This window comes from Pinus tabuliformis, chromosome 9 (assembly GCF_031772625.1).
Source record: "Pinus tabuliformis cultivar Carrire ecotype Pingquan chromosome 9, CPIR1, whole genome shotgun sequence".
NCBI classification, from domain to species: Eukaryota; Viridiplantae; Streptophyta; class Pinopsida; order Pinales; family Pinaceae; genus Pinus; species Pinus tabuliformis.
The window spans coordinates 655,186,936-655,259,024 of record NC_142307.1 but is presented as its reverse complement, the minus strand read 5'-3'; positions in this window follow the sequence as shown (position 1 = coordinate 655,259,024).

Genomic DNA, 72,089 nt, shown 5'->3' with positions numbered 1-72,089 from the left:
CTTGCTCAATATTCCCACTGCATGTGCAATCTAGTCTAGTACAGACCATCGCATACATTAGGCTACCGACTGCACTTGCATATGGAACATGGGACATATCCTCTTCCTCTTGTTGTGTCTTGGGACATTGTTCAACTAATAACTTTACACCTACAGGAATAGGATTCTTCACCGGTTTACTATCTTGCATATTAAACCTCTGCAATATTGTCTCGACATACTTCCTCTAGTTTTTAGCCATAGTTTTCTCTTTGTTCGATCTCTTTTAATTTCCATTCCCAAAATATAGTTTGCAGCACCAAGATCTTTCATGTCGAATTTGGAGGAAAATTGGGTCTTCAAATCTGGATAATTTCTTTATCATTTCCAACCAGCGACATATCATCCACATACAAGACCAGATAAATAACATGGTCACCAATTAATTTAAAATACACACAGTGATCTGCTTTACTTCTAGTGAAGCCAAGTCCCCGTATAAATGTATCAAATTTATGTTACCACATCTTTGGTGATTTTTTTAACCCATACATAGACTTCTTTAACTTGCATACCAGTTATTTCTTACCCTTCACCATAAAGCCTTCAAGTTGTTTCATGTAGATCTCCTCTTCTAGATCCCCGTAAAGAAATGTTGCCTCCACATCCATCTGTTCTACCTCAAAATCAAAAGAAGCAACAACAAATAAAAGTAATCTAATAGAAGTTACCTTGGAAACAGGAGAAAAAATATCACCAAAAATCAATTCCCAGCACCTGGGAATAACCTTTTGCTACCAACCGAGCTATGTATTTCTCCACCTTTCCTTCTGCATTTGTCTTCTTCTTGAACGCCCATTTGCTGCTAATGGGTTTCCTTCTAGCCGGCAACTCCACTAGATCCCAAGCCTCATTTTTGTGCAAATATGTCATTTCATCAACCATGGCCTCTTTCCAGAGTTTTCCATCCTCTGAATCTACTGCTTCCTTCACAGTTCTGGGATCATCATCAGTAATAGAGAAAGAAAAATTTGAACAGAAAGCAGATGAACTATACTTTTTGGTTGCCTTCTTTCTCTAATTGATCTTCTCACACCCAAAGTTTGTGTCTCTTCATCATTTGATTCCTCCTCTGCTGTAGAGTCTGATTCTCCCCCCTTTAGCTCAAACTCTATTCTCTCAGGTTCCTTTGGTTGGACTTCATGTTTAATAACATCTTTCACCTCTCTGAACACCACATCTCAGATTTACACAACCTTCCTTGTTACTAGGTTCCAAAGCTTATAACCCTTTAAACCATCCTTATACCCAATAAAGATGCACTTTTCAGATTTACTGTCCAACTTGGTTCATTTCTCCTTTGGAACATGTACATATGCATCACATCCAAATACCCTCAGATGTGAAAGAGAGGGTTTCTTACCACTCCATACCTATTGTGGATTTTTATCCTCCAATGCTAATGAAGGTAATTTGTTGACTAGGTAACATGCTATCTCCACCGACTCTACCTAGAATTACTGTCCTAACCCGACACCACTGAGCATGCTTCTTGCCCTTTCCATCAACGTCTTGTTCATTATTTCTGTAACTCCATTTTGCTGAGGTGTATATGGAGTAGTCTTCTATCGTGCTATACCAACGTCTTACAGAATTCTTCAAATTCCTTACTGCAAAATTCTCCACAGTTATCTGTCCTCACCACCTTTATCTTCTTCTTTGTCTGGTTTTCAACCAAAGCCTTGAATTCTTTAAACCTGTCAAAGACTTCAGATTTATTCTTAAGGAAATATATCCATGTATTCCTTGAGAAGTCATATATAAATGATACATAGTACACAGACTTACCTAGTGATGGAGCCTTCACTGGTCCAAACACATCACTGTGCACAAGATCTAATATCCGTTTTGCCCTCTTACCACCAAAGCGGAAGCAGAATTGCGTGAGTTTCCCCTAAAATCTCTAATATCTGTTTCGCCCTCTTACCACCAAAGTGGAGAGATTTTCTGCTCCACTTTCAAGAACCACAGAACTGTTGCACCCATCAACAACTGTGCTACCTTGCAGCTTGTATAGAGTTCCAATCTGAACTCCCTGCATCAATACCAGTGCTCCCTGAACCATCTTGTAGGTATCCTTCTCGAACACTGTTTTTACACCTGCATCATCCAACTTGCTTACAGAAATCAGATTTCTAGCCAATGCAAGAATATGCAGAACACCCAGAAGTGTTTTAACCCTTCCACCTTGCAACTTCAAATTTACTTTTCCGCAACCAATGATTCTAGCCTTCCTATCATCCCCTAAGAAGACATCACCACCATTATATTTCTCATACTCATAGAACCACTCTCTATGGGGAGTGAAGTGAAAGGATGCACCTGAGTCAATCAACCATGCCTCATGATCTACATTTGTACTTGAAGAAGCCAAGTACACATCCCCATCTTCATCTGAGGTGGTTTTCGCCTCTACAGAAGGAGCATCATTAGATCCCTTTCCTTTATCAGGAGCTTTAGATTTACAGTCCCTTTGTAGTGCTCTTCCTTTCTGCATCTCCAGCACACCACCTTTACATGTTTTCTTGGAGATTTAGATCTCCCTCTAGATTTAGATCTCCCACTCGATGAATTATTTTTGTTTCTGTTCTGGGACCATCCTCGTACAGACAAGGCGTCACCATTTTGGCTCTCTATATTTTTCCGTCTCATCTCCTCCATTAGCAACGATGATACTATTTCATCAAACTGCAAGGCAGTTGCATTGCTACCTATTGCAATAACCAGACTATCCCACGAATCTGGTAGAGAACACAACAAACTGATGCAATTATCTTCATCTGAAATTTTAATATCAACAGATAATAATTGACTTACCACTGTATTAAATGTGTTTAGATGCACTGTCACCAAGTCTCCATCTTTCATCCTCAGGTTATACAACTTTTTCCATAGGAACAGTTTATTCACCAGAGACTTATATTTGTACAAAATCCCTAACTTGTCCCACAAAGCCTTTGTCGTAGCTTCCCCTGATACATTCAGCAATACTGAATCTAAGACACACAATCATATTGTGCTCTTAGCCTTCCGATCCAACTTCTTCCATTCTTCATCGGACACTCCTGTTGGTTTAGTACCTGGATTTACCGTGATCCACTGATCTTTATCCACCAACAAATCCTCCATCTTAAGTTTCCACAACTCAAAACTCTGACCATTAAATTTCTCGATCTCTACCTTTCCACTGCTCGCCATATTCTTTCACCAATAGAATCAATCTCGCAGATCTCCCATTGACCAGGGTCTACCACAGGCTCGAGCGAAACCCCTCAGCAACAAAGGTGTCCCCTTGAAGCCAAAACAACTTTGATACCAAATGTAAGTTTTAACCCCGTACAGAAATTACCTGCATACGAATTCTAAAACACATAAAATAAATAATGCGAGAGCATAATACATAAAACACATATACACAGAGATTTCCCCTGGACCCCAAAACCAGGACTACCAGCTTGATTTTTCATTATGTTCATTTCAATGTTACAATACATATTTATACATGATGAAGCTTCCAATACCATGGACTGAAAACCATTGCGTCCAAAACCATGGACCGAAAACCATCGTGCCCAAAACCATGTGCAAAAATCATGCACAAAAACATAGGTGGGTCCGCCCAACCTAACATAGGGTCCAAAACCAAAATTTTCCAGGGCGCTGCCCCGAACCCCATAGAGTGGGGTTACTTGCACCCCTTAAACCCCCTGTGACCCCCCTGCTATGCAATCGACGCAACGAAGGGGGGGCTCTGGTCCCCTTCTAACCTCCTGGTTAACTACATGGGCTAGTCATGGATAGAATATAACACAACCCAACATAAAGCACTTCAAGAGCATGGCCATTATGGTAAAGCACTTAAGGATCAAGGCCTTTGTGGGACACTGGTACCCAATAGTGTCCATTGATTTCCATGATCATTCTATGATTAGTATTATGGTTTTGAGGCAGTGATATGCCTTGATTTTTGGACCTTTGAATGCAAGGAAACCTTACCAAGGGAGGGGTTGCTTGAGGGACTGTATAGTTGATAAAGGAATGCCCACAGAACTTGGAAGGTGTGTGAATGCATGGAAGGGGTGAAAGGTTTGCTCGAGGGACTGTTTAGTAGAGAAGACAAGGCTGGGGAATACATTCATTTTGGTCATTAGCATTTCTAAATGGAATCATAAGAAAATTGGGAGTGTGCCCTGGAACAATGAGTTGGTGACTATGCACTAAGAAGAAAAGTGGCACAGGATTGTAGCGCTAGACATTAGATGTAGGTTTGAATTTAGTAGTGGATTCTAGACTTCCTGGGAAGGAGGTGAATCCTGATGCAACTTTTGAGGGTGGAGGTGTGAGCCTCTAGATTCCCTTGTTGTGGATGTAGGAATTATATCCTTTTATTTGCTTATTAGAGAAAATTTGCATATGTGTATGTATATATTATTGTAACTATTGTATCGAGTTGTGGTTATAAATCTCCATATATAGTATGGTTATTTGTTGGTTGAAGAAAATGTGCATGAGTATATACATGGTTGTTATTGTAAATACCTTAATGAGTTGTGTTATAAAGATCCAGTATGCAGTGCGTTGTCATGTTTTTAGCAGTGGTCATTGTAAATAATACAACGAACTGGGTTATAAAGATCCATAGGTAGTATGTTTTATTTTCAATGGTTTACTAGTCATAGGTGTCATAGAACACCGAGGATGGTGTTCCCCCAAGGGGGAGGGTTCTATAACAACCCCTGCTTGAATTTACATGTAAAAAAATATAAGACCAAGGTCATGGTACACATATTTCAAGTTGAATGGTGGGGAAACATCCTATTTCGTGTTCTTTTTTATTAATTAACTGCTATGGAAATTGGAAAAGGAAAAGAGGCATTAATTAGCATTTATTTATGAAAATAAAGGAAAATAGGAGAACATAAGATGAAATGTCACAAATTTGCATGAGGAGGAAATTGAAGGAAAAATAGAGAAAAATGAAGAAAATAGAGGCCTCAATGATAAAAAGGTTTTGAGTATCTGTTCATGGGATTTTGATAATGTTAGCTTTTGAATAGTTCATTTTTGAAGCTCTCACTATTATCTCTGTCTCATATTCTTGCACACTTAGAGTTTCTTGGAGCATTGTGGCATACTTTGGATTTGGAGAATGAAGGAAAAGGAAAGAAGAAAATCACAAGGGAAGAAAGGGATAAACAACTTCAATAGGATGGCTTTGTAGGTATCAAGTTGCATGTATGATTTCCTTGCTAGTTTTGTTTTAGGTCCCTATAATACTAGTGATTACCCCATTACTATTGTAGTTGTATCCCTTATTAATATTGTTGTGCCCCTATTGTCCCCATATTGTTATTACTGTGCCCCTTAGAATCCCTCAATTGTTATTTTTTTGCCTTTATATTATTATTGTTAGGTCGGCTGGGTTATATTGTGACTCCTTGGACTCCTATATATAGAAAGGAGGTTTTTTCATTTGAATTATAAAAGAATCATTCATTTATGTAATGTAAAGGAGGTTGCCCCTCAAAGAGGCTGAATTCTAAGGAATTGATCTATCTTTTCTATATTATTGTGAGCTAGTTTCATAACATTTGGTATCAGAGCTAAATGTATAAGATGTACTAGAATCTTGTTGTAAATTTCGAATAAGTGCCCACACTTCTTCATCATTCTTCCATTCCTCCCTTGCTTCGCTTATCCAATCCCGTTGGATAATAGAAATGGCACACAACAATGCTTCCACATCCTCATCCTTTCTTGAGAGTGCATTTGCCACCACATTTTGCTTCCCTTTTTTGTAGATGATTTCAAAGTCATAACCCAACATCTTTGTGAACCACTTTTGTTGCTCTTCAGAGGATAATCTTTGTTCTAAAAAGTATTTAAGGCTATCATGATCCGTTTTTACCTTGAATATGGCACAGGGGTGATTAGATGAAAGAGAGATTTGGTTCAACCCAATCTATGGTTGGGTGGTACATGGAAGTCCCTACCTTGGTTGGTAATTTCATATGATAATAAGAGCTATTTGTCTATTGTGATTCATGTATATATGTTGGAAATATGTTGGTGGTATTATGGTTGAGTTTCCATGTTTTACATGTTGGTTAATTTTTGATTATATATTGTTCATATGATGTGTATCTTCTATGGATCTTTTCATGAGTTGTTTATCTATTGATTGATGAATGAATGTATGAGTACTCAAATGTTATTGAAACTATTATGAAAGGGTATTATACCTTGTTGGAGAATCTCATATAAGTTTCAGACTCTTATGTTCAGATATGCATTCATGACCTATAGATTACATGTTTTCCATATGTTTGATGAAATGTTTGTCATGGTTAGGCTTGGCTAGGTCAAGTCCTTGATCAAATTTTTTGTTATAACCTTTGTCTTTGTGTCATTTATTATTTTGGAAAGTCTCATTAAGTTTTGGGCAATGATATGGAAACTAGCCTTGAAAAGGTTGCACAAATCTCGCAGTTGCAGGCTCCGAACTGGGAAATTGGGACTACAGTCGCTACCTTACAAGATTATGCATGTGACTGGAGGCCTATAGTTGAATGTATGCAGGCTTGTGCATGCGCCTGGTATTCCAGGTTAGTAAAAATAGTCTAGCTCGGGGATTGGACACCTGGAGTGGTTGTTTAGCTCTTGGGGGTCTTGTAGCTCTTAAGGAAGGTCAATAAGTTTCTAGCTGTTGGCCCCACTTTCTTAATTATATCTAGGAGGTCTAGTCATATGATAGTAACTATTCATCACATGTTTTCCTTGGTAGTCTGGTGAACTTGGGTAAACGTGGGAGGAGGGTGTTACATACATGATAATGCTATGGTAGAAGGTATGCCTAATTTCTCTCTATATTTTTATTTATGTGAACATTGTGTATATGGGAAGCATTAGCAAGTGAATTTTCCCTTGGGTGCTAAGGGAACAAAAGGAATATTAGATCTTGTGCATAGTGATGTGTTTGGGCATGTTTGGACCAATAATCTGGTATAAAAAATTTGATACATATATATAGGATCTTGGCTTCATAAGGAGAAAAGCACATCACTATGTGTATCATAAGTTACTTTGTGATCATGTTATTTATTTGGTATTGTATTATGTGGATGAAATGCTTCTAGTCAAGAATAATAGAGAAATTATCTAGGATGTGAAAACCCAATTATCCTATAAATTTGACATGAAGGATCTTAGTGTTGCAAACTTTATTTTGGGTATGGAAATTAAATGAGATAAGACAAAGAGGAAGCTCTGATTAAACTAGAGGAAGTATGTCAAGACAATATTGCAAAGGTTTGAAATGCATGATAGTGAACTAGGAAAGGTTCCTATTCCTTTAGGTGTAAAGTTATCTGCATAATAGTGTTCCAAGACATAGGAAGTGGAAGAGGAAATGTCTCATGTTCCATATATGAGTGTAGTTGGTAGTTTGATGCATTAGGCAATGCTTTGTACCAGACTAGACATTGCACATGCAATGGAAGTATTGAGTAAGTATATGTCAAAAAAGGGGAAGGAGCATTGGACAATAATAAAATGGGCTTTTAGGTATCTGCATGACACTATTGATTATGGCTCGTGCTACCAAAAAAGACTAGGATTCGATAAAGTGCTGGACATACATGGATTTTTTTTATGCATACTAGGTTGTAGTTCTGGATTAGAGAATATCTACAAGTGGTTATGTATTTAACCTATTTGGAGGAGCACTCAATTGAATGAGAAAGAGAGAGTGTGTAGTGGAACTTTCAACAACAGAGGTTGAATACATGGTAGCCACTCATGCAAGCAAGGAAGAAAAATGTTTGCAGAGATTGTGTTCAAGTATAGAGTTGGTATAATGAGTTGTAAAGATAGATTGTGATAGCCAAAGTGAAATTTTCTTGGCAAAGAATCCTGATTATTATTTGAAGAAAAAGAATATTGATGTTCAGTATCACTTTGTGAGGGATATGGTTGAATACAAAAGGGTGTCGTTGGTAAAGGGGGACACTTTGAAGAATGTTGTAGATGAATTGAAAAATTCTATGAGCACTAAGAATTTTTCTTGATGTGGATAAATAATGGCCATTGTGGCTGTAGACTGATGACTATGTACTCTTGCGTCCCCCTATCTAAAAAGAAAATAATAAGTGGGAGAATGTTGGATATGCATAATATTCTTTGCATGAATAGTTGCAGGTGTTGTGATATTTTGACTAGCATAATAGGGGGTTGCAGGGGGTGGTATCCCCCTTGCATGGGATTCAGGGAAGTGCCCCAAATTTTTCAAATTTTTATGCAGAACCAATGATGGTTGCGTGGACCCAAGGATGGGCGGTGGACCCAAGGATGGTGGGAATATTCACCCATGGTTTTGCACATGGTTTTGGGTAGGCTAGTTTTCTCCGTGGTATTTTGCAGATTCAGTCAAGGGAACTATGATTATGTTCTAATCCAAGGTTAATGGATTGAGGGTTTATGAATGTTTTTCCATGTATATAATTTATCGTAACATTGAAAGGAATATAATGAAAAATCAATTTTGTTCTCCTAGTCTTGGGTTCTAGAAGAAAAATCTTTGTGTATATTTTCTATTTTTATAAGAATTCATTTGCAGGTAATTTTTGTATAGGGTTAAAAACTTCACTTCCCCTATGTGTAACCTAATTAGACAATGGGGATGGGATCGAGGATATAGTTAAGTGTCACAACCCAACCCCATAATCCTTCATTAGGGTTGTGGGGAATCATATTTTTCTTAAACATGGTCCCTTATAGCTTGATTAAAGATATGGGGTATCAATTTTTTCGTGTTTCTTTTTTTATTTGCTAACACAACAATTTGTTTTGATTTCAAGGGCATTTAGGAGACCCAACTTCCTTAAGGAATATATCTAAAATTATAGTGAAACAAGATATGAAACTTTTACCACATGAACCTTGATATATCTTCTCTGTCTCCTTAAAGTTTCAAGGTTTGAAACCTCAAAGAAATAAAGTTGTAGTGAAAATACCATGCTAACCTATTTAAACCCTGGTTTAAGGAGAATTTAGGATATATATATTCATCAGAGTATATCTCCAAAATTATAGTGAACCATGATCATAAAATTGAACCAGATGTTCAATGATATTTCCCCTCATTGTGGTCCAAGTTTCAACCTATTAAACCTTTTAGAAGAAAAGTTATATTAAAAATTCCAAGATGATCTCTTTGAAGAAGCATTAAGGAAGCCCAAATTTCTCAGATAATATATCTAAGAACATAGTGAGGCAAGATCTAAAAATTGGACTAGATGTTTAGAGATATTTCCCCTCACTATGGTCCAATTTTTCAACCTCTGAAACCTCTCAGAAGAAAATTTATAGTGAAAATTCCTACATGACTTTTTACCCCATAAATCACATTTTAGCTTCCACATATAAATTGTAGGAATGACCCCAAAAATATTCCTCGTCATCTCTTTTACACCCCAGATATCTTTAGGTAAGAGGAAAAATTTGGGACTTGTAGCCTATATAGAAAATTAAATAAAAAGGACTATCAAATTAATAGGGAAGGCATGCATGCACACAACCTGCCCATGAATTTGAAAATTTATTAATATGCTATCTACCATGAAGAAAGTATTGCCCAAATCAATTCAATTTCTTTAATAAGAGGTTAATAAAACCATTAACAAGTTTACTAGAAACAAAATTCATATCCTACATATTCTTATTTTTCATAAACAAATCTCATTAAAAAAAAAACTAGCTGAGAATAAACGATTTCAACTATTAAAATTTCATACATAAATCATTGTAATAATAAATTTCATTTATACAGCATAGAAGTAATTATCAGATTTAGAAAAATTGAATCTAGAGATAAATAAGGGCGAGACACTAACCACCCAAACATAGGCCATACTACAATGTATTCATTCTCGCAGCCAGCTACACCCAAGCCAGATTCTCAATGCCTTGAGAAAAAACTAAACTGAGGGATGTATCACAGTTATTAGACCATATTTAACATAAAGGTGAAGGCCACTCTCCTTCACACATAGGAGAAAAATAGTGTCCAACTTTTCCATATTTGAACAGGCTCATAAACATTCACAAAAATACCTTGTAGGTCTACACAACACAAGGTGGTATTTCTTTGATCTCTACAGTCCTTTAACCTTCCTCTCTTCATTTCTCTATGTGCCACACAAAAACAATAAAATTCCCAATCCATAGAGCCATCTAGTCCAAAGAAAAAGTGATGCAACACATTCACTTATTGTCACTCACAACTCTTGACCCCTCACAAGGTATGAACCTCTCTGGTTTCTACCACTAACTCTCTTTCCAATTCAAATTTTTGAGTGAGAGGGAAAATAATGTTTGAGATAGAAAATGGAATAGGCTAAAAATCTAAAAGAAGAATAAACCCTTGATTGATCCTCCATCTTGATTTTATAATCACACCTTTACCCTTCATCTTCCCAACCTCTTGCTAGAAGCTTCTTGGGAAAATTAACCATCTCATAAAAAGGGAGCATTTTCCTCTCAAGGCATCATAATCTGTTTGATATCACCCTTCCTTCATCTCTAGAATTTATTTATAAAAATAGACACTCCATCGCATTATAGAGTTTTAACTCATAATGTTATCAATGTTGGTACCCCAACATTATAAATTCTTAATTACATCACAAAATTGGGAAAAGAAAAGGGGTGTCACAATCCCCTCCTCCTTTCCCATGGGGGAAAGTGAATTTGTGATCACCTTGTTATGAAGTACTATGTAAACCATGAGATTAAAAGTTCAAATCCCTTGTGGGTCAAGACAACCAAAAAAAAAACACATTCCCCTCCTCCTTTAAGGAACATCATCCCCATTTTTATATTATTATACAAAAAGAGGAAGGATATGCCACTCTCATGGAATCCTCCAAATCCCAAGTGGATTCTCCTATTCCGTAGTGATTCCAATATACTTTAACCTAGACAATGGTTTGATTTTGAAGTAGTCTCCCTTTCTTGCATAATATACATTTTGGTTTTGGTTTGAACTCTCCTTCGGATTCCACCTAGATAACAACCCAATAAATGGAATGATTAGAATCATAAAAATAATTTTTAAGCAAATATACATGAAATACATCATGATATTTAATGTTGGGAGGTAAGGCAAGCTTGTAAGCCACTAGCCAAATCTTTCCAAAATCTCAAATGGTCCACAATAGCAAGGTGCTAATTTGACACAAGTTTCCATTCTCATGAAACTTCTCTTTGGTTTAATCCAAAGATACACATGATCTACAAATTTTAACTCTTTGTGAACTATGTCCTTGTATGCATAGCTCTTATGGCGATCTTGGCTTGCATTCAACTTATGTTTTATCAATACAACTTCTTGCTCCATCTATTCTAACATATTAGGTCCATGAATAACTATATCCACTCGATGATACCAACTAATGAATGTATGACATTTTTGGCCATGAATTTCTTCAAAGGGATCCATATTTAATGATTCATGATAGCTATTATTATAAGTAAACTCTACTAATGAAAAATAGTACTCCCATTTACTTAGTTTTCTCATTACATACATAAATAGCATGTATTCTAAAATCTGATTTACCCTTTATCTTTTTCCATCTATCTGAGGATGATAAGCTATAATGAATGCTAGATTTGTCCCAGTTCCTTCAAACAAAGCTTTCCAAAATCTTGAATTAAATATAACATCTCTAGTAGAAACAATTACTTTTGGCATGCTATGCAACCTGAAGATTTATTTCATAAATATCTCATTAATATCAACTACTTTGTGAGTTGACTTCGATGGAATAAAATAAGCTACTTTTTAAAACTTGTCCAGCACAACCACGATAGAAACATGTTGTTAACTTTTCTTGGGAAGTTCGGTGATAAAATCCATGGTTATAGTCTCCCATTTCCACTCCGTAATTGGAAGAGGTTGCAACAAACCTGTTAGATGCTTATGTTCAAACTTTACTTGTTGAAATTCCAAACATATAGCAATGCACTCAGAGACATATCTCTTCATTTTGGGCCAATAAAGATGGTTCTTTACTAGTGTTATCATTTTCTGATACACTGGGTGTATAAAATTTGTTTCTTTATGCAATTCATCGATGATAAACTTATTTAATTCCTTGGAATTTGGAACATACAGTATTTTGTTATATAACAACAATCCATCCTCTATTAGTTGATATCCCACACAACTTGAGCCTTCTTTTCATTGCTATAGACATTCCTTACTTTGATGAGAGCATTCATCATGTGGAAAGAAATATGTTATCATAGATTTCAGGCTAGTTTCAGTGGCACTAATCGCTACATTTCGATTCTCTTACAAACTTCAACTTAGAACATCTACCATATGATTTTCCTTGCATTTGATGTGCCTAATTTCAAAGTCAAATTCACTGATCAACACTAGCTACCTAGCTTTCCTAACTTTGAAGTGAGGTTGGCCAAATAAATACTTCAGTACACTATGACCTAACATCAAAATAAATATACTCACAAGTAGATAATGTCACCACATTTTGAGTGCATCAACAATGGATTCCAACTGTAAACTGTGATTCACATAATTCCACTACACATAACATGTCACATACCCATCTTGCATGAGAACTACACTAAGTCCTTCCTGTTTCTGGGAAAACTAGTGTCTTTTCGATCTTCTAGTCCCACTAAGACGGGTAGCTATCTTAGAAACAAACAATCAAAGCAATTTACGATTTCCTTTATGCATGATAGATAAATGAGAAGCAAAGGGGACCAACCTGGATCTTCCGCTTAACTCCTTGCTTTATTTCTCTCTCCCTTGATAGAGTTTGCAACTCCTCTCCTACTTGTCTCACTTTAGAGAATACCTGTAGAGTCAAAGTAACAAAACACCATCAAAGCATCTCGATCTATAATATCATAAACAATGCAGAATCAGAAATACATTGACCATACAATTTCATTCACAAATAACAAGATTCACAAATACACGATTATATGGATGAAAACTCAAAAAACTTTATTAATAGTAGAAGGGAGGATTACAGCCCAGCTGTCTGATCCAGCATCATCCTCCCAGCATCAAATCCCTCTTCACCTTATGAAAAGCGAGATCACCCAACAATAGAATGTCTCTTCTCAAAGATAAACCAACAGCACTTCCTTACAAATTACAAACTTCTAGCCTTTGAGGTTAATGCCGTGTCATCTGACAAGGGCAATGAACCAAAGAAACTAGGGGGCAAGAAGAAAGGGAAAAACAAAAAGAAGAAACAGGAGAATTCAACTTCTAAAAAATCTTTTGGAAACCTTGCCGGGCAAAAGAAACCTCCTCCTCATTTTCCATGTTTGATATGTAACGAGGAGCATTACACGAGAGATTGTCCACACCAATTTGAGATTGCAAAGTTCTTAAAGACTTCAAGTACCTCAATGGTGTTGGCTAATACGTTTTCAAACTCAGGAACTAATCTGGTTGCTATTGATCATGCTTCCCCATCCCACGTGCTTATGTTATCCATCTTGAAACAACAAAATGATGCTTTGATATTGACAAGGAATAAAGATTATGGGAATCCATAGATGTCGAACAACAAGGCTATAGATCAACCCAATAGTTCGACAACAACTTCGTTAGAAGTTGTCCCGCCCATCATTCCTGAATTAACTATAAAGCCACCAAAGGGAGTAGTACATAAATTTACGTTTAATCTTCGTGCCCAAGCAGCACAGAATTATAATATAGTGGAGGATCTGGCTCAATCGCCATCTACTATGTCGACACTTGAAGTATTGCAGGATTTCCCCTCGCAAAAGCAGGCTTTGTTATCAACAATAGGTGGGATTGACCCAGCGGATTCTAATCTTGTGGCCTTTAACCATAAAGGATATGAACCTTAGTTACTGGCCCAACTTTCTTTCCTAATACAGGTAAAAACCCTCAATAAAACTGTTCATCGAACAATCATTGATCAGGGGGCATCTACCTGCATCATGTCAATGAGTTGCTAGAAAACTTTAGGCTCACCACCCTTGTCACGATCATCAATGACATTAAAAGTGTTCGATGGAATAACATACACGTCATATGAGATATTAAGTAACTTACAAGTTGAACTGGGGAGCATGACAATAGAAATTGAAGTTGAGGTCATTGATGGAAACCTTGACTACAATATTTTACTAGGCAGGCCCTGGATTTATGCTATGGCTGCTGTTGTGTCAACATATTTTAGAAAGATTACATTTCCCTTCCAAGGTGGAATTACAATAGTTTACCAACTAACCTTTTTCCCCAACAGTTCAGAAGCTATTGGAAGCATTCCAATGATCCATGGAAACTCTCAATCACTTCAAAATATCGGAGTAGGTCTCCTAAAAGACCCTTCCTTAATGGGGACTTTTGCCCTCCGGCCACCAAGTAATTTGACAGAAGTGGCCACAATGGAAACTTGTCATATGATATCTTCTACATCATCAAAGATATTTTGATAGTGTGGATCATCGCGAGGTGTTGCTCCCAAGCCCCATAGAATTTTTGTAGGAATCAATTTTCTGGGCCTGGGTAGTGAACCCAAATCAACACTCAACAAGTTTTTGAATAGATAGGTCTCTAGAGTATGGTACCTCTTTCGATCCTTGGCCTTGTATACATTCTACAGACGAAGGAATCATTTAGTCAACGATAATAGGGGAGATGTCATGGGAATATTACCACCATCGCTCACACCTTCAAGATAACAATGAAGATTATTCAAGCGACCTTAATCATCCTTCATTTTTTGATTTTCTATCAAATACTGTAAATATAGTGGATTCCAGGCATATGTTCCCCCAGAGTTCCAAGGTGAGTCTCTGATTAGATCTTGTAAAATCCCAGTTTCCGGGAAAACTAGTGTCTTTTCGATTTGCTAGTCCCACTAAGATGGGTAGCTATCTTAGAAACAAACAACCAAAGCAATTTGTGATTTCCTTTATGTATGATAGATAAGAGAGAAGCAAAGGGGCCCAACCTGGATCTTCCGCTTGGCTCCTTGCTTGATTTCTCTCTCCCTTGATATAGTTTGCAACTCCTCTCCTACTTGTCTCGCTTTAGAGAATATCTGTAGAGTCAAAGTAACAAAACACCATCAAAGCATCTCGATCTATAATATCATAAACAATACAGAATCAGAAATACATTGACCATACAATTGCATTCACAAATAACAAGATTCACAAATACATGATTATATGGAGGAAAACTCAAAAAAATTTATTAATAGTAGAAGAGAGGATTACAACCCAGCTGTTTGATCCAGCATCAAAGCCCTCTTCATCTCATGAAAATCAAGATCACCCAACAAAACAATGTCTCTTCTCAAAGATAAACCAACAGCACTTCCTTACAGATTACAAACTTCCAGCCTCTAGATCTCTCAAACGAGGGATCCATTTATAGATGTCTTGCAAGGGTGTGAGTCAGCTTTGGGTTTTTTATTAGTGTCATTCCACTGATAGTTCTTGGTTCCACTTGGAGATTTCACTGATCTCTTACTCATCCCTGGGCGAATTCAGAGAGGCAAGTGTCATGGGAGAAGTTTCTAGAAGATTCCATGAGTTTCCACTTAGAAAACTGTCTCTGCCATTTGTCCATTCTCGTTCATTGCACCCTACAGAAGGCCACTTTAGTATGCATCACACCTGGCTAGTAGCAGCCAGTATGCATCACACCTTGACCATGGAGTAGTCAGTATAGTCCAATTTTGGCCAGTTCCGAGTGGTTTTTCAAGTGGAACTTTTGTGGAATGATGTAATCAGCTGACCATGATCTTTTAGGGTATGAAACAAAACTTTTAGGGGTTAAAAATCCATTGGTTTATTTTACATATAAGATTGGGGTTGCAGTGCCAAAATATGTCTATAACAGTTGCCCCCTAAAGCATGAAGTCGTAAATCTTTTGATGTTGGGTGAAATGCTTTATCATGAAGATCCGAGGTATTTGAGTTGGAAGGTGACCTGTATAAGATACAATACAATACATCATCGTCATATTACTTTCATGATCTAGCTGAGGCGGGCATTCCCTGCTCAGCTTTATAAATTCATTTTCATGTACATAGGACAGACAATCGTCTATTGTTGCAGACTGGTGATTCTCCATATGAAGAGTCATCTTCCCTAGCTTAGATGACTATCTGTGCAGCTTTTGTGTACATTTGATGTCTTTATGTTCCTGAATATATTGCAGCCCGGATGGATGAAACTAGATCCAAGGTCTTCAAAACTCATTCAATCTTCGCCTGATGTACAAGTCGATCCATGTGAAAAGATGTTCTAAAGTCAAACATGGAAAGACATCGCCTGATTACCAGCCAATAATGTAATTTGTTAACAGGCACGAGAGGAATCACCAATAATGATAATGACCCTCAAGGTACTACAATACAATTCATGTGGTGTGAATATATGATCCGATTTCGCACATGAGTTAAATTGAACTGGAAAATGCGCGCTGATTAGTAGCGCGCCTCCAACGCATAGTGTGCCTCCTCTGATGCGTAGCGCGCTGCTGCAACTACTCAATTCGCCCAATGAACTTTGAAACCGTCTTGACAAGTATTCTCTTGGAGTGTTGAGAGGCAAATGAATTACCAATGAGGGATGGCATGCTTTTATAGGCTTCCTTTTAATTTTTTACTTGCCCAAAACCCACTTTGTAATGTTTGAATGTTGACACTTTTTGCTTTAATTAGCTCTGACCTTTAATTTCATTTCTTTGAAAAATTGGTTGAAATGATGATTTCTTCTGAAAATTTTTGCAGGGATAGCTTCTGGGATGCTTTGGCAAAGGAGACCAAGGCTGCACTTTGACATTTGAAGAATTTGAAATTTTGATAATTTTTACAAAAATGAGATAATGACCTTGTTTTCAAAAACAGATTTTTTGAGAACAAGGTAAAAATTTAGTTGTACAATGATGAGAAATGTTTAATGAAGGACATCCCTCTGGCCTGCTGGTCCTTGATGACCTCTCAAGACAAAATTAGACTCAACCCTAGACCTAAAACCTAAAAACTTAAAGCAAAATGAATGACCCTTTGAGGACTTTATTTATTTGAACTAACCTGAACCAGCAGTGCCAAACAAGAGGGGAATAACGACATAAACTCCTTCCACCGAGATTATGGCATGCCTAACGGAATGCAACATGATCACACTGATGAGACACCTAACTATGAAATGCAAAGAGCTTTTGATCTCTGGTGGAGGGCTACTAGACCGACTCTAACATTGTCTCCAATGGGGATGGTAGCTCCTTGGAGGTGCCAAGAACCGCAGACCTCTGGGAGAGCAGACCAGTGCTTTCAACCATTGGGCGATGGAGTCATTATTTACATATTTGACCTAAACTTGGACAGCTTTATTGACTAGACATCTGACTACAAATTGGACACAACTTTGACCCAAACTAACTCAACTTTAGACATAAAATGGACTGATAAAAACACATGACAAACCTCACACCAACTAATCTTCATCTTCAGAATTATAGCCTTCACCACGGGCCCCAGACTGAGGATGTAAGATCAGCACACACATGTGATAAAACAGAAGTAAAATGGTATATACAATGATGGTGAGAAAAACAAAAATGCTCAGACATGGTACCTCTTCAGCAGTCGACCATTGATCGACCCTCCGGGATAATCATCTCCATTCATTTCCTTGAGAAGAAAAGCATTTTGGCCACGATATGCTGCGATCTTATAAGGACCCTTCCATAAATTATCAAATTTTCCGTGCTTTCCTTTGTCTTCATTGCGAGCATCCCACTTCAAAACCACATCATCTATTTGAAAGTCATTTGATTTTGCTTTCCTGTCATAAATCTTTTTTATGCGCTCTTGCAATTTGAGAGTATTGTGAAGAACCTCCTCCCATGTCTGCTGTAAATGAATCATTTGATTAATCCGCCTCTGCATGGGATCTTCCTCACTATCAATTTCTTGAAGCAATTTGACCATCGGAATAGCAAGCGAAGTAGGAAACACTGCATCTACCCCGTAGACCAGCTCAAAAGGAGACATGCCAATTGAATTTTTATGACTTACCCTATCAGCCCACAGTGCATTCACTAACTTTTTATGCCAGCTCTTCTTATTGATTTCCAACAACTTTTTAATGATATTTACCAAGGAATTATTTGAAGATTCTGCCAGCCCATTTCCTTGCGGATGGTAGGCAGTAGAATGCCCCAAGCTGATATTATACTTGTAGCAAAAATCAACTATTCTCTTTGATTCAAATGCTGCTGCATTATCTGTAATTAACTTACTTGGACAGCCAAAACGTGACAGTATATTATTTTCAAGGAAAGAAATAATTACCGCATCTGTGGCCTGCCGGGTGGGAATGGCTTCAATCCATTTTGTGAAGTAATCTGTGGCTGTCAATATCCATCTATGCTGTCCTGACGATGCCGGATGAATCTCACCAATAAAATCCAAGCCCCACTGCTGAAATGGTGCACTGAATTCAATTGTTTTGAGAGGCAATGGCTGCAATTTCTGTTTTCCTTGAAAAATTTGGCACTCATGACAACTCTTAACAGCTTTATATACATCTGAAAACAATGAAGGCCAATAAAAACCTACTCTTAGGATCTTATTTGCTGTAGTCTTCCAAAACAAATGACCCCCATAGTCACCTTTATGAAAATCTTCCACCACTGTTTTGGCTTCCTCCTCAACCAAACAATTCAGCAATATTCCATCGGGGTCTTTCCAATATAGTGCAGATTTAAGGATGCAAAACTTGGCTGCTTTCAACTTCAATGTCCTACTTTTATTTCGAGGCATCCCAGGAGGTGAAGACAAATTTTGAAGTACATATACAATATCAGCATACCAAGGAGAAGAAATAAAGATGTCAGATACCCGTTGTGCTGAATTCTCCTCATCTTCATCGAACATGGCAGCGATCAAATTGATGTCTAGGACATGTAGATTTGTTTCAGCCATCAACTTGGCAAGACCTTGCCCTTTGATCAACTTAGTGGGTTTAATCTCCACATCATACTCTAATAATGCAACAATCCACTTTCCCCGCCTTCCTTCCGGTTCTGTCTGTACCAACACATCCTTTACTGCCGCGTTAGGAACATAAGCTATAATGTGGGAATACAATACATATACACGGAAATCCTTCAGGGCCTTCACAAGTGCAAGTGCTTGTTTTTCAATGATGTTATACTTTAATGCTCCATCTCTAATAATATGGCTGAAAAAAGCAATAGGCTTCTCAACTCCATCTCTCTTTTACATTAGTACAGTTGCCAATGTGTGCTCAGAAGAAAATGAAAACAAAATAAAATCTTGTGTGTAATCTGGACTGATTAGAGTTGGGGCTGAAGATAAAACCAACTTTACCAAATTGAAAGATTTTACCGCCTCTTCAGTCCACTTTAGCTGGCTGTCCTTTTTCAGCATGTTTGTGATTTCTCTAAGATGCTCAGCAAGATTCGGAATGAAGCGACGCAGAAAATTCAGCTTACCATTAAAGGACTGTATTTCTTTTTTGTTCCGGGGCTGCTCAAGTTGCTGAATAGTTTCAACATGTGCAGGATCTATACGGATTCCATCTTTGGAAATGATGTGACCCAAGAGCTTTCCTTCACTCATGGCGAAAAGACTTTTCTTTGGATTCAGCGAAATACCATATTTTATGCACTTTTGAAAAACAATTTGCAAGTGATATAAATGTTCTTCATCGAATTTTGAAAATACCGTCAAATCATCAAGGTAAACAACTAAAAAGACATCTTTCTCATTGGCAAAGGCCATGTCCATCACACGCTGAAAAGTGGCACCTGCGTTTTTCAAACCAAATGGCATTTTTGCATAATTAAATGTACCCCATGGAGTAGTGAATGCGGTTTTATCACGATCATCTTCATGCACCAAAATCTGATTGTACTCGGAATAGCCATCAAGTAGCGACATCCTTGATGCTCCAACTACTCGCTGCAATATGTGATCCATTTTGGGCAGCGGATAATTGTCCTTTAAAGATACCTTATTCAAATTTCTGAAGTCAATGCATAAACGGATCTCACCGGTCTTCTTTCTTACGGGCACCAAATTTGATATCCAATCAGAAAATATGATAGGTACTATGATTCCAGACTTGTACAACCTATTCACTTCTTTTTCTATCAATGGCAGCAATTTAGGATTGATTCTTCTCAACTTTTGGCGGAAAGGCTTTTGATTTGGCTTTATAGGAATAGTATGCTGAATGATATTAGTATCATACGTTTTTAGATCTGAATAATCCCATGCAAAGACATTAGAAAACGAAGACAACAATATGACATACTGCTTCTTTACCTTTGGTGACAATGACTTAGATAATTTTACCATCTTAGGATTCTCAGCTGCTCCAATATTTACCTCCTCAACACCTTCCTCGGTTGGTCTCAATGTCGGCTTGCGGGCCACATCATCTTGATCAAACAGCTCTTCCAAAGGAATCAATCCTTTAGGAATAAAATTATCCTTAAGTTGCAGCACATCCATTTGATTCACTTCATCAGGTTCTGTATCTATGGAGATGTCTTTAAACTCACCTTCAACTTGCAGAAAATTTTTAATTTCTTCATCATCCTGGAAGACTTGCCAACATCTTTGATTGTCCGGAACTGTAGGACGGTGCTTCACATAAATCTCAAATTTGTTGCTGGAATTCATGGGAATCTTTAAGTTACTTGCTACCTTAGCCAATGCATCAGCAACACCATTTTGTATGCGGGGCACACATGTCAAAGTATGCTCAGAAAACAGTTTCAAAATATCTAGGACAACATTTCGATATGCTCTCATACGAGGATGCTTGGCCTGAAATTCACCTTTAACTTGCTTTATCACCAACTCGGAGTCGCCATAGACTGCAATCTTCTTTTCTTTCAGCTTTCGAAGAATTTTAAGGCCAGCAATGAGAGCCTCATATTCCGCCTCATTATTTGAACAATCGAATGCTAGTTTATAAGAACATACTCTCACCTTGCTTGGAACTTTGTCTTGGGTAGAAAAGGGACTTCGAATCCACACACCAATACCAGCACCATCGCTACCCATAGTGCCATCGAAAACCATGGTCCAAAGACCATCTTCATCTTCCTCCAAGTGCTGAAAATGTGTTGCCTCTGTTTTTTCTGCTTGCTGCCCATTAGCTTCAGCTGTTCACTCCATGGCAGCTGGCATTTCTTCTCTTTCCTTTTGCAAAACTTCTTAGAAATTTTCGGTAATCTCTGGTATATCTTGTGCTTGAACTAACTGACTATCTATCTCATTAAAATTATCAGCAAACAAAACAAACGACTCCAAATCTGTATGTACATAATTTAAAGGATGATTTATCGGCTTTTCTTTGCTAGTTATCATGTATTTCATCTTTTTCTCCCGATATAACTTTCTCATTTGACCGAAGACTGGAATTGTAGCATAGGAAAAATCTAGCTGAAGTGTACCTTTCAACTTAGCTCCCCAAGATCTTGAAAGCAACATACCAAACCGCGGAAGAATATCCGCCACAACCACATCCATTAAAACATTTTTAGCTGGAATTTGATCTAGGTTTACCACCAAGTCCTTGATCAAACCGATACATTTTACCCGGCTGGAATCAAATGAATACAGATCATGATATTTTCTTGTGATATCTAATCCCAGCCTTTCCATGATTGCTTTCGGCATCAAATTGTGCGAAGCACCCAAGTCAAACATAGCATTATGTAAAATATACTCGTGCAACCTCAAACTGATATAGAAGGGAGGAACATCATTTTCAGGAGACTCACCATTCAAAGCAGGCCCAAAAATTAATTCCGGCTGATCATCTTCTACATTTACCGTGTCAAGCATTGGATCAAAATTCAGCATTTTGGAGATTTGGCCTCGGTAACTGTTGTTCTTCATGATTTCCGTCAAAGGAATGGACACTTTCAGCTTTGAAATTTCATTCTCCAAACTAAATGCTGAAACTTTTTCACCTTCTTTGGCCGGAACTTCTCTTCTTTCGATTTTATCCTTCATTATGCTTGGTGGCTGATTTACCTTATCCGCTGAAGATGATTGACTTACTGAGGGATCAATTATGTCTTTTCCTTTTCGCTGTGGGGAAGCTGAATCATTTTTTGCTGAAGTATCTTTCTTTCTCTGAATAGGATTTATGGGAACAGCTCAGTTTCTTAATTGTCTCTGCTGAGCGGACAAAGCATTGAGATATCCTCTTTGGTATTCCTCTGATTCTTCCTCAAGTGCTGCCTCATTTGATAAGATATAATTCTCATCCTGATGTATGATGGAATTTCTCACAAATTCTTCTTCTTTTGTAATATAGGTAGGCAGATCATCAGGAGTGAAAAAGTGATTTTCCTCTCCTATAGTATCACCTTCATCCTCGAATTCTTGGCTAACAAAATTCTGCTGAAGCGGAGGTTTTACTTGCTGTTGAACTGTTGTTTCTTGTGCCCTTGTTTCACGCTTCTTGATTCTGTATTGTGGCTGCTGTGGACCTCGGAAATTAGGATTACGGATCTGCAGTTCCGGCTTGCTGAGATGAGTATTTTCAAGCAACGTAGCTACCTTGCGAAGGAGCTGATCTGATGTAGAAGCTTCTTCTTTGATTGTCACTCGCTTTTCGGCTTTCATCCTTGCTCTCTTATCATTCAAATTCGCTTCAACACTAACAACGATTTTCTGCATATCCTCCAAGGTAGGCGGATCTCTATCTCGCAATGAATAAGCCATCTCCGGATCAAAGCCATCCGGGAATTTGAGAAGTGCTGATTTTCTAGATGGCCTTAAATCATCTGGAATAGCATTGTAAACTGTGTTAAATCTGATAATGTAATCTTGGACTGACTCACCATGATTATGTTTGAGATTGTTGTACTCAACATTGATCTGAAGTGGATCCTTTTTGATTTCCCATCGATCTAGAAACTACTTTTGAAGTTCTTCCAATGTGGGTATGCTTCTAGCTGTCAAACCTCTGAACCATTTTCTTACTTCTCCATCAAATGTTTGTACAAACAAACGCATAGTTACATCCTCTTCATCTATCTCATATAGATCAAAGAAAGTTGTCATTTTGTCTATATGCTGTTGAGCAGAAACACCCTGAGGAGTGCCATCAAACATGGAAATTTTACTCTGATAATCAGCTGGCATATCATGCAGATTTTGAGGAAGAGCAAGTGGGGCAAACTGGGCAGCCATTGCTTTAGGTAGATTGGGTCTAGGAGTAGCAGGTGGAGTAGGTGTAGCTGTAGTATGAGGGGTATAGGGAGGTGTAGGCAGAGGAGAAGCGGTATGGGATGTAGAAGGTGAACCAACTGTAGATTCAGGATAAGTGATTATAGGAGAAACAGAAATAAAAGGAGGATTGGTCTGCTCATGCGCCGTGATAGTGGATCCAATGCGGACAGATATAGTTTCAACGAACTCAACAAGTAGATTGTGTCTAGGAGTAGCAGGTGGAGTAGGTGTAGATGTAGTATGAGGGGTATAGGGAGGTGTAGGCAGAGGAGAAGCGGTATGGGATGTAGAAGGTGAACCAACTGTAGATTCAGGATAAGTGATTATAGGAGAAACAGAAATAAAAGGAGGATTGGTCTGCTCATGCGCCGTGATAGTGGATCCAATACGGACAGATATAGTTTCAACGAACTCAGCAAGATTAGTAGCGTGAATATCTGACTGGAGAGATCTTAGGATGAAATTTTCAACCAATTTATTATGTCTCTCGATTTCAAGAGCAACAGCAAAATCAGGGTTGGGAACTAGAGAATCAAGTGCACTTTCAGATTTGGTTTTGAACAAGGACAACTCAAAACTCTCGTCAAAATCAATGTCTTCAAGATACTCAAAAATAGCTGGACATGAATGAGATTTGAATATGTGATTAGAATCTGAAGCCAGTTTGGATATCGAGGAACAAATAACCAATCAGCCTGTGAAAACTCTTAACTAATCATCCAAAAGTTCAGAGTTTACAAATGAACTGGGGTAAAATGCAATCGAGGTGGCTGTATTCACAAGCTCACGGAGATTGACTGAAGCAGCGTTTATCTACTTCCGCTTATGCAAAGCAAAAGCGTTTCGAAGGCTACCTGGCATAACTTCAGGCTCCGTCTAAGACTTATGAAACAAACACATCAATCCACAGACAAGTTTGTTCTCCCCAGTATGGTCGCCAATATGTTAGCACTTGAATTTGGCCTCAGGCTGAAAAAGACAAAATCCAAGGCAACATCAAACCACTTAGCCTCGTAGCTAGCCCTACGGGGCAGGAGAGGGCTCTCTCCAGGTCTATCTCGGCAGAAGATCTTCAAAGGGCGGAGATGACCAATAAGAAAATTGATTTTAGGCTAGTAAACTGATTGAGAAAGTTTGATTTTAAATTTTTAGAGTTTTGGTGGAAAACTGAGAACAGCAATTTTGGGTGCGGGGATGAGACACAGTTTTTGCAGAGGTCTTTTTGGGGCAAGGTAGGAGATTGTCTTGATGCCTTTGAATTAAGTGAATTGATAGAAATGACCGGTGAGGAGCTAAATAGAGCAAGAAACTTTTGAGAGTTCTCTTTAGACAAAGGAAAACATAGATATTAAGCAAACTTAAAGGCAGAGCATATAAATTATGAATTCTACCTTAACACTTCATTTACTTAATGTGAAGAAAAGAGAAGTTGGAAAATGATTCACATAACACACTTAAAAGTACAAGAGAGAAGCACACCATCAACACAGGTAACCACAGGAATCCCAAAGAGTGTTGCAAAACCCTGGTCTTTCCTTTGCCAAAATTGCAGAGATACAAAGTGTAATACAATAGAAGCTTATCCCTCAAGAGTCCAACCATGAAAATGAATAAGAAAATACATAATATAGGCAAGCTAACACCTTTCCTTGCCTCTAGGGGTTGAGCTCATCCTTCTAGGAGCTGTTTCAACCAATTCTAAACTGAGCACTAAAATCTAGGCAGTCAAAACCACTTGCCTCTATAAGCTAGGAAACCAATTCATTCATTAAATTTTTGACTTTTTATGAATGAATCTTCTAGAAGAGATAAATAAGTGCCATTGTTAATGGGAAAAGTGTCTACTCAGAATGCCCCTATCCCACTAAGGTGTGATAGTACCTTAGAAACAAACAGAGAAACTATTTTCGTATTCTTCTTTATGAACTATAAACGAAGAGGAATAGGATGAACCAACCTGTGTCTTGCGCTAGTCCTTTGATCAAATCTCTCTCCTCTTTGACAGCTTCCAGCTACCTGCTCCCTTACTTGCCCAGCTTCACCAAGTTCCTGCAAGATGACAGAAGAAGAAAACTACACAAAGACATGGATTTATATTCATAAATAGCTTAGGATCAGATTTAAGCTAAACATGCAAATATAACAAAACATCATTGATACACAAGCATGTAGGAGAAACTCAAATAGTTTTATTGATATAACAAGAAGGTCCAGGAGGAGTTACAACCGATGATTCCCGATCCAGCATCAACCCCCCAGCAAAGGAATCCCCTCTTCACCTCCAACAAAGCATAAATCACCCAATACACTGATCTCTATCTCAAAACCAACAACAATTCTCTGCAATGTACAAAATTCCAGCCTCTGGATCTCTGGGATGAGGGATCCATATATAGATGTATGCAAAGAGGATGAGTCAGCTTATGATTTGACTAGTGGCTTCTCTCTGTCAGTTCTTGCTTCCACTTGGAGACTGAGAGCCTCTTACTCATCCTTGGTCGAACTCAGTGAGGCAAGTGTCATTGGGGAAGATTCTGGAAGCTTCCATTGTCTGTCCACCTCGCGGAATGACACTGCCATTTGTCATTTCCCGCTCAACGCACCCTGGTAGTGCATTTAGGTGCGTTGCAATGCACCTATATAGTGTACTTGGGTGCTATGCAACACAGCTAGCTAGTGGAGCAGCTGAAATGATCCTGATTTGACTGATTCTGAGCAGTTTCTGGTGGAGAACTTCTGGGAGAAGCTATAATTGGTTGACCTTGTTCCTCTAGGGGTAGGAACAACACTTTTAGGTACTTAGGATCCCTTGGTTTATGGACATTTCATGCTTAGAGCTGTAAGGCACAAAAATGTCTATAACAGTTGCCCCCTAAAGTATGAGGCCGTTTATCGGGTGAAATGCTTTATTAGGAGGATCCGAAGTTCTTTCAATGCTGGGAGGAGACCTGTAATAAGATACAATACAATACATTATCTTCATACTGTTTTCATGATCTAGTTGAGGCGGGCATTCCCATGCTCAGCTTTATAAATTCATTTTTATGTACACAGGACAGACAATCGTCTGATGGTAGACTGATGATTCTGATGAAGTCATCATCCTTTTGGTAGGATGATTATCTGTGCTGCAATGTTGTATATGTCAATGTCTTTTTTTTTCCTGAATATATATCGCAGCCCGGATGGATGAAACTAGATCCAGGGTCTTCAATCTCGTCCGATCTTCACTCGAAGTACAAGTCGATCCATGTGAGAAATGTTTTGAAGTCGAACATGGAAAGACATCGCTTGATTACCAGTCGATGATGTAAACTGTTAACAAGCGCGAGAGGAATCACCGATAATGATGATGACCCTCAAGGTACTGCAGTACAATTCACGTGGTGTGAATAAAGGACTTGGCGTCGAACACCACGCAAATTCTTTCGGTCGAAGGTCATTGATGTATACCTGTCGCCGGAAGTGAGAAACTTGCCATTGAGGCATGCAAGCTTCAAAGTACTGAATGGGGTGTTCCTAGATCAACTTCTTCGATAATGAGCTGATGTCGACAAGAAGCGATCCGTCAAAGGAGGGCCTTGATGAATCCCACATCAATGACACAGAACGAAGAAAATGATTTTGATGGAGGTGAAAATGATCTGATGATATATGGTTCAGGATGGCGGTCATGAAAGAATGAAGTGTAATGTATGGTAGTGGATGGGACACGGATGACTTCTCTTGAACATGTCGGCGACACTTATGTGATGGATTGGTAGCATTTACCCCAAATGTGGATGGTATGGCGTGACCATGGCGATGTGACCGGTGAATGAAACAACCCAACCCGACTTAGGCATGGAGTGGAAGTGTCATGTTCAAGAGCGACTTGCTACCAATAAAGATTCTTTGAGTTTCTTCCCAATTTTTCCCCAGTCATTGCTGACCAGTACCTCTTTATTTTTGTCAAGCTTGAGGAGGATAACATATGCTTGTTCTATAATTTTCCCTTCGGGCAAACCCATCGCTATGTTTTAACGAGCCTAGCGATAGTGAAACTCGTTCTCGTCTAAAGACAAGTTTGTCGCCATTAATGTTTTTAACGAGTTTAACGACAAAGATAACTCGGTCCTTTTCATTTTTAGAGAGTCTGAAAAGGTACGTAAAGGTAAATCCGAAATTCCTTTTTCGTCATCTAATCCCTTAAGTCCGAAAAAGTATAAAACAATACAAAAGGGATGAATTTTCGATAGTTTTAACGAGCCGAACAAAACAAGCGCTCGATCTTTTTGTGCAACAACCCCTCAGGTCCAAAAAGATTAAAATCTAGAGGAGAGATAGCACTTCCGGTCGCTTTAACGAGCTGGAAGGCCAAAACTCAACAATCTTTTCATATTTTACGAGTCAGTTGAAAAGAGCTTAAAGAAGACTCGTCTTTTGAGGAACGAGTGATAAAATGGGTAGCAGTTGATTCTAGGTAAGGGTTGGAATTTTCCAATCACGGAAGTGTCACAAGGATGGCTAGTGAAATCACTCTTCGCAGCTGTTCCTCAAAATGGGTAAACAATCAAATGGAGGTGAATGATCGGCCAATGGAAAAGTGGAGGTGACGGTGCAAACACGACCAAGGCTTTAATGGCTGAAATGCTTCATTCACGATGGTTATTTACCGGGGAATAGTTCATTTTTTAATGAGCTTAAACGCGGGTGGAAACACTTGCTCATGTCTTATGTTTATTTTTTAACGAGCTTGAACTATGTGCTAAAACTGCTCGATTAATCCAGTCATATGATAAGAATGTCTCATATAAAACGGCAACTTTTAGATTTTTGCCCCACATCCTTTCTTTATGCAAGTTAGGTGACGACTAATCCTACGAGTTTAAAGGGTTAGAGGTCCTAAAAATTTAAAAAATAAATAGCCGCCCCTCGCTTGCACTCCAAAAGGTTTGCATGCCCCCAGGTATAAAGTATGGTTTCAAGGTTACCCCTTCTTTAGTCCAATAAAACATTTGTTTTACCGGGAGAGGCCTACCTCTTACAGGTCACCCAAAGACTGTTCGATTCGCGGTGCAAACAAAACACTTCTTCGGCGATGTCTACCGAGATAAACAAAGGCGAGTGACTCAGTTCTGTCAACTCACATAACTTTGACAAGAGAATCTTATTCTAGAATAAACCCTCTTCCAATCACGGACGGGGTACAGACTAGTCATATTCTCCCGCGGAAACCTACCCTATACCCGAAGTTTTTCCTGCCGAAGCAGAACAGGACACATGTCCCCTGGGTTTCAGTCATATCCCTCCGAATTACTCACGCTCATCGGGAAGACGGACTGGGGATTGAGACATTTCTTGCGTGAAGAGACCATTTAGGGATGGTATATGACTATTTTCTATGCGTGATCCGGGAAATGAAAGCTGGTCCATGAGCTTGACCACTCTTCCTTCGTGCGGAAAACACATTACTCTAAAGAGTGAGGAGACGATGGCTGCCATGCAATAAATATAGTCTCGTCCAAGGAGTAGGTTATAATCCAAGGGTCCTTGAACTACCATTACATTTATTTGAACTGTCTTCCCTCTCAATGTTATGGGCACATTGGGAAGGATCCCTAAAGGTCGACTGGTTCCTTTGTCAAAGCCTGTCAGATTTCTCATCTCAGGCAACAGTGATGGAAAACCAAGTGCTTTCCAAGCAATAGAGGAAAGGATACTCACAGAAGCCCCCTCATCTATGATGGTACCAGCCATGACCATTCTATATATTTGAACGATAATTTGGAATGGTATGCTTGCTGGTAAACGGGGTCTGCCTAGTTGATTCCAGTCGAAGGAGACAACTAGGTTGCTTGGAGGTGGGACCGAGTAGACGGCCGGGTATGGCTCTGACGAAATTCCCTCCTGTGGTAAGGGAATGGGTAGATTGCCCCCATGTTCGTCGGAGTTTGTGTTGATGAAGAGAATTTGGACGGTGTCATCCTTGTTCTCTTCAGTGACTGTATCATCCAAAGATAAAACCTCTGAAGGCAAGACCGGGTCAACTGCCACCTCGACCTTTTGACTTTCGTCTGGTATGGATTCAGATGGTTTGTCTTCGATGATAGGTGCTTCAGCCGACCACTTGAGCGGGCCGGCTGGATTCTCAACTAGCGACGGACTCGGCAAGAGTTTTTTATATCCAGGAGGAAGTCGTAACGGTGAAACCGGACGATCATCCAAAACTCTTTTCGCTTCGTCTAAGAAGGGACAGCGGTGGATGGCATGATTGCCTTCGCACAGTTTACAAGAAAATCTAGCTTTCCCTTTTTGTCCTGGGGCTTCACTTTCACTAGTTGACGGTGTGCTTTCAACATGATCATCAGAGGTTAATGACACCGGATTGTGCAAACGAGGAGACCAGTCCCTTAGTATCCGAGGGATGCAAGGACAATCTCTGTGAAAGTGGTCTCCTTTGCAAATGACACATGGCGATTTAGGCCTGGTTGGTGCAGTGTGTGGATTTTCGTTAGACGACACTCGTTTTCCCCCATTCGCCTTTGGCTCCTTCTTCTTCTTCTCTTTCTTCTTCTTCTCCTTGTTCTCCTTAGGAACTTGACTTTTGGCTTTTCCAGCCCCATCAAGCGAAGAGGAAGGAGGAGAGGAAGAATTAGAGGAAGTAGAAGGTTGGTGGGCAACTCTGGACTCGTCTAATTGCTGATTCGATTGTTCAGGAATAGTGGTGTTCTGAACGACATTGGTTGAGAAGAGCCAGACTGGCAAGCCAATTATCAATCCTGGAAGCGACAATGTGGCCATATGGGGTGCACCAACATCTCCCCAAGAGGAGAAGGGACTAGGATTTCCACCAAGGGGAATTCCTTGGTTGGTAGACTCCATTTTCTCAACCTAAGATCAACGTAGGAAAAGGGGGTGAATATTCCGTTTAAAATAAATTTTTAGACGCTTTGACACAACTTGTTTTTTCGGTTTTTAAGAGTCGAGAAAAAACAAAAGATGACTCTAGTCTCCTTCGATTTTTAATGAGCCTGAAGTGACAAGTGCTCAGATGGACCTTTTTCGTTAAGGAGTCTGAAAAGGAACGAAAGGGACTACTCTGGAGATCTAGGTAGAGGGAGTACCAAACCAATCGCAAAACTGTAGAATACTTTTTACGGTACGGCAGTCAATCTTCCCGAATGCTGTGTTCGGTGCATTGCGATCAGTAGGGCGGCCGACACGGCTTCCTATGGATAAAAGGTTTTAAGCCTATAGGGGTCTCCCAATATATACTCGACGGTACGTGGGAGCACAAGTCCGTACTGGCACTTATCGTCTCAAAGTGGAGGAATCACCCAACCATCAGTGAGGACAACAGTTACCAGGCTTTACGACGCCAGAATACGTCTCTAGCCTAGACCTCTAAATCTTGTGCGTTAAATTCCAAAGCGTTGTTAGATTCATTCAATTTATTTTAAGTTGATCTTTCTTAGAAGTTTGCCTTTTTGGGATCACCACGAGATGTAGATGTAATTCCTAGAATGCAATCTAAAGATGATAAGCAAACTTTTATCTCTTTTCAGCAATGAAAATCCTAGCTACAAGGGGAAAAGAAAGACACAATCTTTTCTCAAAGAGCAAAGAGCACACTGTAAATGCACTTTTCCTAAATCAAGCCAAACAGACTATCAATATGCAAATGCACATATGCATGTATTTTTTTTCACTTTCTTAATATTGATGCCTAAAAAGAAAATTGATGTACAAATCTGAATTTGCTTTCAAGTGAAAAACACAAACAAGCTTCTTTTCGAAATCAAAAGGTAGAGAAGATTACGACACTTTAGGATTTTGAAATAAACACTCGTTTCGACACTAGAAAGTGACAAATTCAAACCAAAGGCAAAAGTAAAAGCATAATCGACTGTCAATAGCAAATAAACTTTCTCCTAAGGTCAAAATCGACACTTGCGACAGATCTAAATCCAAGGACGACAGTATGACTATTCTACTCTTTCAATGGAAAACTGTAAATGATGTAACAAACACACAAAGAACATCTACAGTCTTTTTGTACAAAGGAGGCGGAATTAAGGCAAAGAAAAGGGGTTTTTAAACAGACACACACTGATCACAGGCTGCAAAATCAGAGACAAAACTGAAAAAATGAAGCAAAGAACCTCAGCTGCACAGGGCTAGGCTGATTAGCGCACCTGTTACACAGAGAAACTGGATTGCAGCGCAGGTAGCCCTCTCGGGAACTGCATTGAAATGCAGAATCTCTTCACAGTGCCTGCGCTGGGGCAGAAATGAGAATTCTATCCGGGTTCTGGGTCACGATTTTCAGTTTAATCTATGGATTTTGGCCGAGTAAAAGCAATCAGTAATGCACAATCAGAGGGTGGATTTAAAGGAGGTCTAAGAGCTATCACAAAGGGTAATCAGATCATTTGTGAATCAGCTGTTCAAATCATAAACAAATCCAGTGAATGGATTGAAGTAGCATGTGTCTATTTTGCATTTGATAATGGCAAATGCAGTTCGGTTGCTACTTCTGTGTTTATGAAACAAACAACAAGAGAAACACAAACAAACTAACTAGACACGATCCCCAGTGGAGTCGCCATTTTGTTAACGGGAAAAGTGTCTACTCAGAATGCCCCTATCCCACTAAGGTGTGATAGTACCTTAGAAACAAACAGAGAAACTATTTTCGTATTCTTCTTTATGAACTATAAACGAAGAGGAATAGGATGAACCAACCTGTGTCTTGCGCTAGTCCTTTGATCCAATCTCTCTCATCTTTGACAGCTTCCAGCTACCTGCTCCCTTACTTGCCCAGCTTCACCAAGTTCCTGCAAGATCACAGAAGAATAAAACTACACAAAGACATGGATTTATATTCATAAATAGCTTAGGATCAGATTTAAGCTAAACATGCAAATATAACAAAACATCATTGATACACAAGCATGTAGGAGAAACTCAAATAGTTTTATTGATATAACAAGAAGGTCCAGGAGGAGTTACAACCGATGATTCTTGATCCAGCATCAACCCCCCAGCAAAGGAATCCCGTCTTCACCTCCAACAAAGCATAAATCACCCAATACACTGATCTCTATCTCAAAACCAACAACAATTCTCTGCAATGTACAAAATTCCAGCCTCTGGATCTCTGGGATGAGGGATCCATATATAGATGTATGCAAAGAGGATGAGTCAGCTTATGATTTGACTAGTGGCTTCTCTCTGTCAGTTCTTGCTTCCACTTGGAGACTGAGAGCCTCTTACTCATCCTTGGTCGAACTCAGTGAGGCAAGTGTCATTGGGGAAGATTCTGGAAGCTTCCATTGTCTGTCCACCTCGCGGAATGACACTGCCATTTGTCATTTCCCACTCAGCGCACCCTGGTAGTGCATTTAGGTGCGTTGCAATGCACCTAGCTAGTGTACTTGGGTGCTATGCAACGTAGCTAGCTAGTGGAGCAGCTGAAATGATCCTGATTTGACTGATTCTGAGCAGTTTCTGGTGGAGAATTTCTGGGAGAAGCTGTAATTGGTTGACCTTGTTCCTCTAGGGGTAGGAACAACACTTTTAGGGACTTAGGATCACTTGGTTTATGGACATTTCATGCTTAGAGCTGTAAGGCACAAAAATGTCTATAACAGCCATGACATCATAAAATTACATCAATTACATCAAGGAGGATGAAAAACCACTCCAAAAAGTCAAAACTAGTCAAATCTGCGTTTTGCTGAGCTGTAGGTGAAAATCTGGCAAACTTCCCTGATGCGTAGCGCCCCAATCCTCAACGCGTAGTGCGCCTTTGAGCCAACTTTTGAGGCACTTCCTAGCATCCAAATGAGGCAAAAGTAGGCTTGTTGGAAAGTTCTGGATGTCTACTTTCCAGCCCAAGTGGAATTTCTCAATTTGGTGGTCATTTGCCCCTCCAAAATTGCAATCTCCCAATACTGCTCCCTGTGTGTCCAAAAAGTGGCAGAAAGTCATTTTTTTGCATGTTTTTTGACCTTCTGAGGTCTCAAAACCTAATGAAATGTCTTGGTAATTGCTGAGAAAGTGTAATTTTTCATGACAAATCCAAAAATGCTGAGTTTTTGAGGAATGGACTTGCCCATCTTCAGGGTAGCGCGCGGTGCGCTACGCGTTGTGAGCAAAAACCTGTGTGTGGCACAAAAAAGTCAAAATTGACCAAAATTGCTCAAAATTTCCTGAAATTTGAGCTGGAAGTGCATCATTGAGCACCATGCTCCTTCAAGGTAGCTTCAGCCAAAATATGAAGGGGATCAGGCCTTTTCCTCCGTTTTAGTGCCTTGGCCAACCGTCCTTTGAGCACCCTCATTCTTGCTTTACACACATGCATTCGAGCCCAATAGTGATTCTTCATGTGTCAGAGCATGTCTTTGTCCCTGTTTGCCTTTGCTATCAACCTCTCTAGATGTGTGTTCACCTGAATGAGCATAGAGCTTTTCTCCTTAGGTGTCAAATCACCGGGTCTCTTGCGAGCCAATTTCCGGTCTTCTCGGATCCTCCGCAACTCATCAAGAGAGTGTTCATCCTCTAATTGCTTGTTGCGCTGCTCTAAATAAGTAATTGTCCAATTTTCCATCTCCAACTTTTGCTGCAACAAGTCATTTTCAACCCTTAATTGCTGGATGATCTCCTCTGACTCTAGGCTAGGAGAAATGATATCAAGGTCAACAACATCTATGCCTGGAACACCTGATGGCCCCTCATCAATCTTGGGCGGCTTGCCTCTCTCTGGTACCTATGCTGCTGTCGAAAGCGAGGCCCCTTCCACCTGATGTGGAGATAACACTCGTTGTGCTGATGAAGAAGGCGATACCCCTTCCACCTGATGTGGAGATAATACTTTCCGTGCAGATGCAAATAAGACCCTGTGGCCTCTCTGATATGTAACATAAGGAGGAGTGCTGACATGCTCGGGCTATGGAATATCAAACTGATGTGAAGGCCCTCCCTCATCACGGACAACCTCAGGAGGTGGCTGTGGCACTGTGAACAAGTCACGAGAAATGAAATCCTCCCATGGAATACCCTGTTGTGCCAACTGATGCATGACCACAATCTTGATCAGTGCATAATGATAGATGCTCTTGTGTTGCTGTGCTGGGCTCTTTCTTTGCACCAAGGGCACCATCCTCTCTATATTTCGGCACATGAAGAATGGAATGTTCATCATTCGTACCCGTGTGAAATGCATCAACAAACGAATATGGTACGAATACAAACGTGAAAATCTGCCCTCACAAGTGAAATAGCAAATGATGATCCTTATCAAAGGTGCATACTCGTCTCTTAAGAATCTGAAGGGAAAAACACTAGTTAGGTACCTCATATATGCAGGTTTGATATATGGATCATAATGAAATCTGTCCAACTGCTGGCGCTTGTTCCATTCTTCTCCAATATTGGGTATCCCTATTGCTTGAGCAACAATCTCAGGTGACAATGTGAAGTCCACTCCTGCAAGATTCACATGCCCATTGTGCAAATGTAGGACAAACAAGCGGGCCAATTCCTTGTGGTGTTGAATTTGGGAGATTCTCTCACAATATTCATAGCATGATAGATATCAGAAACATGACACTGCAAGTGGACAAGCTTATAGATAAGCCAAAGAGGTGGGTTCCTCCCTGACATGCTGACCACCCTTACCACCCCTGTGATGCCTCCTTGGCACCTCTACCTCTGGTGTTGATTCACGGTCATCACTTTTCTCATAATCTGTTTCGGTTTCTAACATAGTTTTGGAGGCAAGTGACTGAAAAATAATGCTGACTGTGCACCCAATGAACTGCTGTTTTGACTTGTTTAAATGTTGTTACCAAGGGGACAAATACACATGGGAAATGTTAGGGAAAAGGGAAAATTGAGGGGATTAGGGAAAACAAATGTGAAAGGAAATTTTTTAGGAAAGGAACATGGAACATATACAATCATAATTTGTAGGATTGTAATGGGAAGTGGGGTTTAGGAAATTTACATAGGATTTTAGGAATTAGTAGGGTTTGGGGATTTTAATGATTTTTAGTAGGGAAATTATATGATTTGCATAGAAAATGTCAAGGAAAATGGTGAGAAAAATATGGGGAAAGAGGAATGGGAAAATGGGTAACCTTGGGCAGCAAATTTCAATGAAACCCTAGCACATTTGAAATTTTAATATTTGATACAGCAAGGTAGGGTTTTACTCCATATTAGCATGGCATTTTTGCATTTTCATTGCTCATTCATCTTAGCCAAACCAAAACCACCATGGATTAGAGGCCTACCTGAAAAGATTTGGAGAGAGAAGCGGTTTTGATGGCTTGCTGGCAATTTCCTTGAGCAAGAAACCCAACGCATAGCGCACCCAGCCTGATGCATAGCGTGCCTTCAACGTGTAGCGCCTGAGTTAAATTGAACTGGAAAATGCGCGTTGATGCGTAGCGCGCCTCCTCTGATGCGTAGCGCGCTGCTGCAACTACTCAATTCGCCCAATGAACTTTGAAACCGTCTTGACAAGTATTCTCTTGGAGTGTTGAGAGGCAAATGAATTACCAATGAGGGATGGCATGCTTTTATAGGCTTCCTTTTAATTTTTTACTTGCCCAAAACCCACTTTGTAATGTTTGAATGTTGACACTTTTTTCTTTAATTGGCTCTGACCTTTAATTTCATTTCTTTGAAAAATTGGTTGAAATGATGATTTCTTCTGAAAATTTTTGCAGGGATAGCTTCTGGGATGCTTTGGCAAAGGAGACCAAGGCTACACTTCGACATTTGAAGAATTTGAAATTTTGATAATTTTTACAAAAATGAGATAGTGACCTTGTTTTCAAAAACAGAGTTTTGAGAACAAGGTAAAAATTTAGCTGTACAATGATGAGAAATGTTTAATGAAGGACATCCCTCTGGCCTGCTGGTCCTTGATGACCTCTCAAGACAAAATTAGACTCAACCCTAGACCTAAAACCTAAAAAATTAAAGCAAAATGAATGACCCTTTGAGGACTTTATTTATTTGAACAAACCTGAACCAGCAGTGCCAAACAAGAGGGGAATAACGACATAAACTCCTTCCACCGAGATTATGGCATGCCTAACGGAATGCAACATGATCACACTGATGAGACACCTAACTATGAAATGCAAAGAGCTTTTGATCTCTGGTGGAGGGCTACTAGACCGACTCTAACAGAGGGCAATAATGACTTAATAAACCATTCAGCTAAAAGATGATCAGGGATATACGTTTTTACCATTTGACGATGACGCTGCCACTCATGAATATGATCAGATATGTGAGTGGTTGTTGTCTATTTAAAATTGGTAAGGAGTTCTATCCCTGTTTCATTCCTTATGGGTAATTGAAAATGGGTTAAAAAGGTAGTGGCAAGGGTGCTAAAGTTATCAAACGAAGCACTAGGCAATTCAATATACCATTTTGTTGCCGGACTAGTGAGCATTCTCTGAAAAAGGTGGAGCCTAATCAAATAATCATTTAGGGTGTTGGATAAGCACCACAAATGAAATGTTATTACGTGATTCAATGGGTCTTCACCTAGATTTCCATTGAATTTAGGAATATTGGAGGGAAGTTTATGAGGAATCGTTGGCCACCAAGGGGCATAAACAATTGGATCATTCGTAAAGTCAGCTCAAATCCGGTAATTCTAGAGTTTCCACAAAAGGAAACTCTTGATTTAGGTTAGGCGAAGCATACCCAGGATAAGATGGAGTCTCCTGAGCAGTAGGTCTTTGCATACCGGCATAGTATATCTGATGTTGGTAACTTTGATAAGGTTGTTGGACATAACCATTATAGTATGGATGTTGATAACCATTTTGAAAATGGGGTTGTCCATTACCTACAAAGCCTTGTTGCTCAGGTCCTCGGTATGTGTTTTGGAATTTCGGTTGTTGCTATTGTACCAGCCATGGTTGTTGGACCATTTGCTGTTGCCCAATATTGGAAGATTGACCAAGATGCAAAGTGATCATACCCGTTTGGGCCTGAGTCATTCCAGGTAAGGAAGCGCTAATCTGAGGTTGTGATTGAGCCGTGGAGACAAGAGGCTATTGTATTGCAACTTGAAATATTTGAGGTTGACACACAACAAGTAGTGCTTGTACAGGCGATACAGTCACAATAGTAGGTGTAGTGGGAATATTCAACACAGGTTGGACTGGTTGTATTGAATATACAACCCTTGTTTGTTGAGGTAGTATTGGTACCCAACCGTTGGATGTAATTCCAGTTTGACTTGAATTTTGTTGTAAACTCTCATATGGTTTCTCTCAAGGAGGGAATAATGAAAAGGAATACTGCCCCCCATATGGTGGCAATCCAATGCTTAAAGGATAGATCGGTCTTTGAAGACTGGACTGCCCAAATTGATACTAACATATAGGATCAATTTGTTGAGTTTCAACATAAGAAATACTAGATGAGACTCTGGATGAAGAAATAGGAACAGACCATGTCATTGAAACAATCCCTGAGTGGACTCCAACTAGTGGTTGATAACTAGACGAGACAGATGGTATACTAGAAATCATTGTAGGAATGGTAGAAGGAACCTTTGCCGTAGCTGTGTCAGTTGACACAGTCCTAGATGTGGATGGTTGCTCAGACATATTTAGTCTATCCAAAAGATTTCCTAACGATTCAACAGGAACTTGTGATGAAAGATGATTAAAAGAACCAACTTTAGGAATAGAAGGCTACAAGTGGATCCCAGTTCCCAAATGTAATGGGGTACTGGATGGAAGATCCTCTATTATCTCCTCTATGGAAATTAGTCCAGGTGGAAGAGGCATACCATCACGTCTGTAAAATATTTTTGGAGCCAAAGAAGGTATAGCTTCTGCAGTAACAGATATTGGAGGGGTGACACCTTCTGAATTCTGGAACTCAACTTCCAGATGTTCAGGTAAGTGAATTTCAATCTCTAGTTCAACTCTAGATGGAGTTGTCTCAGGTATAGAAGTGCCTACCATTACACTAGGATCAGTTCTAATGTCCTCTTGTAACTGCGGAGTTTCTTCTGTAAAGGTAGATGTACCAGAAATGATTGGAGTAACTGTAGTCTCTGATGATGTTGAAACACAAGTTTCAAATAAATTAGGTGAATTGAACTCAGTTAAACAAGATCATTTTGCCCGGAATGGTTTTGTCTCCAGAGTCAAAGATGGTTGACTCGCTAGTCTCCTCGAACGATGGGATTTTGATTGACTTTCTTCCATGATTGCGGATTACTTGATCAACTCAAAATTAAAGGGGAAAAAGATGTTCCATTTTAAATAAATTTTAATGACGATTTGACACAACGTTGCTTTTTCAATTTTTAAGAGTCGAGAAAAAGCTAAAGATGACTCTAGTTGCCTTCAATTTTTAATGATCCTAAAGTGAAAAGTGCTCAGATGGACCTTTTCTTTTAAGGAGTCAAAAAGGAACGAAAGTGACTACTCTGGAAATCTAGACAGAGGGATTACCAAACCAATTGTAAAACTGCAAAATACACCTTGGTGATAAATTAAAGAGAAATTACCAAGGACTTATGTATGGCATTCAATCTTCCCGAATGCTGTGTTCAGTGCATTGCGATCAATAGGGCGGCAGACACAACTTCCTATGGAGAAAGGATATCAGCCTATTGTGGTCTCCCAATATATACTTGACGGTACGGGGAGCACAAGTCTGTACTAGCACTTGTCGTATCAAAGAAGAGGAATCACCCAACCTTTGATGAAAACGATAGTTACCAGGTTTTATGATGCCGGAACACGTCTCTAGCCTAGACTTCTAGATGTGTTGCGTTAGGTTCCAAAGCGTTTTTATGTTCATTGAGATTTATTTTAGAGTTGATCTTGTTTATAATTTTGTCTTTCAAGGTTCACTACGTGATGTAGACGTAAAATTCCTAAATATGCAATCTAAAATGATAAACAATCGTTTATTTTTCTTTTAGCAATGAAAATCCTAGCTACTAAGGAAAGAAGATTACGATTCTTTCAACAGAGAGCAAAGAGCACACACTAAATGCACTTTTCCTAAATCATTTTTGCACACAGTCTAAATGCAAATGCAAATGCATATATATTTTTTTTGTTTCCTTAATGTGAGAATTCCAAAAAGGAAAAGTAAGTATAGATCTAAACTATTTTCTTCAAAGCGACATTCCGATAATCTCTTTTCAAAATGAAAGGAAGACTAAATGACACTTTTCGATTTCGAATAGAAAACTGCTTTCAACACTTCAAATATTAACAATTCAAATCAAATACATGACAAAAAGTACAATCGACTATCTAGAGGAGGAAGACTTTACGACACTCTTATTTTTGACTCAAAATGACAATTACGACACCTTTCTGCATGAAAACGACAGTTTGATTTAAGCTACTTTTTGACAAAGGATTGTAAATGATGAACAAATACATAAAAACATTTACTAATCCTAATCAATGGAGGCTGAGTTATGTAAAGGAATGAGACTTCAACAACGAGATATTGATCTTAAGCAGCAACACAATCAAACAGAGCTGAAAACAAGGACAAAAAATCAAATTTCAAAGAGAGAAATAAGATCACTCAGTCATTGCACCTATGCTTCAAAGAAACAGGGATTCATCTCACCTGCTACACATGGGAGGTGTGATTCATATTGGTTTCCACTTATAGACAGTGCGATGGACTAGGGAGTGAAACTGAGTTGGGTTTTTGGTCAAATTTGCAGCTGAGTTCAGGGATTTAGGCTGATCTATTATGAACAGTAAAGAAAAAAGTACAGGGGTATGATCTTAGGAGGTTATTGAGCTACCACAAGGGTGCTTAGAATGCTTGTAAGTCAGATGTTCAGTTCACAAACCAACCTGGAGATTGATTGAAGTAGCATTCATCTACTTTTCAATTGCATAGCAAGAGCATTTCGAAGGATATCTAGCTAACTTTAGGCTCCGTTTTTAGTTTATAAAGCAAACAACAATAACAAACAAACAAGCTATTCGCTCCCCAATGGAGTTGCCATTTTTTTTCCAGGAAAACTTGCATCTTTTCGATCTGCTAGTCCCACTAAGACGGGTAGCTATCTTAGAAACAAACAATCAAAGCAATTTGCGATTTCCTTTATGTATGATAGATAAGAGAGAAGAAAAGGGGACCAACCTAGATCTTCTGCTTGGCTCCTTGCTTGATTTCTCTCTCCCTTGATAGAGTTTGCAACTCCTCTCCTACTTGTCTCGCTTTAGAGAATGCCTATAGAGTCAAAGTAACAAAACACCATCAAAGCATCTCGATCTATAATATCATAAACAATGCAGAATCAAAAATACATTGACCATACAATTGCATTCACAAATAACAAGATTCACAAATACACGATTATATGGAGGAAAACTCAAAGAACTTTATTAATAGTAGAAGAGAGGATTACAACTCAGTTTTCTGATCTAGCATCATCGTCCCAGCATCAAAGCCCTCTTCACCTCATGAAAAGCAAGATCACCCAACAATACAATGTCTCTTCTCAAAGATAAACCAACAACACTTCCTTACAAATTACAAACTTCTAGCCTCTAGATCTCTTAGATGAGGGATCCATTTATAGATGTCTTACAAGGGTGTGAGTCAACTCTGGGTTTTTGATTAGTGTCATTCCACTGATAGTTCTTGGTTCCACTTGGAGATTTCATTGATCTCTTACTCATCCCTAGGCGAATTCAGAGAGGCAAGTGTCATGGGAGAAGTTTCTAGAAGATTCCATGAGTTTCCACTTAGCAAACTGTCTCTGCCATTTGTCCATTCTCACTCATCGCACCCTACAGAAGGCCTCTTCAGTATGCATCACACCTGGCTAGTGTAGTAGCCAGTATGCATCGCACCTTGACCATGGAGTAGTTAGTATGGTCCAGTTTTGGCTAGTTCTAAGTGGTTTTTTAGGTGGAACTTTTGGGGAATGATGTAATCAGTTAACCATGATATTTTAGCGTATGAAACAACACTTTTAGGAGTTAAAGAGCCCTTGGTTTATTGACATATAAGATTGGGGTTGCAGTGCCCAAATATGTATATAACACTTCCTTGCAATCATTAATGCATACTAAGAATTCTTTTCTTAGGTGTAGAATTCCTAACACAGGTGCATTGGTAAGTATCTATTTCAGTTGTTAAAAACTTTTCTCACATTCATTGGGCCAAAAAAACTCCACCCCCTTTCTCTTCAATGAAGTAATTGGACTACCAATTAGAGAGAATACTTTTATAAACCTCTGGTAGTAACTAGCAAGTCCTATGAATGATCTCACTTATGTGACATTTCTTGGGACATGCCAGTATATGATGGCCTTTATCTTATCAAGATCCACAACAACTCTTTGAAATGAATTTATATGTCGAAACAATTGATTTCTTTTTGGTGGAAATTACACTTGCTAAAATTTTCATATAACTTGTTCTTTCTCGACTCTTGCAATAATGTTCTAAGATTCTCCTCATTCTCTTTTGTTGTCTTTGAATAAATTAGGATATCATCAATGAAGAAACAAAAAAACTCATCCAAATACATCTTGAGGATGTTGTCCATCAAACACATGAATGTAACGGGTGCATTAGTTAACTTAAAATCCAACCACCACAAACTCATAATGCCCATATCTAGTTCGTAACATTGTTTTATGAATGTCTTCATCTTTGATTCAAACTTGGTGATACTGAAACCTTAAGTCTATCTTCGAAAACATTGTAGCCCCTCTCAATTGGTAAAAAAAAATCAATATTGGGTAGAGGATACTTGCTCTTAATGGTTACTTTGTTTAGCTGCATGTAATCTATACACAACTTGAGAGTTCCATCTATCTTCTTCATAAATAAAGTTGGTGCTCCTCAAGAAGATACACTGGGTCTGATATACCCCTTGTCAAACATTTCCTTCAACTGAAGCTTTAGCCCTATCAATTCAAAAAAATTAACCTTGTAAGGTACTTTGGACACCAATATTGCTCCTAGCATAAAATATATGGAGAAATATATATCTCAAAAGATCTATGGAGAAATATATATCTCTTTTAGGTGGCAATCCTGGTATTTCTTTTGGAAATACATCTTGAAATTCTTGCAAAATTTTGAAGTCTCCAAGATTTTTTTTTGTATTACCTACCAATTCCAACACATGTATGCCATACAAATGACATCCTTTTTTGTAACATTTCTTCAATTTCATTGTTGATACTTCTCTTATAGTCACAGGATTAGCTATGAATTTGAGACTTAAGGGATGCCCATTCTTATCCACACCTTCCAATGTCTTATGATAACAATCCAAATTATCCTGACATGTATCTAACCAATCCATTCCAATAAAAAAATCATATGATCCTAAAGTAAATATATTCAAAGTTAATTAGGTTTGATACCCATTCATAACAACTAGGCATACTTCCACCATTTTAGTTACCTTCCCTTTTTAAGACACTTATTATTCTACGCTATGCTTTAACTATTCGTAATAGCAGTTAGATTTTATTATGGTGTCATCAAAAGTCTTTGGCTGATCAAAATCTATCTGGTCTTGGTAAGACTAAGGTAATCCACTAATCAATCTTTGAATCTTCACTCTCTCATCTTTGATATAAGGCATATAGTGTAACAACTCCAAATATATATTCGCATAGCCTTGTATAGTGAGTTTTCCAAGCTTTAAATTGTGAAATTATTTTGCCTTTTCATCATAATATCTTTCTAATGGGTAATTCTTTCTAAAGTACTTTTGGAAATGCTTCCAAGAGATTTCCTTTTCTTGGACTAGGAAAACATAAAAGAATGGTGGAAATAAGTGGAAACATTGAATACATTGTTGTGTATCATTTATAGTAGAAACTCAAACACCTCAAGAACCAACTCAAATCCTAGAACAAAGAAATCATTAGCAATATTCTCCTAGCCAAGGAGGATCTCAAAGCCTAGATGGAAGCTATTTAGGAAAAATCAATCCCCCAAGGCATATCAAATTAATTATTTATGTAATAAGCATTAGTACTCACACATTGGAGGAAAGGGGACATTAGGAAGATATCCTTTGGCAGTAGAAATCATGCATCCACTGGTTAAATAATGGGGAATAAAACACAACATTCTTCCCCAACTTGTTACTTCAACATCAACAACATAATTGAATTTCCTCACTTAAAAATTTTGGAAGGTATCAAACTCTAAGATCATGAGGAAATAACACATGATCTAGTTCGATTATAAAACAACCTCTTAATAGACTCGTACTTGTAAAGGCATAATTTCATCCAAAAAATATTTCAGCACATACCTCATATGGTCACTAAAGAAAAAATTGAAGCCCTTCTCCATGAGATCACCATGGAAGAGGTTGAAATAGTGGTAAATCGCATGCCCAAAAATAAGACTCCAAGCCTGAATAATTTCAATGTGGATTTCTTTCAAGCCTATTGGTCAACAATTGAACTAGATCTCTGGGAAGCTATGGAGGAGTCATCCAAAGGACACACTATTATTTGAACCCTTGATTCTATCTTATTCACACCTTCCCCAAAAAAGACAATTTTGAAGATCCTAATGGCTTCCAACCCATTGCACTTTGTAATGTAACATAAAAATAATCACCAAAATTATAGCCAAAAAAAGGAATCACAAAAGGGGTATAATAATCACAAATGGGATATGAAGAAGGGATATAAATCTTATATGGAATCATGATTACCCATGAAACCATTCACCCCCTTAAGGCTACCAAAAAACCAGGTACATTGCTCAAACTAGATCTCTCAAAAGAATTCGACAAGGTCAATTGGTCTTATATGCTCTATATCCTTCAAGCCTTTGGATTCAATAGTGAATGGATTTGATAGATCAAGTATCTCATCTCCTCAGAATTTTTCTGATTATCCTAAATGGATTCCCCACTACACCCTTCACAACTATCCAGGAAATATGTCGAGGAGACCCACTTTACCCCTTTCTATTCATCTTGGTTGGTGAGGGTCTTGGCAAGGCACTTAAATAAGTTATTTCATAAGGAAATATCTAGGGCCTTCATCTATTTTTGGAAGATTAGCTTATATCGCATCAAAAAATCATGGATGAAACCATTTGTATGGGTACACCAATGATTCAAGAAGCTCACAGAATTTCAAAAGTGTTGGAAGACTTCTCCCTTGCATCAAGTATGGAAATCAACATAAAAAATTCTCAAATGTTATTCTTTAACACTCCAATAGCTATGTAGACTCATATATCTAGAACTATTGGTTTCCAAATTAGAAAGCTACTGCAAATTATCTTGGAGCCTCCCCACTGGAAGCTCTCTCAAACAAAGCCTCCAGTGAGATCTCATTAGTAATTTCAATAGGAAAATGGCTAACTAGACCTTTTATTCTCTCAACTTAGCAGGAAGACTAGTCTTACTTCAATCGATCCTCCAAGCTCTCTTGATTTATCTCTTCTTTGTGATCATTTTTCCCTCTTCAATTCTTAGTTCAATCCGTAATCTGCAACACTCCTTTCTATGGGGAGGGTGATTGGGGAAAAAATGATCTTTAGTTTCTTAGGATGAATTATGTAAACCCAAACTCAGAGGTGGCCTTGGCCCGAGAGGCCCATTAATCATGTCCATAGTGCAAGGGGGATAAGATATTTGGAAGCACATATGGCTTCAAAAATATGAAAAACAAATTCCAACTCAACAACTCATCCCTATCCACTTTTGACAACAAGGCTCCTCCATATGGAACTTGGAAAAGAAGGGATACTTCTAATTTAGCAATTCTACTTCTGATAGATCGGGGATGGTTAATCAACCTTATTCTAGGATAACTCATGGAAACAACTACCCAAACTACAAGACCAAAATGATCTATATCTTCTCTCCCTCACCATGCAATCATAAGGTAGACATAAAGTCAAATACTACTAGCAGTATCAACAGCCCACCTCTGCATGGCGAAAATGGATGGCACCAATAGAGTGGAATCCAAAATCCACTAAGGAAATATGGACCAATTTATGGTAGAATCTACAAGAGAGGCACAACATGATCTCTGCTCGTGGAAAAACTTAGAAAGGGTAATAGTTTCAGTGGATCATTCTCAATAAAAGAGGATTATAATCTAGAAGCTAAGACAAACAACATCCCAAAAGCCACTATATGGAGTAATATCTAGAAGCAAAATCTATGGCCAAAAGTTTCATTATTTATTTAGTTCCTTATACAGGAAAAACACTAGGGATAACATTCAAAAATGAAACTTTATGGGCCCTTCAAGATGTCACATGTGCTACCTTCAATCATAAAATTTAGGGCACCTCTTCACTAGATTCCATTACACTTATCATCTATGGAAAACGACATAACTAATTCCAATCAAGACCCCTCAAGCATCCCAGAAAATATCAAATATTGGAGAGAGAAATTTTTCAATAACTTGATTTTAAACAAGATTTGGGTTCTTTTTCTTGGATTTCTCTTATAGGAAATATGGAAAGAAAGGAATCACCATCTATTAAAAAATCACTCCCTCCCCTAGGACCATCTATTGTTTCTCATTAGGAAAAACATTCAAGAGAAAATAGAAGCACAAACATGGGAAGATCAAGGTTGGAAGGCCTCAAGAGAATAAGCACTCATACTACAACACTATCAACTACATTCAGACACTCCTACACTACCCATAATTATTCCCAACTTCACACCTATACTTATTGTTAGGATTCCTTTGCTTCAAAAATTCTTAAAGCGCAAATTCGATGAGATGTCTAATGGAAACCCAAGCTCAATAGGTTTTTGGGAATCTTTAGTGATCACTTAGGCTCACCCCTTTATCTCTACTCTCAATATATGGGGCACAGTAGAAAAAATGCTTATGAGCTAAAAACTTTGGAAGAGGGCTTAATAATAGCAACAACACAAGGATATTCCAAGCTTATTATGGAAGGAAATTAAAAACTCATCATCTCCATGATCTTCAAAATCCTCAATGTATCCCTTCTATCAAATGTATCCCGAAGTTGGCAGCTGGAAAGTCTACTCCATATAGTGGCCTCCCTCATTACAGTCATCCTCATAGTCATTTTCTCCCACATTAATTGAACCTGGAATAAAATTGTTGATAAGCTAGCCAACAAGGGTTTCTCCAATCATGTTTACTCACTCTCTTCCCCTTGGAACTCCCTCCATAACTCTTCCTTCAAGAACGAATTCCATCTCCAAATGTATCATCACTCATCTCCACAGATGAGGTGACTATTCAAGAAAAAGGTGTTGTGGGGGGGGGGGGGTGTGCATGTTGTTGTCGTCCCACTAGTCCACACACTAGGGAGATGTAGAAACACAACCATTAAAGGTTATCATTAAAACATGTATCTAACATGGGATGCTACTACAATCCACCACCCATAGGGACTGCATGGTATTCAATTCTCAGTTTTGTCACCTTTTTTATTGGAGATTTTTGTGGATTTTTAGTGGGATTTCATAGCTAATGGTGCTACTCTCATGGGTATGCTTGACTGAAAATATCCTTTCATCCACTTGGAATTCAAATACCAATATTCAATGGGAACTTCATCATGGTTTCACACACTAAGAAAGGATATACATCACACAAACTAGTTCAAAGTGGAGTATAGTTCTACTTCTACTAGAAATAGTCTTGATTTCTCATATCCCTAGTTATCATTTGCACCAGGATCTATGATGAAAGAAAATGGCTCCTTTTATTCATCGCGGTTCAATGGCCTTGTAATGGGTACTAACATATTATTGGCCCAAAGAATAGGTTGGAAAAGTCATCACAACCTAATTATTTCCTTGACCCATATTATAGTCAAAATCCTCCCTCTTCACATCCTCATTCTCAAGGTGGAAGAGACAATGATCTAGGTGGATATTGGTGGCCACCTTCCTATTCCACTTGGACCCCCACCATTTTTTCTTTCATTTTTTTCATTTTCCTTAATTGTAGCACAATTTATTATTTTTAGCATTTTTTTGGGTCCTCAACTGTAGGAATTTACAAGGTAAGTTCCTCAGACAGAACACCAAAGGACACCGCTCACAACCAGATCGTAGATCAATACACCAGTATTTTTGATGTGGTTAAAACCCTCAAAGAGGGAAACAGTCCACGGCCTGAGCCAACGCGGCCACTTCAGGCAATTTATTAATAAAAGAATGAAAATTTACATATGTTTCTCTCATGCACGGATTACCCTACAAATGACCCTCCATGCGATTTAAATAGAAATCATGGACCAATCAGGTGTCAAGCCACGGATCAAGTGTCGGTAATACCGAGGAGAGAATGAACCGTCGGATCACTACATATCGTGACCATCGGATTGTAAGTTACAAAATGTACAACGGTAAAGAAACACACTTTACCTAACTCTATACTAGACCAAGTTGTACTTAACTATTTCCTATGTGTCGGAATATCCTAACATCCCCCCTTAAGAACAACTTGGGATAGGATTGAAGGATTTACAAATATGACACAATAGGAGAAGGAAGGAGGCACTAGAGCCTATCCCCCCTTAGTGACAACTTCCTGAACTCCAACCATAAATCGAAGTTTAGTGAACTTCGCCTCTGTGAGAACCTTTGTGAAGATGTCTGCAACTTGATCATCTGTTGAACAATATTGCACTTCAAGAACATGGTCGTGAATGAGCTTTCTGATGAAGTGCATGTGCAGTTCAATGTGTTTGATGCGCTGATGTTGGACTGGATCTTTGCATAGCTGAATGGCACTTTGATTATCACACCAAAGTGTAGTTGGATGTTGCTGCTCAAAGCCAAACTCTGACAGGATCTGACGAAGCCACAAGGCTTCCTTACTAGCTTCTACGACACCACGATACTCTGCTTCTGCTGATGAAAGAGAAATGGCACCTTGTTTCTTGCAAGCCCATGTAATAGGTCCTGAACCAAGAGTGAACACATAACCGGCAGTAGACTTCCAATCATCAGGGTCACCAGCCCAATCGGAATCAGTGAAACCAACCAATAGAGGAGATGCTTCGACACTGTAATGAATCCCAAACTGAACTGTACCTCGAACATAAAGAAGCATTCTTTTAGCTGCTTTCCAATGACTTTCACGGGGGTTTTGCATGAACCGAGCAACAAGGCCAACAGCAAAGGAAAGGTCAGGACAAGTATGGGTTAGATACAAAAGTTTTCCTACAAGTTGATGGTATAAGGTAGCATCAACTTCAGGAGAAGTACAAGTGATTGAAAGTTTGACTCCAGACTGAAAGGGAGAAGGGGCTGGCTTACAGTCTTCCATGTGAAAGTGGCGTAGAATATCACAAGCATACTTGGACTGAGAAAGGGAAATACCTTCCTTGGATTGTAAGACTTGAAGACCGAGAAAATAATGTAAGTGTCCTAAGTCTGTCATTTCAAACTTCCTTTTAAGGCTAGACTTGACATGGTTGATAAGGTTGGGATCACTACCGGTAAGGATAAGATCATCAACATAAGGAACAAGAATGATAAGAGACTTGCCCACTTTCTTGGTGTAGACAGTATTGTCAGAATGACACCTAGAAAACCCAGATTCTAAAAGAAAGTTGTCCATTTTGGCATACCAAGCTCGAGGAGCTTGCTTGAGACCATAAAGGGATTTCTTAAGCCAACATACAAGGTTGGAGTTTGTTTTTATGAAGCCAATGGGTTGTTCCATGTAGATTTCTTCATGCAAGTCCCCATGCAAGAAGGCAGATTTAACATCCATCTGATGGACTTCCCATTTGAACGAGGCAACAAGGGAAAGAACAAGGTGGATAGAGTTCATTTTGGAAACAGGGGAGAAGGTTTCAGTGTAGTCAATGCCTTCAACCTGTGAAAAACCTTTAGCAACAAGATGAGCTTTATGTTTATCAACTTTCCCATCTGGTCCATACTTGGTTCTGTAAACCCATTTGCATCTAACAAGTTTTCGCCCCTTTGGTAGAGGAACAAGATCCCATGTATCATTTGCCAATAATGAATGATATTCTTCATTCATAGCTACTTCCCAATCTAGATGGCCTGAAGCTTCTGCAAAGGTGTCAGGATCATAATTTACTGGAGCTTGAGCCAGTAAAGAAGAGGCTCTCTCGAACTGAGAACGTGTGTGTCGCTGATCTGTAGGATCACCGGCAAGATCACCTGCTGCATCTCGAGTAGCACGAACCCATTTTGGAAGCTCAGGAGCTGAAGGAGGATCCTGAGATGGTGGGGGAGGATTGTCATCCTCACTTTCATCATCTGAAGAAGAAATGTTTTCAAAGGTAGAAGAGATAGGGAGAGGTGGCACATCCGCCGGACTAGGCTCGCAGGCCGATATATTTTCATCAAATTTTACATCTCTTCTAATGATAACATTTTTGGACTTAAATGGAATAAGTATATAGCCTTTGACATCTTCAGAATATCCAACAAAAGTACATTTTTCACTCTTAGGTTCTAAAGCTTTATGCCTTTCATTTGGAATATGGGACCACGCTTCACTTCCAAAAACACGAAAGTGACTTACATCTGGTTTGATTGAGCTCCATGCTTCTTCTAGAGTGATATTCTTTAAAGCCTTAGTAGGAGTGTGATTTATTATGTAATTTGCATAGTTAATTGCTTCTGCCCAAAAACTAAGACCAAGTCCTTTAGATTGTAGCATACAATTAGCCATTTCCTTTAAGGTGCGATTCTTCCTTTCAGCTACACCATTTTGTTGTGGAGTATATGGAACAATATGTTGCATTTGTATTCCATTCTCAGTGCAAAAGTTGATGAATGTGTTTTTAACATATTCTCCGCCATTATCAGATCTTAGCTTAAGAATTTGATGTCCAGATTGTTTTTCAACAAAGTCTTTGAAGGCCAAAAATGTGTTAAATACTTCACTCTTGAGTTTTAAGAAGTATACCCAAGTGCGTCTGGAGAAATCATCAATGAAAGTTAAGAAATACTTGCAGCCAGAGAATGAAACAACAGGAAGTGGACCACATAAATCACTATGCACAAGTTGTAAAGGGGCTGAGGCGTGCCAAAAGGCACGTTTTTCAAAACTGTCCCGATGATGTTTTCTGAGTACACATCCGGAACAAACACCATCTCTGCAAGATACCATAGGAAGACCTGTCACCATATTTTCTTTACATAGATGCTGAAGGGAGCGATAGTTTAAGTGACCAAATCGCTCATGCCAAAGTTTGCTCACTTCATCGTTATGAGCAACAAATACTGAGGGAAGATTTGATGACCCAAAGTTGTGAAACTTATACAACCTTGTAGAATCATCAGCAATGCCAGTAGCCAAAATCTGTTTAGGATCTCTTAAGTCCTTGATTATAACATCATGAGGTGGAAATTCAACGATTTTACCTCCACCTGAATGAGTTATCTGATATACAGATAGAAGGTTGCAAGATAAGGTTGGAACACATAATACATCATTAAACTGACCATTGTCTAGATGAACAGTTCCAGTCCCTACAACATTAAGAGATCTATCATCACCAACATATATATTTTTGGTGTTACAATCATTTAAAGAAGAAAACATGGCTTTGTTTTTGGCCATGTGATAAGAAGCTCCAAAATCAATGAGCCACTCATGAGAATGAGAAGAAGAAGATACATTTAATGCATAGCCAGACCGAGATGCTTGACAACCACATGCAGAAAGTGCCATTCCTGAAGATGAAGTTGAAGTTGAAGATTGCCCCAAATGGATGTTATGCTTCTTCATTGCTGCTTCCAAGGCTTCCATCTTCTTAAAGCATTTTGATTCTAAGTGGCCATCTCGATTACAAAAATTGCAATGTCTGTCAGTCTTATTCCCCTTGTTTTTATTTGTCTTATCATTTTGTTGAAATGATTTTTCATTTTGGGGCTGAAATTGCTTAGGACCCTTGTTTGGTTTAGGACCATTCTTTTTAGGATATGACTTCTTAGGATTCTTTGAATTTGGTTGCTGCTGGGCGGCTAACGCTTTCTTGGAAGAGTTTCCAAGATTAAGAAGACCAAGGTGTAATAGTTTTTCTTGTTCTCTTATTAAAGAATCACAAAAAGAGTCAAAGGAAGGGGACTTGTAGTCTGTTCCTTGAGAAATGAAGGCTTCTCTTGTAGAATGGAAGGTGGAAACAAACACAGAGTAGGCTGGTCCCAACTTAGTAAGAATGGAATAGATAAGGTTACTATCTTGTTTCTTAACTTTAACACCTTCCAAGAGATATCTAAGGGTCTTGAACTTGGACAAGAAATCTTCAATGCAAGAAAAATTATTAGGGTCCAATGTAAGCAACTCATTTTCAAGTTGATGGGCTCTAAGTTCATTTTTAATCCCAAAAACTTTATTGATTTGTTTCATTGCTTCATCAGGAGTATCAAGTTCTGCAATATGGAATCTAAGATCTGGAGAAATAGACATCCCTATCAATCCACGTGCTTGATCTTGCCTATTTTCCCATTTAGCAGCCTTATCTTCATCCTTCGGTTTCTTTTCTTGGCCTGAGGCTATTCTGTAGAGACCTTTACTTCTAAGTAAATCCTCAATGTAGGACAACCATTGGAAGTAGTTGGTGTTGTCAAGGGTAACTTGGTAATGAATTTCCATTTCAATGGAAACTAAAGCTAAAGATGCTGAAAATAAGTGTTCCAATGGATAGATCTCGAAAAATTAGGCTGGTTTAAAAAAAACGGCTCTGAAAATGGCTTCCGGATGAAGAAGTTATGGATTTTTGAAAAAAAGTTGTTGAAGTTGCCGACGAAGTGCGGGAATGTGCGGAAATGAAAAAGTACGCCCCCACAAAATGGAGACTTGAATCCAAGACCTCTACTCTCTTAAAATAGCTTTGAACCAATTGATCTATACAAAAAATTTGAGAGAGAGAGGTGGGGGGTTGCTTTGGGTTGCGTGCTTGCTTTGAGAAAGCTCTTTTTCCCTGCAAAACAAAAAACACAAAACCCAACACGGACATGCAAAGAAAACGAACCTTAGGGCTCGAAGTTAGCTTTAGCTGAAAAACTAAATATTTTCAAAAATGAACCTTGCAGCTCAAAGTTAGCTTTAGCCGGAAACTAAATATTTTCCTCAATGTTTCTGATTTTCCGAGATCACCCTAAGGCGCAGGAAAAAGAGCATACGCATGAGAAAAATCCTTCCTTTCTGTTTCTGATTTGCCCAGATCGCACAGAGTCGCAGGGCAAAGAGCATACACAGAAATGAAAGGTATAGATCTGGTAATAAAAAAGGCTAAATAAACCGAAACCGAAATAAACAGAGAGAAAATAATAGTAAACTGCAAATAAACACTGTATACCTCCAGATCTTAAAAATGACGCAGCTAGGGATACCGGAAACCTTTTCGCGTGAAATGAAAGGGGTTCCTCACTGGAACAGATGCTCCCAACACAACAGAGCAGTCCTCTCGGCCCGAAAGCAGTCAGAAACAGCAGATCTAGGAAACAGCAGTCGGATGCAGTTCTATCGGCTTCAGATTTGGATCACCAATGGGCGCGGCCCTCAATAGCTCTGATACCATGTAGCAATTTACAGGGTAATTTCCTCAGATAGAACACCAAAGGACACCGCTCACAACCAGATCGCAGAGCAATACACCAGTATTTTTGACGTGGTTAAAACCCTCAAAGAGGGAAACAGTCCACGGCTTGAGCCAACGCGGCCACTTCAGGCAATTTATTAATAAAAGAATGAAAATTTACATATGTTTCTCTCATGCACGGATTACCCTATAAATGACCCTCCTTGCGCTTTAAATAGAAATCATGGACCAATCGGGTGTCAAGCCACGGATCAAGTGTCGGTAATACCGAGGAGAGAATGAACCGTCGGATCACTACATATCGTGATCGTCGGATTGTAAGTTACAAAATGTGCAACGGTAAAGAAACACACTTTACCTAACTCTATACTAGACCAAGTTGTACTTAACTATTTCCTATGTGTCAGAATATCCTAACATCAACTTCCAAAGGTGTTTTGAGGCACTAAACGATGTTTTTTTGGGAAAACAAAGATACATGTGTTTTTTCTGTATGTTTGCATCTAAAATTTGTATTCCTCAGATAGATATTTCTAACAAGGTATTGTGTGCTTCAAACAAAGATCGTATGCCAAAATTACGAACCGAGGAAGTTGACGTACCATATTACCCAAACAAGGCCCATAGTTTTGGCGCTTCATCTCATAGAGTTAGATTTTTTGATGTTTAGGGTTTTCCATTATTTCTAAATAATAAATAGGCCTTCTAAGCTCATTGTAACATAGTTCAGAGGCATGTAGCCACCACATCTCTTCTCAGATATAAGCTAACATCACATGAGTTAGTTTATTTCCATTATGTTTGTAAGCATATTTCAGTTCTTTGATATTAATGAAATGAAGTGTTATTTATGTTGCATCTCTATATTTGTGGTTATATCTGTATTTTTTTGCATTCCTATTTAAGTTCAGATTAGTGGTATTAGAGTGATTTGCTCTTTCTCTGTTTTTCTTTGCATGTCCCCAACGAGGTCTGGTATAAGGAGTTAAGCTTGAAATGGTTGAACCCTTGCAAGACCATCCTCACAAACCCCAACGACCTCCCATGGCAGAAGAAAAGAAATATGAGAGAGCAACAAATCCTTTCAAAATATTGCTCGAAGAATCCCTTGAGTGACAGGGGAACGCGATGATGGAAAACTTTTTCGAGATCCTTCGATGGCTACCCACAAGGAACGCATCTTCTTCTGGCAACCACTCTAGGAGTGCCACTCACTTGAAGGTAAAATTTAACTTTGATATCCCCATATTTGAAGGTTAGACAGATGCAGATGTCGTAGATAATGTTGGAAATAATACTGAGAGGGGGGATGAATCAGTATTGTCAGATCAATATTTTAATTTTTCAAAATTGATTTGTATACGCTACTTCAGCTTAGTGAACTAGAGTGTATACGCTACTTTACTTAAGGCAACCAGCATATATGCAGAGATCTTTTGATTTACCCAAATTATGATATATTTAACTTTAACCAGTATATTAGGAATTCATTAGATAGTGCAATAAAAGCAGAATAAAGCATCACACATAAGCAACACACATGAACACCAAGATATAAGATGGAAACCCAATGTGGGTGAAAACCACCTGCTACTGTCGACTCTGTCTTCTTTTAATAATAAGAAAATTCAGTTTACAAATTTTGTACTGGTGTAGTCTTTTACCAGTATGTAGGCTTCTACCTGCAGAAGGCTACAACCTTCTCTCATTCTCCAGCTTCTACTGGAAGGGAGATACAACCCCCTAGCTCTTGTTTTAGCTGATATGTTTACTAGTACGTAAGTGCTGGCCTATAGAAGGCTACCACCTTCTCTTTTCTTCCAGGGACCATGTTTCATAAATTTTCAAACTGGATCCATCAACAACGTCATTCAATCATCAAATAAATCTGCATCAACCAATCACCTTTTGAACTAGTCACAACTGAATCAATCATTCACTTAGACAACCCATCAATCTGATCATTCAGAATACTGTCACCAGAATACAGTAACCAAAACCCAAACCAGAACCCAGAACTCTACAACAGTGAAGAGAAACAACTTAAGCATATTTATACGGTATACACTACTTCCATGTGTTGAACCTGCATGTACATGTACTTTTCTCAAAGCCAACCAGTGTATACATCTGCAAATATAAATTCAGAGTTTTGCAACTATTCCAGACTTTAGTTATATCCAGATTATATCATTTACAAAATAATATATGCGTCAGTATTCAAATCTAGAATATACATGAGCTTCAACACAAAAGATAGTTCATTTTACACCTTAAGATCCTGATTCATCATTAGATCTGATTCCTTATCATCAGCTAAGGTTCATCCTTGGTTCAAATCTAGCTATGCACCATAACCCAATAACCTGCATACTAGATCTCACACTTCATCAGATATTCAATACTTTCACACCTTGGCCTAATGATCTTCTCCTCCTTTTATAGTTTGTAGGCCTTTCTCAATACCATGGACCAAAACCACTTAGGACCAATACCTTGGACCAAATACCTAGGGTCAATACCTTGGACCCGATACCTTGGACCAATACCATGGACCAAATACTTCAGACCAAAAACTTAGATTTCCAAGGTATACATGCTTTTCCTTTTGTGAAAGTGCGTGTGTACGTATACGCAGCTTGTATACAGTGAACCTGTGTGTATACGCAGCTTGGCCAATGGTTAACCTGCATATACCTCTATTTCTTCATTCTGTGAAGTCTAATCTGTAACTCTGTGCTGTTAACCTGTTGTACTGTGATCTATCATCTGAGTGAGTTTCCATCAAGGACAACACCTATGTCATAATGCCAACAATCTCCCCCTTTGGACTTGATGGCAACATCAAGCAACACCAAGTCACTCTCCCCCTTTGTCATCAAGGGAAAAGGGTCATGCTCCCCCTGAGTACATGCTGAATTCTCTGATATGCTGAAGTGTGCTAATTGAGCTCCTATGATTGAGTCCATGCTCCCCCTGAGCACAAGCAAGGTCTACAAAAAGATAACATGACTCTATACATACATCATCAATGACCTTCCTATCGCCAAAGACTCATACATACATCCATCTCCCAATCAACTAGGGATATACCAAATTTGACTCATCCACCCAACCAAGTGGAGATATACCAATTGTTTATACAAGAAACATTACATCATCCGTCCCAAGCATAGTGGGGTTACAAATTAGGTCTTTTCATGACCTTTACATTAAAATATATACATGGCATATATATAAAAGAGACCAAATATCTTAAACAAGACCATGATAGTCATCAACAACTATCATTAGCAGCATCTATCAATCAACATCCAGACTAGCAACCATGTTCTCCGTTTGAACCTGTTCCACCTAAATCAAAAACAACTATGTCAATCTATACCAAGAAATGCCAACAATGCATTATTAGAAGCATATGCTCCCCCTGAACCTATGCCATATGTTCACTGTCAGATCTGATCGTTGCATACATCAGAGGAGTTATCAAGGCATTATCAACAACCAGATATACATCAAGTTATCAACAACATATTTCCACATGTCATCAACAGATTGTAACCATCATCAAGCAGAGCAGATAATTCACTGAAACATATCATACCCCTTTATATCAATGGATGCCTCTGATACAACTTTAGGAGCTATATTAGGACAAAAGGATTTAAATCCTTATGCCATTTACTACTAGTGTAACCCCTTATTGTTATTAGTACAAACCCCTTATTATATTGTTGTGCCCATGTAGTCCCCATATTGTTATTATTGTGCCCCATAGAAGCCCACTATTGTTATTATTGTGCCCTTACATTATTATTGTTATGTCGGCTCTGATTATATTATGACCCCTTAGACTCCTATATATAGAAAGGAGGTCTTGTCATTTGTATCATCCAAGAATTTTTTATTTGTGTAATGTAAATGAGGTTGCCCCCTTGAAGAGGTTGGTTTATAAGTCATTGATCTATCTTTTCTATATTTTTGTGAGCTGGTTTCATAACATTTGGTATCAGATCTTTTGATTCTAGGGTTTCGCTGTTCCAAACAGGTCATCATGTCATTTTCGCTATAACGTTTTTGCTACAAAGTTTCATAAGCTAAAAAAAACACCAATTTGAGAAGAGATCGGTCTGAACCTTGTGCCCTAATTTTAGATCTTGTGTCACTATATTTTCGGAGATATGATATGAGGAAGTTAGGGTTTTTGCAAGCTCTAGAATTTCATCTCAAACAGGTCATCGTGGAATTTTTGCTATAATATTGTTTCTAAAGTTTCAAACTTTGAAATTAAAATACATTTGAACCAAAATCTAGGTGAAGCTTGGGTTCGAATCTCAGATCTTTTATCACTATATTTGCGGAGATATAATCTGAGGAAGTTAGGGTTTTTTCAGACTCATAAATTACATTCTAAACAGGTGGCCTTGGGAAATTCATCGTAAATTTCTCTCTGAGAAAAAAATTGAAATTTCGAAGGAAGTTATAGAAAGAGGACAGATTGTAGTTTTCTGTGTATATTTTTCAGATCCAAAGGTTGAAACAGTGACACGTGGCATGTCGTACAGGTTCACTCTACTAAAACATTATATAATCAAGCCATCTTAGGAGATTGGACATAACTCTTTCTTGGAGAATCAAATTTTGATCAGACTTGCGGGGTTTGAAAGAGGACTCAAAGGGATACTGCATGACCCAATTTCAGAACTTGGAGATCTGAAATTACCGAGTTACAATCGTTTCAATATCAAGTTCCTAAAATTAAGAAAAAGCGATATGAGGAAGTTTGATGGCAAAGATCTAGTAAATTGGATAATATAGATGGAGCAATATTTTGATCTACATGAGGTTCAACTGTACAAAAGGTACATATTGCATCTTTATATTTAGAACCAAATCAATTTTTATGGTATAAAGGGTTTTTTTCTCGTAAAGCACTTGTCACTTGGTCAATTTTCACGGAAGAAATGATAGCACATTATGAGGATACAAAGAGTAACACCTTCTTTGGCCAATTTATAAATCTCGAACAAAAGGGTTCAATGGAAGAGCACATTGAGGACTTTCAAAAATTGAATATAAGGGTAAATGATATTCCAGAGAAGCAAAGGATTGATGTCTTCATAGGGACTTTAAAGGATAGCATTCAACATGAGGTTCATCTTTGGGAACTTGATTCATTGGAGAAGGCATTCAGGTTGGCAAGAAAAAATGGAAGCAAAATTATGGAAACAAGGAATCCCACCACTCACGATTATAATTATGGAAGTGTTTTTTCTCCTAGCCTTCCACAACCTACAAGGTTTACACGCCAACAATTGGAATAAAAAAGAGAAAAAAGGGCTTTGTTACAATTGTGATAGAAAATACACTAAATGTCATAAGTGTGTTGAGAAGAAATTATTTTACATAGATTATGAAGAGGAGGAAGAAAAGGATCAAGAAACATCAAAAGAAGAGGATATACACAAGGAACCAACCCTAGAGAAAGAAGAAATGAATCCGACAATATCTTGTAAAGCATTATCAAGAATTACCACTCCTCAAACTCGCAAGATAGGAGGACATATCAAGAAGAAAAAGGTTCAAGAAGTGAAAGTTCAAACTAAGAAAGAGAAATGAATCCAACCATATCTTGTAATTCATTAGCCGGAATTACCACTCCTCAAACTATCAAGATAGAAGGACATATCAAGAATAAAAATGTTCAAAAAGTGAAAGATCACATTGAGCATCAAGAAGTGAATCCAACCACATCTTGTAATGCATTGGAAGAAATTACAACTCCTCAAACTCTCAAGATAGAAGGACATATCAAGAAGAAAAAGATTCAAGCAGTGAAAGATCACATTGAGCATCGACAACAAGTTCTCCAGATTTTAAAGGATAACACCACTTTGGTGCAGAATCAAATGAAACTACAAGCAGGTCAACATCGCAGTGAAAGAAGTTTTGATGTAGGCAATTGGGTATTTTTACGGCTACATCTCAAGCAAGCTATTTATGAGAAGGAAATGTTGGCAATACTACATGCACTTAAGAAATGGTGACCTTACCTAATGGGAAGACACTTCAAGGTAAAAATGGATCATGATATTCTAAATACTTTTTAGAACAAAGATTATCTTTAGAAGAACATAAAAAAAGGGTCACAAATATGTTGGGTTATGATTTTTAAATCATCTACAAAAAAGGGAAGAAAAATGTTGATCCAGATGCACTCTCATGAAAGGATGAGGATGTGGAAGAATTGTTTTATGCTATTTCTATTATCCAACTAGATTGGATAAATGAAGCAAGGGATGAATGGAAGAAGGACGAAGAAGCGTGGCTACTCATTCAAAAGTTTCATAAGATCCCAATTCAAACAATATTGCCAGAACTTGACGAGGAAGGAAAAATCATATTGGAACTTGGAGTAGTCACAGAAAAAAGAACTCGACAACTACGAAACTGATCAATTTTAGAGTATCTGATCAAGTGGAAGAACTTACCCACTAAATATTCCACATGGGAGGACAAGAATTTTATACAGAAGCATCAAGAACTACTTAAGCATTGAGGACAACACTTTTTTAAGGAGAGGGGCATGTTAGGTCCGTATACTACTAGTGTAACCCCTTATTGTTATTAGTACAACCCCCTTATTATATTGTTGTGCCCATGTAGTCCCCATATTGTTATTATTGTCCCCCATAGAATCCCACTATTGTTATTATTATGCCCTTACATTATTATTGTTATGTCGGCTCTGATTATATTATGACCCCTTAGAGTCGTATACATAGAAATGAGGTCTTGTCATTTGTATCATCCAAGAATTGTTCATTTGTTTAATGTAAAGGAGGTTTCCCCCTCGAAGAGGATGGTTTCTTAGTCATTGATCTATCTTTTCTATCTTTTTGTGAGCTGGTTTCATAACAATGTACTACACCAGTAAAAATTTGACTCCTGCAGAGTTACATTACATTGTAATAGAAAATAAGTTTTTAGTTTTTGTCCATGCCATCAATAAATTCAAACATTACATTACTGGTTATGAATCCTTCATACACACAGATCATTCTGGAATTAGATATTTACAATAATTCAATATTACTATTTTTGATAGACCTAGAAAACAAAATACAATTGTTGATTTTCTATCTAGGATTCAAAATGATAATAACGATGTTCATGTAGAAGATAATTTTCCTGATGAATATCTTTTTGCAGTATCTATTAAATCTCCTTGGTTTGTAGATATTCCTAATTACTTGGCTACAGGGAAGTTACCACCATATTTGTCTCCTCGAGAGAAAAGAAAGGTTATTCAAACTAGTGCATCCTATTCATGGATAAATGAAGAATTGTACAAAACAGGACCTAATTTAATCATTTGAAGATGTGTTAGAGAAGATTAAGTACCAAAGATATTGAAGGCTTGTCATGATGGGCCATGTGGAGGACATTTTTTCGATAAAAGAATTGCTTATAAAGTCCTTCTCTTAAGATATTATTGGACTTCTCTTTTTAAGGATTCCAAGGAATATGCTAAGAGATGTGCAGTTGTCAGAGAATGGGAAAACCTGTTCATTCAAATGAAATGCCTTTACAACCTCAGGTACTTAACCCTTTGAAAATGGGCTTTAGATTTTTTTGGTCCAATCAATCCACCATCAAGACAAAAATGGTATATTCTTGTTTGTACAGATTATATCACAAAATGGATAAAATCTAAAGCACTTTCTTCTGCTACTAAAAATGTTGTAGTTTCATTTTTTCTTGAGGATATTTTCACTCGTTTTGGTGTCCCATGGGAAATTGTGACATATCAAGGAACTCAATTTACATCCAATCTGGTACAAAAGATAATTAAGGAATACAAAATCAAACACATAAGGTCAAATCCATATCACCTAAAAGCCAATGGATAGGTTGAATCTACCAACAAAGTAATTGAAGCAATTCTTACCAAAATTGGGCATTTGCATGGAATGGATTGGGAAAAAAAGATTCCAAAAGATTTGTGGGCATATCATACCACATGGAGAAATACAACTAGCCACACTCATCAACTTGTTTATGGAAAACAAGTCCTATTTCCTATTGAGTTCGAGATAAAGACTTTTAAAATAACGGCCAAATTGGATCTTGATATATCAGTAGCCAAAAGACAAAGAATAGAACAATTGAATGAACTTGATGAGATGCGACAAGATGCCATTCAAAGAACTAATATAGTCCAGTAGCAAAGATCTAAGTGGCATGATAAGTTTATCAAAGAAAGAAAATTTTAGCCTAGTGGATGGGCATTGCTTTTTAATTCAAAATTTAAATATTTTCAAAGGAAATTTAAAACTCATGGGCTTGGTCCATATGAGATTGAAACTATCTTTGATAATGGAGCAATTAGAATTAGAACTATTGATGAAGAGAAGGTGACCTTCCTTGTAAATGGTCATAGATTATGAGTATATCATAAACCATTAACAAAGGAGGAATTCATAAAGGATCTGCAAGGAAATTTTGATTTAAAGATGGTTAGGGAATACTCTTCTTCCTCTCCAACTTAGTATTTTCTTTTTCTAAAAAAAAATTGTATAAACATGAAAACCAACATGTTGGCATGTTTATAAAGAAAATCCAAGTTGAAAACTAGGAATTCTTGGTAGCTTAGGTTTTATTTTCCCAATTCTAGAACCATTTTATTTTTATTCCTCTTTTTCTATTTTGAAATATTACAGGTACAAAATTGTCAACAATCTGTAGCTCTAACAAAATTCTACTGCAAGACTTATTGGCTTATTGGGGCCTGACCTAGGTTCAAAAGTGATTTAGCCAAACAAATCCCGCACTATCGGCCCTTTCAACAATAGTTCGTGGAGCGCGGATTGAAGTCTCACCCAAGGTAGTATGGGAGGGTGCTAGAACTAGGTTTCCACACCCTAGGGATGTCTTGATGAGGTCTGGAAAGGTTCGCGAACCAATCTTGCAAACTTGCACTATCCCACGCAGCTATCCGATCTTCACGTAGCCTTTGTACAGAGCACAAAGAGGCGCTATCTATATCCTTTACCCTAACTTATGTTATTATTATAGATCTGATTTAGTTTTGTAGGCCTAGGAATATTTATCAATCATTCAATATGTATAACAAGTGCATGCAAACATAAGTTGTAAAGAGAAGCATAAACATATAACAGAAGCATAAACACACATATCTATGAGTAGATGCACGATATTCCCAGATCAACTTATCTTTTATTAAACTTTTGTTCTGTTACAATCCAAACTCCACCCTGCGCACTTAACTGCAGGGGTCCGCGCACACAGCTACAGACTCTACCAGGTCTCTCTGCACATAGCTACAGAGCCTCTCTCTACTATTACGACCCAAGACTTGGACTTACAGACTCAAAGCGAATATCGCATTCAAAAACCCATATCACTTAAGATCAAAACCAAAAGCTACCTTCTACACTTAGAGCCTCGCTCTATTTATACATTCTCATGGTCCTCGGACCATGGGTAGGCCGACACATTCTATATTAAATTACTATATTTTAGGGTAGACTACCCTAAACTCTCACACTTTTTGCCTGCATTTTGCGGGGTATTTACATTACCATTACCCAAAATTGTGGGCTTTAGGCCCCAAAAACGTTACGCGGGGGATCCACTGCCCAATAGGCCCCAACACAAACATCATGACTCGCCCTCAAGTCACCTCGTCAGTGTAGTGAGTCGCGCTGCCAAGGCTTCGCGATCCACCATCCTTGTGAGTAACGCACTACAATCTGTTGCTCTGTCCTTGCCTCCTGTAATGCTTCTTCAAGCTCCTGCTCCATTGCCCCTACTATTCACTTAACTGATGATTCTCATTCTGCTCTGCTAGGTTTAAAAAAATGACCACTCATAGGATTTTAGCTCTAGCTGAGATGTCAAATGCGTGAACATTTTGTTCAAGAGCAGCAAGCTTGCGAGCTCTGGTTCAGTATACTCAATGTCTATTGAAGCTTGTGTTGCATTTTTGCAAGAGAGTTGTTGCTATCCGTGAGTTACCAATCTTCAAGTTTTGTCATGGGCATGCAGCCTAGAGGCAAACTTTTAAACAGAATTATTTCCTTTGTCTCAAGATTCATCATCTTGCCCTTATATTCCATAGATCACTTACTAGACCACAGGTTCCGCAGCGACATCTAGACCGGTCTTGCTACCTATCTGGGAATTTCTGGTACATCTCCCATCGTTGGTGTTGGGCTCAGCAAGACATCCTTGGATATTGACATTACACTGTCCAGAAGGTCCTGCGTCTCTTTTGGCAATGTTTCCCACACTGTGATTACTCTCAAAGCATCAAAGCTTGACAGGTCCATACCTATTGGATAGCGCAATGACTTAATTCTCAAGAGGCCGCTGTTTGCTCGGTGGATGACCAGCTGTGATTTATAGGCCTGTTGAAATTCAAATTCAACCGTTCCCCCTTTTTTTGTCTCATTAATGCTATACTGGTGGTAGATCGTTTCAAATCTAGTTCTGACTCTGTGTCTTAATTGCCCACTGCCCGCTCCTTTTCACCTTACCTCAGACATTTTGTCATGAACAGTGACACCAACGATCACTTCCTTGTCTATTAGCGCAGCAGCACAGTCCTCTCTGCGCGACCACGACCCTTGTGACATGCCAACCTTGTGCGCACCCCTATCGTCGCTCAGCTCCCTAATAGACTGTTTTATAGTCCCGCACTCTCTTTCAATTGTCTGGAGCAGTGAAATTGTGCTTCGATCGGTTAGTCAGACAGCCATCCCACCTGTGTAGGGCTTCAGGCAACTGCCATTTACTCTTCCTAGGAAGGGCTCTCCATTAAGTTTGACTAGCTAGACCGCACCTCTGTCTGTGACCTCTTTCACCACATATGGTCCCAACCACTACATTATGAATTTCCAGGAATCTTTTCGAACTTTCTGTCATACGAAAACAATAAATCACTTATATTGAACGTGCACAACTTGATATGGTGATCATGCCAAGATTTTTTGCGTTGTTTCTGTACCTCCTAATGGAATCCCGCTAGAAACTGCTCTTCCTCAAGTTCTTCCAATTGCGCGAGCCTTTCTTCCAAGGCTTCGTAGTCTGCCATGCCTGTCATTACTGCTATCCGCAAACTGGGTACAATGTATTCCATTGGCATGACTGCTTTTGTGCCATAGACTAACCTGAAGGGTGCCTGACCCGTCAATTTCTTACACGTGGTTCTGTATGCCCATAATACGGCAGGTATGCGCAAGTCCTAGTTGTTTCGTTGTGCGTTACATATTTTGGTCAACACAGTCTCCAGAATCTTATTGAATGTTTCTACTGTCCCATTAGCTTGCGAATGGTATGGCGTACTTTGCTGATGATACACCTGGAACTCTTCGGTGAGTGCATTGATAGTTTCATTTAGGAAGTGCGTTCCGTGGTCACTCATTAGAATTTTTGGGCATCCAAACTATGTCAACACATTGTCAAACAAAAATCTCGTAGTCGTGGCAGCTGTGTAGTCCTTAACTGGTTGTGTGTCCTCCCATCGAGTCAGGTACTCTGTCGCAGTGATGATGTAGCGTGCACCCGTCTTCCCCATAGGATTGATCGACCCCACAATGTCTATTGCCCATTTTTCGAATGGCTGCAGTGTCATCTGTGGATTGAGTGGCATCTCATCCCTTCACGATGGTTTCCCAGTCTGTTGACATACGTTGTAGGTCGGATAGTATGCTTTCGAATCTTGATGTAGGGTTGGCCACCATAGTTCGACGCGAAGAATCTTTTGTGCCGTCACCCATCCTGCATAGTGTCCTCCTGTAGCCCCCGCATGTGCTTCTGCGAGGATCTGTCGTCATTCAAATTTAGGTACATATCTTCGTAATATCTCGTCATTTCCCATTTTGTAGAGGTGCCTTGCAATGACAGAAAAATCTGCCACGCGAACCACCAATTATTTCTTCTGCTGGACTGAATATCCCTGTGGCGTGGTCCCTATGGTTAAGAAATGGATTATATCTTTGAAGTGGCTGTCCGCGACACACACTACATAGAGCTGTGTGTCAGGTAGTCCCTCCTCCAAATTTGTTGGCTCCTTGTCGTTCTCAATTCGTGATAGATGATCCGGTCCTGCATTTAAGCGTCCCGGCTTTACGATGACCTTGAAGTCATACTCTTGAAATAGTAACAGCTATCTGCATATGTGCCCCCCCAACACAGGCTTGTTCACCAAGTATTTCAATGCGGAATGATTAGTACACATCTTAAAGTGCCCACCAAGTAGATAGTGGCGATATTTCTGGAGCACGTATGCCATTGCCAATCCTTCGCGCTCAGTAGTAGAATAGTTCTTTTCGGCTTTGGACAACCATTGACTTTCGAATGTGATCGGGTGATCGGTGCCTTCCACACCTTCCTATGTGAGTACAGCACCCAGTGCGATACACAACGCATCAACATGTACATGAAATTCAATCTCCCATTTTAGAAAGACCAAAATGGGAGCGGATGCCATTTTTTCCTTGAAAACCTCCATAATTTTCTTACAATCATCATTCCAACAATATTTATCATCCTTTTTCAACAACTATTCCATTGGCTCCATGATTTGTGCATAGCTCTTAATAAACTTTTGATAGTAACCAGTGTGCCCCAACGTGGCGTGTAGTTGTTTGACACTTCGCGGTGCTTCTAGATTTAGAATAACAACAATCTTCATAGGATCCACCATCAGGCCTTGTTTGCAGACCACATGGCAGGGCAAATTTCCAAAGGGAACGAGGAAGGTGCACTTCTTAAGATTCAATGCAATCTGGTGTCATCAGCAAGTATCCAGCATCAACCATAAGCTTGCTATATGGTTTTTAACTAACCCAAATACAGTCCAATCATCGAAATAGACCTCCAAAAACTTGTGGATGAATTCCTTGAATGCAGCCACCACTACGCGTGAAAATATCGCTGGTGCATTCTTCAGTCCAAAAGGCATAACAGTGTATTGAAAATAGCCCCATTTGGTTGCAAAGGTTGCCTTGCTCCTATCTTTTGGCATGATCTTGATCTGATGGTACCATAAGAAACCATCTGTGAATGAGTAAGCTTCCTGTTTGCTAATGTTTTCCATTACTTCATCTGTAAACGGTATTGGGAATGGATTGTGAACACATGCGTCATTGAGCTTCTTGAGGTCCACACAGATTCGAATTTCGCCCTTTTGTTTTTTCTCCTGCACTACCATAGGACTCACCCAGTCGGATTCTTCCACTAGTTCAATTATTCTTGCTGCAAGCATTTTGTCCAACTCTTTGTGAAACTTTTCTTTATACTTCGGATTCAATCGATAAGGTTGTTGCTTAACTGGCTCCGCATCCGGTTTCAAAGTAATCTTCATCATTCCTAAGTCACCAATGATCCCCTTTAAATACATGATTTTGGTTGGGAAAAAATCGTGATATTCACAAAGTAACTCGACGACCTTATCCATCGTAGCATCGTCCCAATAGTCCCCAAACGTCACGTACTTCAGCTCCGCATTGATACCAATGTTTACCTGCTTTTTTTTCAGCGACGCAGTGATGTCGGGGTCCTCAATTGATGGTCCTCAAACTTTATGGCTCCCTTTAGTTTCTGGAATATTAATGTTTTAGGGGTCGTCATCATCCTCCTCCACCTGTATGTTATAACATTCTAGGGCATGGCTTAATTGGGATGACCATACTAGTTGAACTACTTCCCATGGTTCTTGTGGTATTTTGAAGATGGCGGCTTTCACGACTTGCAGCGTGTCATCAACAGTATCCAACCATGGGTCTTCAAAGGTGAATGTTAACAAAAATCCTTTGCGTAAGACATCCCATTCACCTGTACCATGTCAAAGTTCTGTCTCAGTATACCAATTCCTCGGTATGACATCCAGAGTACGGTAGAATAAGTGTACCCATTAAGGTTGAGGTTCTTCTCCATAGGCCTTGGTCCATTTTACGAGGTGCGTGCGTGGGTCATCACATCCATCGTATTTATCTACTATTCGTAGTTCTGGTTCCCCAAACCATAGCTACATCATCCTCCTGCAGCCATGCCAGTTTTCAAAAGTTCCTTGATGTGTTCCCCACCAACGCGTAGGTGCCGCACACAATGCCCACTTCAATGCATCAAACCACTAGTGCTCCGGTACTGTGCTCTCAAACTTGCTCAAGAAGTCATCCATCACTGTCAATCCATCATATGTCAGTAGGTCTCGAGCCTAGGTTGTTACACAATGCAACGATTTAGTCATCATGTTGCAATTCAGCGTTGTCACTTCATTCAACCGATTGTGCCAGCGTTCATCTTCTTCGTCGGAATCTGAAGTGCAGGAACCTATGTGTGCCCACGAGATCCAGCCATCTGCAGTTGGATTTACCCACTCTTGATCTCATGCAGTTATCTTGTAGATACAATCCAGCTCATCATCGCTTCCATTGTCACACACGGGTTCAGTGTAGCACCCTCCTTCGGCTGGATCTAGCGGAATTACTACTCCTAGAAACGTTTTTTCGAATATCATATTTCACTTCTTCAGGTTGATGACTCCATTCATATACATGGTTCAATCTATTCCTAGCAACACGGGATAAGGATTTCTATCATCAACAATCTCTATTACTTCAAAGACCGTTTGTGTGCTCGCGCCTTCGATATCCACTGTTACTCCTTGTAATCTCCCCATGGGCAAGATCTTTTGTTTGTTCACCATCCATAACTAAATAGGGGACCATTGTAACGTGGCCTTGCCCATATGTTCCCACATCTGCTTTGGTAACACATTCACATCCGAACATAGGTCCAGGATTACCTGGTCCATTTCATATTCGCTAATATGTGTTGTTAATCTCATTTCCCTTCTGGTGTGCAATGTATGCTTTCCCAGTTTCCAGACTACGCATGGTTCACCCGACCCTGCGCACCTAGTGATCAGCTCTTGTAGTCCCTTAACTACCTTATCGTTGCGCAATAGCTTCATGCATGTATCTAAAAAAGTAGCAAGCATAGAAGGATCCATTCCTAGCTTTGGTTGATCCTTACTACCTAAAGTAGAGGCCTCTGTGAAGCTCTTCTTAGCTTCCATAAACGTCTCCCTTGCACGTTCCAAGTCAAACTCAGGTTCCTTTGTAGGAGCCTTGCGAACCCATGTATTTTCCTCGTGCTGCTTCCCCTTATCCTCCCTTGTGGTCGCGCCGCTTTTGAGCATCATGTTCATGTTAGGGTCTTCTTCGCGCAGTTCAACCCTCATCATTTGGATATTCTGAGTCGGAGTAGGCTGTAGTACCCATTTCTCATGCATCTGTGCAATCAGCAGATGAAAATCTACCATTTCATGATAAAAATGCTCACAATATGAACAAGATATTCTCGTTGGGTTGGTACAATCACAGGGGTAGTATCCCGGTCCTCCACAATTGTAACAGATTAACTATCCACAGGCCTTTCCTGGCCCCATTACTCCTTGTCCTCAACCTTGCCCTTGAAATCCCCCTCGCGTCATTCTTACGGCTGGGTCAAGGCCTCACGTTTCTGTCTGCATTCTATACGCTGGGGTCCACTCTATCATTAGCTCGTAGCTATGACACATATGCTCATCATGGCCCACCGATCTACAAAAATTGAAAGAAAGCTGCTGGGGAGTCTGAGTATACTTCTGCAACAAATGATAGTTATCTATCGTGTGCTTTCCTCCCACCTGATAGATCTCACACCAGAGTGCGGGTGCCGCACTTGGTCCTGCCTGTGCCTCTTGTCTCAATGGCATTGGTTCCCCTCTTACCAAAAAGATCGTGAATACTAGATAGTGATCCTTATTGTGGCCCTGGCCTTTACATTTTATGCACCACACTTCTTCGCGCACTTCTGGCCGAGGTGCCCTATCCTGCTTCAAACTCTACATCTCTAAGCATAGGCTCTGTAGCTGTGTGTGGATCTGTTGGACTCCCAACCTAGGATCTTGTATCGGGGTTTCATGCAACCTCATCGCCATTTCCAACACTTTTTCCTAGGTTGAAAGCTTCTGCTATGATAGCGCCGTCCTCAGGTGTGGTGTCAAAGACGCCACAAACCATGCATGTTGCTACGTATCCATCAGTGTCATATTAGCCTCACGGATCATAATTTTCAACCTCTGATGAAGATCCTGGGGGGTTTCACCTAGAAGCATCATGATCTCTTTAAATCCGATGATTGACTATGTCTTTGATTTCGGTCGGCTAAATTCTCTATTTAGCGCATTCTGGATCTCCGCTATTCCTGCATTTGGGTGATCATTTGAGTTCTTGATATACCATGTCAGGGCACGATCCTGCAGTGTGCTAACCAATGTGGTCTTCTTAATGTTGTCATTCCTAACCCCGTGTGCTTCCCACACTGCTCTTACCATGAACCAGAACTAATTTGGATCCTCATTCCCTACTCCTTTCAATACAGGTAGCTTGATCGCACTCACCATGTTGAACTATGGGTTTAGTGGAGGTGGGGTGGTTGAAGATGGAGGTGAAGTAGGTGAAGTGGGGGATGGCATAAGTGGAGGTGACAACAGTGGAATGTGCTACCTTATCAAACTGACCGCACTCCTCAGAGAAGCCTAAGCGTGTTCTTCCTCGCTCTCTCCTGAAGGTGAAATTAGGAGACTATTTCCTAATCCTTTGATACCTTGGTAGATCCTTTTGCTCCGTGTTGCTCCAAACATCAATGTGCTCACATAACCCACTTTTCACATAACAACATCTTAATCTAGGTATTCAGGGATTTGATGTACCTACCTTGCGGTCCCTTGAGAAAACGTTGTTCTTCTTCGCTATAGCTCACGGTCGTGTTTATTGCAAACTTAATGATAAATCCTCCTATTATCTAATCGAGCCAACGGTCCACAACCCACGCGATCTTATCTTCTGATGCCTCTAGTCTATGCACTGACTCCAGAGTCCACACTATTGGTTAATCAAGCTTGTACCTTCCCTAGCTGTCAGCTAACCTCGCGATCCAATCATACAGCTCTGAAGAGAAGGTCATGAAGAATATCTCATGAATTTCCATATATACATAGCGATCCAGCCACCTCTTCTTAGATATCTGCAAAGTTTTTTTTTCATGTACCATGAATTCATGAAGCTTCTAATCTAACCATTCTTCAATTTCCTTCTTCGTAGGGTTCTAGTGTTTCGACATCAGACATCCCTTCAACAAATCCTGGTCTCAGCAACGGAACCATTTGTTGGCTTATTGGGGCCTGAACCAAGTTTTGAAGTGATTTAGCCAAACAAATCCTGCACTACCAACCCTTTCGGCAATAGTCCGCGAAGCACGGATTGAAGTATCACCCGAGGTAGTATGGGAGGGTGTTGGAACTAGATTTCTACACCCTAGGGATGTCTTGATGAGTTCTGGAAAGGTTTGCGAACTGATCTTGCACACTTGCACTATCCTGCGCAGCTATCTTATCTTCGCATAGCCTTTGTACAGAGTGTGAAGAGGCATTGTCTAGATCCTTTACCCTAACTTATGTTATTATTATAGATCTGATTTACTATTATAGGTCCAAGAATATTTATCAATTATTCAATATGTATAACAATTGTGCGCATAAACATATAACAGAAGCATAAACACACAGATCTATGAGCAGATGCACGATATTCCCAGATCAACTTATCTTTTATTAAACTTCTGTTCTATTACAATCCAAACTTCGCCCTACGAACTCAACTACAGGGGTCCGCGCACACTATTGCAGACTCTACCAGGCCTCTACGCACATAGCTGCAAACTCTACCAGGCCTTTGCGGACATAGTTGCAGAGCCTCTCTCTACTATTATGACCCAAGACTCGGACTTACAGACTCAGAGCGAATATTGCATTCAAAAACCCATATCACTTAAGATCAAAACCAAAAGATACCTTCTACACTTAGAGCCTCGCTCTATTTATACATTCCCATGGTCCTCGAACCATGGATAGGCTGACACATTCTATATTAAATTAATATATTTTAGGGCGGACTACTCTAGACTCTCACACTCTGTGCCCGCATTTTGCGGGGTCTTTACATTACCATTACCCAAAATTGTGGGCTTTAGGCCCCAAAACCATTACGCGGGGGATCTGCTGCCCAACAGGACTGACATATTATGAGCAGAGCAAATGGAAATTATGGTAAATGCAAAATTTTAGTGAAGATTATAGTTGAAGCAACTTGACAACCTGCAGAATATAAGTTTAAAGTAGTAATACAAGGGAGAAAAGGTATGTAAATAGTGAGTTATATAATAAAGGAAAAACATTTGAATTATGAAATTAAATGATGGATAAGCATAATTACTTCCATGCTAAGTAATGATTACCCTTAATTGATTCGACACGAATTTGATTTAAAAAAAATATTAATGTCTTGTCGACTAAGTCGGACCTAAAATCCTAATATCATTCAAAAATCACCTCACTTCTCTGCTCATCATCCCTTTGCATGTTGAATGGCTCCATCTCATCTAACTCTGTTCTAGTGCTGATATTAACTTCACCTAAAACTATGTTTTCTTGACTCGTCTCATATTTAAATTCCTTCCCACTCCCTGAACTTGTCAAAAAGAGCAATTGTGGGTTAAACTTCCTCTTCCATGGGAGTCATTGTGAGGTCAAAGCCGAATGGAATTAGGTTTCTAGAGGGTTACCCATAGGTCAAACAAATGTTGCAGCAAGCTCAATGGTTGAAATTTATGGAGAAATTTGACGACCATGAAAAGGAGGTAACAAAATATTTTTCTAGGGCATATGATGACATTGAAGTAGAAATCGGGGACATAAAGCTGGTATTGACATAATCCTTCATAGCAGAAGCCACATAATTGCCAAGAATTGGAGAAAGTTGGTTTAAAAACAAAAGAATTGAAGAAAGAGAATGGAGGGTTTTTCTCAAAAATCTAGGTATGAACATTTCTGAATTTAAAAATGGAATTCCAGTTACAGCTTTGAAAAATAAATGGAGAAACCTGTTGTTAATCATCCAAAATCTTATAACTTGTGAATGAATATTGGGCAATATCTTCTTTTATCATGCAATATTAGTGATTAATTTTTTAGATGGAAATGAAATTAACTTAGCATATTTTCTGCTTCAAAGTTTAAGAAAAATGGC